General features: G+C 49.2%; 1 protein-coding gene across 1 annotated transcript; it reads left to right on the top strand.

Moving 5' to 3' along the window:
• Positions 1-41,692: 41,692 nt before the first annotated feature.
• On the top strand, positions 41,693-68,936 carry LOC137436278 (uncharacterized). The gene is made up of 4 exons (XM_078776087.1): positions 41,693-41,752; positions 42,134-42,233; positions 65,892-66,035; positions 68,069-68,936. The coding sequence occupies exons 1-4, from the start codon at positions 41,720-41,722 to the stop codon at positions 68,092-68,094; spliced, it is 303 nt and encodes a 100-aa protein (XP_078632213.1). The 5' UTR covers positions 41,693-41,719; the 3' UTR covers positions 68,095-68,936.
• The last annotated feature ends 2,894 nt before the right edge of the window (positions 68,937-71,830 follow it).

Below are 71,830 nucleotides of genomic sequence, written 5' to 3'. Positions count from 1 at the left end.
GCCTCACCCAATCACCATCAATCCTTTTGTCCGCCCCATCCTTCTCTTTCTCCGAGCTATTCTGAAATCTCTGACACACCTTCAACAGCTCTCCCTACCTCTTCCACCTCTTCCACATCTTACCTTGCCCCTCCTCCCCCCTTTTCTGTATCCGATGCTCCCCCTTCCTCTTCATTAACGGTATGGACCTCAAACATCCGGGGTCTTCGTTCAAACTTAACTGATCTCTCCATACAGGTTGCTTCTGTCAAACCAGACATGATCTGCTTAACAGAAACTTTCCTCCTTCATGATGTCTCTGATTCCTTAGTATCTCTCCCGGGTTACTCCCTCCTCCGGTATGATAGACCTGAGCCTCGTCCTGGAGGTGGGGTTGCTATCTTTATCAAAAACTCTCGTCCTCACTCGCCCTGCACTGTACTCTCTCCACCTCACCCCCAGGAATACCTCTGGCTACGGCTTCCCCTTTGCTCCCACCTCTTGTTCATATGTGTGTTGTACCGTCCACCAAACAGTGATGACTCCATCTACATCTCGCTGTCTGATAATATGGACCAACTTCTATCTACTCATCCCAACTCTCTCTTCCTCATATGTGGTGATTTCAACTGTCGTCATTCCAGTTGGCTGGGTGTGGGTACCTCCCTCACCAGCCATGGCTCCTCAGCAAAGGACGTCTGCGACTCACTGGGACTGACACAATCTGTCAATTTCCCGACCCGGATCTCAGTCAACGGAGCGTCTTCTCTTCTCGACTTGGTACTGACTAACTTCCCTGAAAATGTCTGCTGCTCCTCTTCTGCACCAATCGGATCATCTGATCATGTCCTTGTTAAAGTGGACATCTCTCTGACCATTCTCGGGGAGCCTGCTCAGCGTCGACGAGTCTGGCATTTCACTCAGGCCAACTGGCACGGTCTTCAAGCAGCCATCAATCATCTGGACTGGTCTCCCATCTCTACCACCTCTGACATCAACTCATCCTGGGAATTCTTCCAAAGTAAATTGCTCTCCCTCATGCACAGATTTATCCCATCTCGTCTTCAGTTGTCATACCCTTCCTCCCGTCCATGGTACACGGAATCTTGTGGTGAGGCTGTTGCCCAGAAACAACTTGCCTTCGTCTCCTGGAAAGCAAATCCAACGGAAGGAAATCTCATTTCCTTTCACAAAGCCCGAAACAAGTGTGTGTCCACCCTCATGAGAGCCAGGAAACAATATCTCTCCGTTCTCAAGACCGAACTCTCTTATCTGTCTCCCTCTTCCAAAACCTGGTGGTGTCTGGTCAAATCCGTTTCTGGTGTTTGTTCCTCCTCCATCCCCTCCCTTACCTCAAACGGCTACACAGCTGACTCCGCACGTGAAAAAGCTGAATGCCTCAACTCTGTGTTTGCCTCTAAATCTTGTGTCCCAAACCCATCCCTCTCTGTACCCACCATACCCAGTCGTACCCAGCTGCTCCTGGACTCCGTGTCCTTTCCTCCTGACAAGGTGGAAAAGTTTGTCAACCCTCGACTCTGATTCTGCAACTGGACCCGACGGCATCAGCCCACGGGTCCTAAAATCCTGCTCTGCCGCTCTATCTCACCCTCTCTCTGTTCTCTTCACCCTCTCTTTTGCTCAAGGTCAACTGCCATCTGCTTGGAAATCGGCCAACATCACCGCTTTGCACAAAAAAGGTGCAAAAACAGATCCTAGCAACGACAGACCAATCAGCCTTCTCCCAATTATCAGCAAAGTCATGGAATCCATCATTGCTTCGGATATGAAATCTTTCCTCTTCTCCAATGGCTTGATCTCTGAGCATCAATTTGGTTTCAGACCAGGTCACGCTACTCTGGACATGCTGCTTCTGCTGTCTCAACAATGGATGGAGGTCCTCAATGCCAAACAGGAAATTAGAGCTGTCTCCCTCGACATATCACGTGCCTTCGATACGGTCTGGCACCCCGCTCTGCTCACCAAACTCTCCTCCTTTGGTATCCATGGAAATCTCCATGTATGGCTGGCTGACTTCCTCTCTAGTCATCGTCAACGTGTGGCCCTGAATGGGGTTCTCTCATCTCCTCTTCCTGTTCAGGCTGGAGTGCCCCAAGGCAGTGTTCTGGGCCCTGTGCTTTTTCTGGTCTTCATCAATGATCTCTCTGACTCACTTGAAAATCCTCTCTATCTTTTTGCTGATGACTCCACTCTCTGCCGCTCCATTGCTCTTCCCTCAGATCGGCAGTCTGCAGCCTCCTCACTCTCTGAAGACTTGGACAAAATCACAGACTGGTCAAACAAGTGGAACATGTCTTTCAATCCTGACAAATCCCACACTCTTACTATGTCTCTCCGAAAAGATCGACTGGACAACCCTCCCATCTACTTTCTCAACAATCCTCTCCAAGAAGTTCTGTCGCTCAAGCTTTTGGGTCTCACTATCTGCCATGATCTTTCTTGGGAAAACCACATTTCCAAGCTGGCCTCCAAAGCCAGTCGCCGACTGGGCATCCTCCGTCGTGCGAAGTCCTTCCTCGGCACACCTGAGCTCCTCACCACATACAAGGCTTTCATCCGCAGCTCAATGGAATACTGTTCTCCCCTATGGGCCGGGCCGGTGCTCTTGCCTCACACCTAGCTCGGCTTCACGCTGTTGAAACCAAAGCTTTCAGAATTATTGGAATCTCCCGCGATGAAGCTATCTCTGAGGGCCTTTCACTCACTCACCGCAAGCAGGTAGGTGGTCTTTCTGTCTTCTACCGACTCCTCTCCGGCCTTGCACCCCCAGCTCTCTCTGTGCTCTGTCCTCCAAATATTCCTACAGGTCGCACAAGATCTGCCAGCAACCCTCTAATGGTTAAACTGCCGAAATCTCGGCTCTCTGCTCACCTTCACTCTTTCATTCCTCTTTTCTCCCGCCTCTGGAACAAACTCCCTCACTCCCTTCAATCCCACTCCTCCCTCCAGGTCTTTAAAACAGCTGTTCACCACCATCTCTTATCTTCCCCCATCCAAAACCTTGATCTTTTCTACCCCCGCTAATTCACCCCAGATCCACCTTGTTTGAAATTCCAACTTCTTTCCTGGAAGTCCTGGCCGTGTCCATATGTTTTATACCTCTCCCACCCTCCCCTCCCCCTTCCCATGCCCTCCCCCAAAGCCCTCGCCCTCTCTCAGATCTCTCGATGTCTCCATGTCTCTCGGTCCCTGCTCTCAAATGTTGTGATTGTGTCCTTCCCCCTCTCTCCCCATCTTGTCTACCGCTCCCGATGTTATATGTTTGTGTGTCGGTTTGTCTTTCTGTGTGATTAATGTTCGCTCTTTCACGAGCCTCGATCTTGCAAACAAACAAAAAAAAAAAAAAAAAAAAAAAATACAGACCTCCATCCACCTTCGATGGCAGAGGTAGAAAGTCCAAGCGAGGGTGTGCAACCATTAATTGCTCTTTCTCGTTCTGTATGTTTTTGAACGGATAGAAATGTGTTTATCCAAAATGGTTGATGAAAAGTATACGATGGACCACACGACCCTGGATCACAGCTCAACGTTGGTGGGCGGGCATCGCGAAAATGCACCCTTCCCTTAGCTGGCTCACCCGAGAAGGTTCAGTGAGGCTGCCTCTGCTCAACCCCTACCCCATCTCACAGGATGTAAGGAGGAGTATGACCCGGAGGGAACTCTGCAGATGTGTGAAGTCACATGAGATCACCAGCCAAGGGAAGGGAAGAGATGGCCCCCAGTGCCACGATCCACCACCATGAGAGCAATACCCCTTGCCCTCAACATATCCACTGACCTTGGTCGTTGTGCTCACCCCAACCACTGACGGGAACCTCAAGAACCCATAAAATTCATGCTGGACCAAAGAGTAAAACTTCAAGAAAGGAATCCAGCAATTTAGAGAACACGACCCTGCACGTGATCCACTCTCACCCTCATGGATCTTTCGGTCCTACAATCGCCGGTCGAGACCTACCAAATCGCCCAAACGTCCAAACTCTATTCAAACATGACGGTCGGATCCACTAAAGGAACCCGCTTCGCTTTCCGTCTTGTGCGCAAGTGGTCAGGAGTACGCTGGCCCATCAAATGCAGACTGAATTCACGAGAACGGCACTCAGTATAGAGCATACCTCTGCCAGGTGGATAGTTTACGTTTTGTATCCCAGAGTAGACCAGAAAATCACAATACAGAATCACATTTAATCAAAATCATCCGTCCACAACTTTTGGAGATTTCCTGCTGTATCGTTTTTCCCATTAATCGTTTTTGTCGTTTTTGGCAAATCGTTTGTGAAACAAAATCGTTTTTGGCCCAATCTCCCATTGGTGACGAATCACTTTAAAAAATGTGACTCGTCGGATCCGGATCTTCAACAAATTGAATCGATTCTTCCTTGTCACACACACAACCTGTGCAATCTGTTTCGTCAAAATCCGTCCATAACTTTTTGAGATATCCTGCTATGTACCGTTTCTGACCCTATCTCTCAATGATGAAGGATCACGTAAAACATTCTCGTAGCCGAATCCGGATCTTTACCAAAATCTAATCATTTCGTCTTTGTCACATACACTACCTCACTGCCAAATTTTGTCCGAATCCGTCCACAACTTTTTGAGATATCGTGTTCACAAACAAACAAACAGGGGTAAAAACATAACCCCCATCCACCTTTGGTGGCGGAGGTAACAAAGAAAGAAAATTCTTCACGATTTGACCGAATCATTTACAAGTGCAATCTTAGACGAAAGTACTTTCACCGAGGATGGAGCGGGTCAAGACCCAATGCATGTAAAATATTTCATTGATAAGTTACATTGATTTGTTTTGCAATATTTGTCAACACATGTATTTAACTTTCATTGAAATCAATGGGAAATTCCCATAACAGGTGTATAACCACAATTGACGTTATTTACTTAGTTATTGACAATAATTTGCACCCCATGTCCACTCTTGATCCAATATTCCCCAATAACATCTCACAAGAACTGAATTGATTATCTTCCTCGTACGTTCAATAACAAGCAGGGCTCCACAAGAATTAATTTGAGCGTCCTTAAATAGGACAAGTTGATCGATTTGTGGGATAAATGTTACAAACCTGTATTTGTTCAAAGAACAATAATCAAAATACATTTATCGGAGTAAAAATAGTTATTCTCTTACATCAACAGCAACTTGATCAGGATTCCTTTCTTTTCAATGTGGAATATTTTGGGGGTTTTCCCACATCTCAGAATGAGGCATTCCTGGAAATCTCCTCTGAGGTTTCTCAGAAAGGTGAGTGTCCAGGTGTACCATTTGGTAGATGGAGGGGTACGGGGTAATGTTATTGTCGTGTCTGCCCTGTCGTGAACACCGCAGGGCGACACAGATGACCAAACGAGCTTTAACTCCAAGGCGTTCAATCCTATGGCGCACCTTCATTATACGCACGGGGGAAGAGTGGGTGGTGGGGCTGGGGGGGAGGGGGGGGGGAAGTCGGGGTCCACCAGCAGTCTTTGAACCTGCAACAATTAACTCAAACCGACACACAATTAAAATGTTCAAAATATACAGGTTTATTGAAAATAAATGCCAGCAACAAAAAAATTCACGTTAAACTAATATCCTAAATGGGACGTCCCCAGACAGACTCAAATACACACATAGGGAAATATAAAAGAACGAAAGTAAAAAATGTGTGTTTGTTTAGTGGGCACATAGCTCCGATCTGCTCTTAAACCTCGTTAGGAATCGTCCAAACCCCCGCGTCCTTGGCGGGAACAGCACGCTTTGTCGTGCAGCACGCGAGCAGGAACCAGGCCTCCGTGCACAGTTCACCCCTCTAGCTGTCGAGTGCGCAGCGAGCAGGCCGCGCCCGTTCACTCGTCTCTGCTCCACACAGCACCGCCGCCTCTCCGGTTCACTCGGCATGGCCCTCAGCCATCACAAAGCCACGGCCAAGCGTGCCAGAGTCCACAAGCCACGACCGCCTTTCCTCACGATCGTCAAAACCCAAAGTTACGGATATGAAATGCTGACTGCACAGCACCAATGCCCAACGCAAGAGAGCAAAAATGCCACCGTTCGCTATGATCTCCCGGGTGTAAGGGGCAGAAAATGTCGGAACAACGTCTTTTGTCTTCTAGAGGGACAGCAAAGAGGAAAAAATGTCGGGGAGAGCGTTATTTTAAACTCAATGCTCTGACTTCATCCGTGCCTACTCCACCAATCACTAATCCCATCTTAGCAGTCCTTGCGCCAATCAATCCCGGACCAATCACTGCTCTTCAGGGCGTCGCCTCCCGGACCTCCTGTGCCTGTGTGCTCACCAGGTCGGTGGTATCAGTGGTAGTTTTCAATGTCCTGCTTCCAGTTGGTTTTTATTTAGTGTTATAAATGCGTGATTGCCTGGCTATCTGTGTGTGTTGCTGGTGTCATAAGAAACAGAGGAAAATAACAGAGGCCATTACATACAAGGGATTAATTACCCATAGTCCTTCACCAATTAACATAACCCCACCCCTCGTGATGGGAACGAAAATACGCTCTTGCACGACATACGGTCTACCGGATCCCTACTTATGATACATGGGGCTTCTTCTTCTTCATGACAATCAGAGCACACTATCTATGCAAATCTACCTGGGCTAAGGTATTGCCTACTGCCCACCCCCCCCCCCCCCCACAAACGTAACATTATTTTCAAAATAAACTTTTCAAGAATTTTACCAAAACAAAATTTTTTTAACACAATGTTGGGCTTCTGCCAATTTAGATGACCTTTTGACCTCTGTCGACAGAAATTAAATTTATTGCGAAGCTATTATTTTTCTACTTTGTGCTTATACAACTTATTTCGCATGAAGATTGTTAATAAAGGAGTATAAGTTGTGGGTGGAATGGTGCCAAACTTCATTTCCTCTACTCCTGAAAAAGGAGACGTCTTAAGACTCGATCCCGGTATTTTTAAAATATCTATATATATATATTGTTACGGGTCGCGGACAAGATGCTACTTTGGGCCGAGCGGATGGTCAACCGCGACCGTTACAGGATCCCCGATTGGCCCGACTTCCTGAACGTTGACCAGATCGCGCCACAGGTATTCAATCGGGAAACCTCTAAAGCGACCGAATGTAAAGAGGACGAGAGAAGAAAACAGAGTACGGAGGAATAACAGGATTTATTATACACACAAGCAAAAAGAAAGCAGTCACGTTTATTTACAACACATAAGACGCAGGTGACACAGTGCAAATACTAGCTTACCTACAGTCTTAATTAACCCAGGACAGAACAAACAAAAGACAGACTCACGCGGGGAATGACAGGAATGGCAGGGGATGGCTGGAGGTGAACGCTTGGTGGAGCCAATGCGGAGCTTGGTGGAGCCTTGGTGGAGGTGAACGCTTGGTGGAGCCAACGCGGAGCTTGGTGGAGCCTTGGTGGAGGTGAACGCTTGGTGGAGCCAACACGGAGCTTGGTGGAGCCTTGGTGGAGGTGAACGCTTGGTGGAGCCAACACCGAGCTTGGTGGAGGTGAACGCTTGGTGGAGCCAACGCGGAGCTTGGTGGAGGTGAACGCTTGGTGGAGCCAATGCGGAGCTTGGTGGAGCCTTGGTGGAGGTGAACGCTTGGTGGAGCCAACGCGGAGCTTGGTGGAAGGTTGGTGTGACGGGTTCTCTCTCCTTCCCTCACAAGCTTCACGACTCTTTCTCTCTCTTTCTTAGTCCCACCCAGTCCAACAACTTCCTCTCTTGCTTAGTCCAACTCAAGGCCTTCCTGTCTTCTGATCTCCTCCCTCCTCGACTCTACTCAAAGCGCATCTCTTTTCGGAAACGCCCCGCCGTGGGTTATATAGGCCCCGCCCCTCAACCTTTGCGAACCTCCCCCAAACGTTCTCTCTCCGCCCTCTCAAGCCAAACCCCTTGTTCATGGTTGGTCGAGTGGGGCTGGCTCACTCCTCCCCTCTATGACGAGGTGGAGGCACGCCTTTCTTCCCCAACCCTGCCTCGTGGTCAATGGCGGATGAAGGGAAAACCGCCCAAAATGCAGTTGGCAATTGGAAGGGAGGTAATTGGCAATGGGAATGGAAGTTTTGGGAGTGGGAATGAAGGGAATCTATCTCTTTCACTGGTGCAATGGAGTATTTCTATTAATGGGAGACACAGCCTTACCCTAAAACACAGAATTGAAGGAGCTGTGCTCCAACGCGAGTTGAAAGAATTGACGCGACCAAAGATGGAAATTCGTCCGAGTAGGTTTAATAAATGTATCACACTCGGGTACTCTCAAAAGCCCGTTTATCGGGCAGCAATATATTATATATACACATTTATGTCGGGAAGTTTGTTCCCAATCGTGAAGTTCCCAAAATCCGCTTCCGGTCCCTCGAGCGACGGGGCTTGCTTTGATCTCTCCACGGCATCAAAGTTTGAGTGTTTTCCCGTTCGTTTCTTTGTCAAATTTCCGCTGCGTATTTTGTTGTGTATGTGTTATTGTGTGTTTCTATTTGGTTTTGGTTTTGTAGTTGTTGCAAATTTGTGTGTAATTAGTCGTTTCTTTGTCCGCGCCTGGTGTCTCGTGCGGCCTCCTCGTCTCGACTTGTGCCCCGCCCCCTATATTCTCGTTTGTTCTTTCACCTCTGCTCCTGCTTTCTCAAATCTACGTTCTCACTTAGAGACTTTTCCCAGATTGTTTTCATGGTTTTGTTGAAATATTTCTTTAAATATGTTTAAACCGCAGCGGTGATCCCCCCCCCTCCCCCCCCCCCCCCAGGATTTCCATGTTTTAAACGTTTCCCAGTGTGTACCCTGGATAAGAATAGGTACGCCGTATCCCTGCGTGTCGTAAGAGGCGACTAAGTGGGTTGGCGTCAGGAAAGGCATCCGGCCATAAAAAAAAAAAAAACATTGCCTCAAAAAGAGAACCATGACGATTACAACTACATGTGGGCAGGGTACAGCCCGAAGTGGAGATCGGTTTCTGAGGTTTGGGACATGGAATGTAGGGACAATGACAGGGAGATCAGGAGAAGTGGTGGAAGTATTGGTCAGAAGAAGAGTGGACATATGTTGTGTGCAAGAGACGAGATGGAAGGGAAGTGGTGTGAGAATGGTGAAGGGTAGGCAGGGACAGAAATACAAGTTTGTGTGGCAAGGGTGCCTGGAGGGCGTGAATGGTGTTGGTGTCCTGTTTTCTGAGGAGTTTGTAGACAGTGTGGTGAGTGTGACTAGAGTGAGTGATAGGTTGATGATGGTGAAAATGATGATTGGAAAGCTCTTGGTGAACGTCATCTCGGGATATGCTCCGCAGGTTGGTCGGAGCGATGAAGAGAAGGACATGTTCTGGTGTGCGATAGAGAAGCTGATGGAAAACGTGAAAGATGAGGAAGTTGTTGTGGTAGGAGGAGACCTAAATGGACATGTGGGAAGGAGTATGGATGGTTTTGAAGGAGTTCATGGGGGTTACGGATATGGTGTGAGAAATGGAGAAGGTGAAAGGATTTTGGAGTTTGCTGATGGAGCTGATTTGTTGATTTGTAATACTCAGTTCCAGAAAGAGGATAATAAGCTTGTTACATACACGTCAGGTGGGTCGACGACAACCGTTGACTACCTGATGGTGCGTAGGCGAGATAGGGGGCACCTCCGAGACACAAAGGTGATCCCGGGGGAGGAGGCTGTTTCACAGCACCACTTGGTTGTCTGCGACGTAAGGGTGAAAGGTGGGAGGAGAGCTCGGCGGGTGAAGTACCAACCGAGAATGAAGGTGTGGAGGTTGAAAGAGGTGACAGTAAGGGAGGCATTAAAAGAGAGGCTGAGTAGGGTCGAGGATGATGTGGTTGAGCTTGAAAGTGGTTGGATGTCAATGAAAGCTAGTCTGTTGGGAGCCGTTGGTGAGGTATGTGGATGGACAAAAGGACCACCAAGGCACTCGGAAACATGGTGGTGGGATGATGAAGTTGGAAAGACGATTGACAAGAAGAGGAAGAAGTTCAAGGAGTGGCAGAAGGCGAAGGGTACGGGAGCAGAAACAGCAGAGCATGAAAGTTATAAGGCAGCCAGGAAGGCTGCAAAGAAAGAGGTAGCAAAGGCGCAGGAGGCATGTAGGAAAATGTTCGGAGAACGCTTGGATTCGGAAGAGGGTCAGAGAGCGGTATTCAGGATTGCAAAGCAGATAGCGAAAGAGAGGTGTGATGTGATGGGGGTGAGCTGCTTGAAGGATGAAGTGGGACAAATCGTTGTCGACCCAGATGGAATTAAAGGAAGATGGAAAAGATATATGGAAATGCTGTTGAATACAGAGAATGAATGGGATGGCAACATAGAGAGTAACCCAGTTTTAGGACCGGCAGAGAAGATAACTGAGAAGGAAGTTGAGGAAGCGATAAAAGCAATGAAGGGTAGAAAAGCGGGAGGGCCGACGGGAGTTATGGGAGATATGTTGAAGGCAGCAGGAAGTTGGGGTGTGAAGAGAATGACAGAGATCTGTAATCTGGTGGTGAAAGAAGGCCGCATTCCAGTGGATTGGGAACTGAGTACCCTCGTCCCTCTATACAAGGGGAAAGGTGACCCTCTGGAGTGTGGCTCGTACCGAGCGATAAAGTTATTGGAGCATGGAATGAAGGTATTGGAAAGGGTGTTGGAGAGGAGGATAAGGAAGAAAGTGAAGATCGACGAAATGCAGTTTGGATTTATGCCAGGAAGAGGAACGACAGACGCGCTTTTCATTGTGAGGCAGTTGCAGGAGAAGTACATGGAGAAGAGGAAGAAGTTGTTTCTTGGGTTTGTTGATCTGGAGAAAGCATTCGATCGGGTTCCACGCAAAGTATTGACATGGGCATTGAGGAAGTTAGGAGTGGAGGAATGGTTGATCAGAGTAGTGATGGCAATGTACAAAAGAGCACGCACAGCTGTAAGGACGAAGGACGGGAACAGTGGTGAGTTTGAGGTGAAGGTGGGAGTGCATCAGGGGTCGGTACTAAGTCCACTACTATTTGTAGCTGTGATGGAGGTGCTGGCTCAGAACGTAAAGGAGGGTTTACCGTGGGAGTTGTTGTATGCAGATGATCTGGTGTTGATTGCGGAAAGTATGGATGGACTGAAGGAAAAGATGAACACGTGGAAGGAATGTATGGAGACAAAAGGTCTGAAGGTGAATATCGGAAAGACGAAGGTGATGGCAAGTGGTAAAGCATGTGGTGAGGTGGAAAGAACTGGGAAGTGGCCCTGTGCTGTGTGTAGGAAGGGTGTCGGAGTGAACTCCATTCAGTGTACAATGTGCGCTGAGTGGGTTCATCAAAAATGTAGTGGTCTGAGAGGGTCATTAACCAGTGTGGCAGCTACATTCAAATGTAAGGTGTGCACAGAGGGAGCTGCAGATGGAGGAAATGTTGAGTTGGATCTTGGAGATGGCGTGAAGCTGGAAGGTGTGAAAACATTTTGCTACCTCGGAGACATGCTGAATGGAGAAGGTGGATCAGACTCGGCAACGGTTGCTCGAGTGAGATGTGCATGGAAGAAGTTTCGGGAATTGAGTGGCGTGCTGATGATGAGGGGAGTGTCGTTGAAGCTGAAGGGAAAGGTGTATGCTGCATGTGTGAGAAGTGTTATGATTTATGGGAGCGAGACATGGGTAATGAACGTAGAGCAGCAACGAAGGTTGGAAAGGGTGGAAATGCGAATGGTTCGACGGATGTGCGGAGTATCGTTGAGAGAGAGGAAGACAAATGATAAATTGCGAAAGATGATGGGAATAGAGCCTGTGATTGATGCTGTGAAGAGGAACAGGTTGAGATGGTTTGGTCATGTGTTGAGGAAGGATGAAAGTGACTGGTTGAGAAGAGTGATGGAAATGAATGTAGAAGGAAGTAGAAGACGGGGAAGACTGAGAAAGACTTGGCTAAAGATGGTGGAAGAAGAAATGCGGGCAAGGGGGTTAACAAGGAGAGATGCAGAAAATAGGGCAAAATGGAGAAGATTGTCATGGGGACCGCAAGGCTAACCCCCGCTCTAGCAGGGAAAATGGCCTTTAAAATGCATGTTGTGTTGTTGTTGTATGTCGGGAAGTTTGCCCGGCAAAAGCTATACCGGGCATGCCCGGGTATCAAGGGCGAGCCTTGGAAAGGCGAGTCTGGACCTGCCCGGGCGTGTTTGGCTGCGGCCTGGCAAGTCGAGGCTGGGCGTGCCCGGGCGCTCTGGACGAGCACTGGAAAGGCGATAGCGGGCATGCCCGGACGCTCTGGGCGAGCCCTGGAAAGGCGATAGCGGGCATGCCCGGACGCTCTGGGCGAGCCCTGGAAAGGCGATAGCGGGCATGCCCGGACGCTCTGGGCGAGCCCTGGAAAGGCGATAGCGGGCATGCCCGGACGCTCTGGGCGAGCCCTGGAAAGGCGAGAGCGGGCATGCCCGGGAAAGACGAGACCGGGCGTGCCCGGGAGGTTCGGGCGTGCCCGGGAACAGTGAGTCCGGGCATGCCCGGGAGAGGCGCGTCTGGCCGTGTTCTGGCCGGTGCAAGGCGAATGTGTGCATCCAGCGGTAACCGCTACAGAATAAGATATAACTATCGAACAGGGGTATTCTATTGTTGCGAATATGGAATTTGGCCTCCATATCCGCTTGTAAATATTCCCCTATTTTCTCCAATACTCCCCAACTTTCCCCAATCCCCCATTCCCTAGTCCCATTGCATGTAAATAACAATCAGTAGAGCCGACCTTCCCCTTATTCCCCCATTAAATGTCGTGCCCAGGTCCACCGCACCACACGTAGACAACTTTCGGACATCTTCCTAGTTATTCTTATTCTATGTCAGTTAAGGCCTCGTCTCCATTAATTATGACTCTTCGTTGCACCAGAATGTGATTATATGGCATCAGTAGTGAGTTTAGGACCTTTCCCATACCTCCTTCCATCTTCTTCCCCAACAATTACAACAACAACAGAGGAGATGGCGGCGGAGCGGGGGAGGATGCGTCCTCACACCGGCTCGATTAGCGCCATTGACCACGCGCTCCACGGGGTTACCACGAAGGGGCTCCTTGTCAGCTCCTCGTCAAGGGCGGAGCCTGGTAAACTCCCCGCACGCACCCAATGAGAAGCAACGTGCCGATTCCACGAGGCGGAGCTAACGAGCCGAGGGCGTGTCACTCCCCGCCGGATATACGCGGCCACGCGCCGGATGTGACGTCAGATGCGCCCCCAGCTTGAGACGACAAGACGCCACCTCGAGCGCTGAGAGACCTCCTGCATCTTTTGGGCCGCGCCATCCTGTCCCTGAGCACAAGGTGCACCTTGTGCTGGCCATCGAATACCCGCTTTCCTTGCCATCAATCCCCGTGTGAGTCAGTTTTTGTCCTGTTTCTCTGTGGTCTGTCGGGAATAATATAAGATTGTGTCTAAGTGCCTGTCTTCCTATGATGTACCTCTCGTCCTTGTAATCTAACCTTTCCGTACGAATATAATCTCCTCCGGAGGTCTTGAGAATTGAACCATTGGTGTCGTATTGTGTTATTGTAATCCAGCCGGGTGTCTTCTTTTTCTTATTGAGCCAGCATCGCGCGACTAGTCAACGTTCGGGTATAATATCGAGCATAATCTTGTGCAGACGTGGTCATCCCAAAACCGCTCGGTGAATAACATCTAAGCCACGTCTGTAACAATTGGTTGTCAGGAGTTGGATTCGAACCTGGGACTAAATTTATTTAGCCCAAATTTTGGAACACCAATTGTACTATTAGAGTAACAATTGGTGTCGAGGAGTGGAATTCGAACCCGGGACTAAATTAGTTAGGCCCAAATTTTGGGAGGGAAAATCGAGCCGGAGCGCGTACGGCGCTCGACGGAATCGATTCGGAGCGCGGACCCGCGGTTACTGCGCTCGACGAAATTATAACGAAAAAAAAAAAAAAAAATTTGGATTTGTTTTACGAAACTCGAATTTTGCAAGTCGCGCTATGGCGGATCAAGACGGCTGGGGTCCGGTAGGGGAGAGTGAAGCAGGGTCGGTCCAGGACCAAATTGAGGGACATGAGGAGAGCGAAACAGCAAAGGTAGCAGGTGCACAAAATGGCGCTCTCGCGCACGATGCTTCAGGCGCGCAAAAAGGCGCCTCGCACGAGCGCGCGGTAGCCGAGCCGGCTGTATCAGCGGGCTTTAACATGCAGCCGATTGACATACAGGCCCTCATTGCGCAGCTACAGGCAGCTGTACAGATGAGTATGGGGAGCCAAATTGAGCGATTGGGGAACCGGATGGATGCTCAGAGTGAGCAAATGAGGGTTAATAGTGAGCGATTAGAGGGCCAAATGGGGGTAATGGGAAACCAAATGGGGGTAATGAGGGACGAAGCGAGGGGTACCGGTGAGGGGTTAGACAACGGGATAAAAGAAGTAAAGAATGGGTTAACGGGGGTAGAAAACAGAATGGCCGCTCAAGAGAATCAGATAGAGGGGGTGAAACATGGGTTAACGGGGGTAGAAAACAGAATGGCCGCTCAAGAGAGTCAAATGGAAGGGATGCAAAAGGGGTTAGAGGGGGTAGAAAATAGAATGGCTGCCCAGGAGAATCAGATAGAGGGAGTGAAAACTGGGTTAGAGGGGTTAGAAAACAGTATGGAAGGCAAATTGAGGGACATGAGGGACCAAGCGGAAAGGGAAGTTAACCAAATGGGGCAGCAGATAGAGGGGGTCAGAATGGGGGTAGAAACCAAACTGGATGCTCACAGGGAGGAAATGGAGCAGATGAGGGTGGCATCTGGGCAGGAGATGCAAGTGATGGGAGAGGAGATCAGAAGAGGAGTGAGTGAGGAGGTCGGAGGAGTGCGCGAGGAGGTGAGGCACTGTAAGGAGCACATGGAGAAGGAGGTGAGAAAGGGGACTGTAAAGTTACAAGGGGGCATAGAGGTCCTGACGCAGGAGGTGGAACAGCTGACGGAGGGACAAAAAGGACTAACGGAGCAGGTTCAAAGGAACACTGCGGTATTAGGAGGGTTAAAAGTGACACAGAAAGAACTAAAAGACGACTTGATAGCGACGAAGAGGGAATGTCAGATGGTACGTGAGGGACTGACAACGAGGTTGGACGAGGTGGTAGAGGTAATGGAGACGAAGGACCGGCAGGTGAGGACGCACCTGGAAACGGTCAAGGTAGCCTTAGAGGATGAGCTTGAGGAGACGTACCGGGACATAAAAGAGGTGAAGCAGAAACTAGAAGAAGTGGAAGAAGGGATGAGCGAAATTAAGAAGCGACGGAGAGGGGATAAGAAAGAAATAAAAGAGGAGATAAAAGAATTGGTCCAAAGTCTGTGTTTGGATCGTGATGATGTGCTCATTAACCGGATGAGGGATTCGCAGGTGATGGAGGAGAAGCGAAGAGGAAGAGGACCCGGTGTAAGTGGTGACCAATATGGTCGTGCGTATGATGCGCCAGGGGATTTAAGAAGCTTGGGGATTGGTTTGGATCCGGGTGTTCGTGAGAGGCCGTTGGTGAAGTGTGCGACAGGTCTGGTGTGCGAAAGAGGAGGTGTGCGAGAAAGTCCGACTCTGGGGTGTGTGAGGAAAAAGTGCGTGCCAAGGAGTGAGGGTGCTGGCGAGAGTGAGTCGGTCGTAGCGCGTGTGCGAGGGGGCACATGGAAGCGCGGGGTGGTGAGTGTTACAGAGGGTGTAACGGGAGAGTGTGCGCGAGAAAGGTGTGTGACGGACAGGTGCATGAGGAAAGAGTGCGCTGTCAGAAGTAAGGAAGAGTGTCCACCTGTGGTGAGTGTTACAGAGGGTGTAATGGGAGAGTGTGCGCGAGAAAGGTGTGTGACGGACAGGTGCATGAGGAAAGAGTGCGCTGTCAGAAGTAAGGAAGAGTGTCCACCTGTGGTGAGTGTTACAGAGGGTGTAACGGGAGAGTGTGCGCGAGAAAGGTGTGTGACGGACAGGTGCATGGGGAAAGAGTGTGCTGTCAAGAGTAAGGGTGAGTGCGCTGTCAGGAATGGAGGTGAAAGTAGTGAGAGTGACATGGAGCGTGAGTTAGTTGTGACAGGTGAGCGAGGATGTACACCTGGGATGGAAGGATGCACACCTGGAATGGTAGAGCGTGAGTGGGAATGCACGCTGGAGTTGGTGGTGAGGCACGTGGTTGGGTGTGTGAATGAGGGCACACCTGTGATTGTCACAGAGGAGGTGACCGAGGAGGGGGCGCGAAGAGGTGTTTTGGTGAGGTGTGCTACGAACGAATGTGTGCCAAAATGTTCGGTGGTCAGGTGTGTGACCAAGGCTGTGAGTGGAATGGGTGTACCGAGGTGTGTAAGGAAAGGTACGAGGGGCATGGAAACGGCTGGATGTGTGAGCAAGGAACGGGCTGCGGGGTGTAAGCGTCCAGGTGAAGCATCGACGTTAGATGGGGTAGAGTTGAGAACGACTTTTAGCCGAAGCAGGCCCTCGGTGCGTGCCGGGCCTCGCTTTGAACGGCCGCGTCCGTGCTCCACTAGGCGGAGCTGGCAGCCCGATAGAAAGGGTCGTCATGGCGACCACTTTTTGGTGAGACGTGCCGGCAGGTCTAGATCGGGGCATTGGATGGCTCCACGCCGAGGTGGTGTGTGGGATCTCGGCACGGGTAAGCCCCCGTCCCTGCACCGAGTGCCGGACGCATCCAGCCGCTGGCACAAAACAACCAGCATCCATTGCTTGGCTTTACGAAGCCGGGCTTTGGACAGGGATTGGCGCACCGAGAGGTATTAGTGAGTCGACTGGGTGATGAGGTTAGTGTTTTGGACCCAAAATTAGAGAAAAACAAAATTTGATGATTGGCAAGGGATTGGCAGTAGTGATTGGCAGATGATGGGTAGTGATTGGCAAATTTTTGATTTGTTGAAATTTGATGTGCGAAATCGGTAGTGAGAGACCCCCGATGTGGTGGGATGGCAAATCCACCATCCTTCCCATGTGGGGCAAAGGAGCAATAGCTTATGGGGTGTATGGCAGTGAAAACTAGCCCGGGTGGGTTAGGATATTGTGTGTAGGGATCTAGAGAAGATGACATTAGGTAACGTTAAGTTTAGTTAGTGACTGATACCTGTAGTGGGGACGCAGGTAGATTAGTATGGATGATGATGACGTGGGAGCGCAATAGTTTAAAGGGACGACTGGGAAGCGCAAGTTTCAGAAGGGAGTAGTTAGCTGAGATGATGCTGTGTGTGTGAGGATGGAACAGGTGTGATTGCACAGGTGTGCAACTGGACAGGTGTGTGGAGCCGTGTATGAGTAATGAGTGTTGTGGATCAGCGCGAATGCGCTTGGGGAGAGAAGGGTGCAGGTGGCACCAGGTGTGAGAGCACAGGTGTGCAGGTACAGGTGTGTGGAGAGAGTTGGAGTAAGTGGTACGGAGTGGTGTGCATGGTGCGAAGGTGTGGATGGGGGAAGAGTGGACCCCTTTCACGAGTACCCGGGGCGGGTAGTGTAAGTGTTAGGTAGAGGGTCTAGGTAAATTGTGGTTGGATATTGGCATCTGTGGTGCGGTTGCAGAATGGTGTTGTGAATGGGTGCATTAGTGTTGTGGAAATGGCTGGGCGTGTAGCCTGTTAGTGTGTGGTTGAGCTATAGTTGGTTGGGCACTCCACCACTGTGAGGATGTCGGCCAGGTGAGGCCGCAGGTGGGCTCTGGGAGCCGGTAGAGTTGTGGATGGGGCCCGAGGATCCGGAGGACGGACCCGGGTAGCCCAGTGCCAGAGAGGGCACCGAGTGGGGAGAGCGCCAGAGGGCCTGCCCCAGTTAGTTAGGTTAGGGTAAGGAGCAGGTAAGCTCGGAGGCAACTGCAGTGGTGGAGGTGTGCAGGTGGGTAGACCCACTGGGAGAGGTACACGCCGCAGCCCAGAAATTGTGCGAGGGCACCGGGAGATGAATCGGGGGAGTGAGACCCCAAATTGAAGAGCACCACAGTTTGGCCAATGGGAATTGGTTTTTAGAACCCATAGTGTAAGAGGGCCAATGGTTTGGCCGGAGAAAGACCCCGGGTAGTGTAAAGTTGTTAAAGTCATTTAGGAGATAGTTAGGATTGAAGAACCTGTCGCACCATACGCAGCCACTTACCTGTGGTGATGATGATGACTCCACACCGGTGTTTTCTTTGTTTTGGCAGGAAATGAGAATTGCTGTGAGGATTTGTGAGACGCATCACGACGTGGATGAGACATTGGGGTGATTCCATCTCTCCCTCCCTAGGAGGGACTGATGATGAATTGGTAATGGCAAATTTTGATGTTGAGTTGAAAATGGCAAATTTTGAGGAGAGTTGAAAATGGCAAATTTGATTGGTTAGGAGGGAGAGAAGACGAATTTGGTTTATGGGAGGAACGGGGAAGACAGTAGGGATGTTTGTTGATTTGTAAAGTAGATGTTTATGGGTAGTGTTGTGTTTTGTGGATACAGTAAGGGGTAAGGGAGGGGCCATGTAGGTTACCTGGTGGGGGGGGGGGGGCGTACGATAGGAACGTACCTGTCTCACCTGGTTCCCATGTGCCCCCAGTGTGCATCATCTTGTATTGCGTGCACTTTTGCGCCCTTACCACCTTACTCACTTGTCTGCTTCTTTTGTCTCCCACCTCCGAGGATCTGGCTTTGGGGTAGAGAGAGAGGAGAGAGAGGTGCTGGCTGCGCAGTTGTGGGCCTGCACTTTCGCTGTTTGCTGCCGGGATCGATACACCATACGGACCGCAATGTTTGTGGCCACCCACAATGGACCGCAGTTCGTTTGCGGCCAAGCACCACCCGGGGATGGACCTATGGGTCAACGTGGCACCTATGCCATAAAGGTGAACCACTGTTAATTAACACCACTGAAGGCCACACGAAGAGCAAGAGACACCTGCAGGGTTAGGGGTTGTCGAATTTATTTTTATTCATTGAACAATGGTGACTGCACCGATTGGTGGTGGGGTGGTGCTTTTGATGCTGGGATGGGGTGCTCTGCACGTTATTAAAGGCCGTCGGCCACAGAGCACTCGTGGGTTGGTGTATCGATGCTGGCAAGCGCGCTCTCTCTATGCATAACATCTGCATGTGTTCCTCCAAAAACAGGTCCTGGATCGTAGTGTAAATAGCAGCGTAGTCTTGTAAATAATGCTCCCTACCGGCTGTATGTTTAGTTTGAGAATTCTTTCCGGATTCGGTTATCCTGTGGGTGTGTTTCTGTGAGGAGAAGGGTGCAACGTCGCAGGGGGACATATTTACTCATTTGTGAATATCTGTAAAACTGTCGCACTCAGGGTAGAGTTAATAGTAGAGGGAACTACATTGCGTGCCACACTAAAGTAGGTAAAAATTTATCGGGTCGGGACGCCCCGAGGGTAGAGAAGGGTGCAATGTTGCGAATATGGAATTTGGCCTCCATATCCGCTTGTAAATATTCCCCTATTTTCTCCAATACTCCCCAACTTTCCCCAATCCCCCATTCCCTAGTCCCATTGCATGTAAATAACAATCAGTAGAGCCGACCTTCCCCTTATTCCCCCATTAAATGTCGTGCCCAGGTCCACCGCACCACACGTAGACAACTTTCGGACATCTTCCTAGTTATTCTTATTCTATGTCAGTTAAGGCCTCGTCTCCATTAATTATGACTCTTCGTTGCACCAGAATGTGATTATATGGCATCAGTAGTGAGTTTAGGACCTTTCCCATACCTCCTTCCATCTTCTTCCCCAACAATTACAACAACAACAGAGGAGATGGCGGCGGAGCGGGGGAGGATGCGTCCTCACACCGGCTCGATTAGCGCCATTGACCACGCGCTCCACGGGGTTACCACGAAGGGGCTCCTTGTCAGCTCCTCGTCAAGGGCGGAGCCTGGTAAACCCCCCGCACGCACCCAATGAGAAGCAACGTGCCGATTCCACGAGGCGGAGCTAACGAGCCGAGGGCGTGTCACTCCCCGCCGGATATACGCGGCCACGCGCCGGATGTGACGTCAGATGCGCCCCCAGCTTGAGACGACAAGACGCCACCTCGAGCGCTGAGAGACCTCCTGCATCTTTTGGGCCGCGCCATCCTGTCCCTGAGCACAAGGTGCACCTTGTGCTGGCCATCGAATACCCGCTTTCCTTGCCATCAATCCCCGTGTGAGTCAGTTTTTGTCCTGTTTCTCTGTGGTCTGTCGGGAATAATATAAGATTGTGTCTAAGTGCCTGTCTTCCTATGATGTACCTCTCGTCCTTGTAATCTAACCTTTCCGTACGAATATAATCTCCTCCGGAGGTCTTGAGAATTGAACCATTGGTGTCGTATTGTGTTATTGTAATCCAGCCGGGTGTCTTCTTTTTCTTATTGAGCCAGCATCGCGCGACTAGTCAACGTTCGGGTATAATATCGAGCATAATCTTGTGCAGACGTGGTCATCCCAAAACCGCTCGGTGAATAACATCTAAGCCACGTCTGTAACACTATTATTGGCTGACGTGTATGCTTGTGGACTAGTTATGGGACGCCCTTTTGACCTTTACACAGCTCCGGCGGAGGCAGGAGGCGCAGAATAACAATAATAATAATAATGATAAAGCACACAATCAAAAAAAAATACAGTCCTCATATCCGCAACAATATATATAAAACATATTTCATGATGACAGAGTATTGTGATGCAGTTTCTGATTCAGGAGACCTTAAATCACCAGAAACCATTTAAAAACATTTTATGTGCACAACTTCATGTTGTTGGACTTAAATTATCTAACTTAAATTATATTATCTTAAATAACTTAAATTATCTAAAATATATGCATCTGGCAACTGGACTATGAAATGTTTTTCCCAGAATGCTTTGCCTCCATTCCCTTTGGATTTCCTCTCATCAAAACACAGTTAAATAGTTTATTCAGGACCTGAACCCCATGTTCACCGAGGCAGGTCCATACTTCACTCATATCTCCTCAGGTCCTCCTGATTTGCTAATTTTTATCACTCTTAAATCGGCTGTCTTGTCTTGCAGTACTTTTTTGTATAAATCAAAGATTCCAGGAGCAGCGTTTGAAAAGGAGTAGGTCAGTGAGTGTTGGTACACAGTTGAAATCCCACATCCAATCTTCCTTGTCTGACATTTAAATCGTTGCGATCCATCTTTGCCATGAGGATGTGATGAGGAATATAAAGAGATTTATGCTCAGTTGGAAACTTCAGGTTAACTTTCCCCACCAAGTGAAGTTAGAATTTGTCCTATCAAGGCAAAATCTTCTTCATGGTCGTGTCAACAACATGCATTTTAAAGGCCATTTTCCCTGCTAGAGCGGGGGTTAGCCTTGCAGTCCCCATGACGATCTTCTCCATTTTGCCCTATTTTCTGCATCTCTCCTTGTTAACCCCCTTGCCCGCATTTCTTCTTCCACCATCTTTAGCCAAGTCTTTCTCGGTCTTCCCCGTCCTCTGCTTCCTTCTACATTCATTTCCATCACTCTTCTCAACCAGTCACTTTCATCCTTCCTCAACACATGACCAAACCATCTCAACCTGTTCCTCTTCACAGCATCAATCACAGGCTCTATTCCCATCATCTTTCGCAATTCATCATTTGTCTTCCTCTCTCTCACCGATACTCCGCACATCCGTCGAACCATTCGCATTTCCACCCTTTCCAACCTTCGTTGCTGCTCGACGTTCATTACCCATGTCTCGCTCCCATAAATCACAACACTTCTCACACATGCAGCATACACCTTTCCCTTCAGCTTCAACGACACTCCCCTCATCATCAGCACGCCACTCAGTTCCCGAAACTTCTTCCATGCACATCTCACTCGAGCAACCGTTGCCGAGTCTGACCCACCTTCTCCATTCAGCATGTCTCCGAGGTAGCAAAATGTTTTCACACCTTCCAGCTTCACGCCGTCTCCAAGATCCAACTCAACATTTCCTCCATCTGCAGCTCCCTCTGTGCACACCTTACATTTGAATGTAGCTGCCACACTGGTTAATGACCCTCTCAGACCACTACATTTTTGATGAACCCACTCAGCGCACATTGTACATTGAATGGAGTTCACTCCGACACCCTTCCTACACACAGCACAGGGCCACTTCCCAGTTCTTTCCACCTCACCACATGCTTTACCACTTGCCATCACCTTCGTCTTTCCGATATTCACCTTCAGACCTTTTGTCTCCATACATTCCTTCCACGTGTTCATCTTTTCCTTCAGTCCATCCATACTTTCCGCAATCAACACCAGATCATCTGCATACAACAACTCCCATGGTAAACCCTCCTTTACGTTCTGAGCCAGCACCTCCATCACAGCTACAAATAGTAGTGGACTTAGTACCGACCCCTGATGCACTCCCACCTTCACCTCAAACTCACCACTGTTCCCGTCCTTCGTCCTTACAGCTGTGCGGCTCTTTTGTACATTGCCATCACTACTCTGATCAACCATTCCTCCACTCCTAACATCCTCAATGCCCATGTCAATACTTTGCGTGGAACCCGATCGAATGCTTTCTCCAGATCAACAAACCCAAGAAACAACTTCTTCCTCTTCTCCATGTACTTCTCCTGCAACTGCCTCACAATGAAAAGCGCGTCTGTCGTTCCTCTTCCTGGCATGAATCCAAACTGCATTTCGTCGATCTTCACTTTCTTCCTTATCCTCCTCTACAACACCCTTTCCAATACCTTCATTCCATGCTCCAATAACTTTTTCGCTCGGTACGAGCCACACTCCAGAGGGTCACCTTTCCCCTTGTATAGAGGGACGAAGGTACTCAGTTCCCAATCCACTGGAATGCAGCCTTCTTTCACCACCAGATTACAGATCTCTGTCATTCTCTTCACACCCCAACTTCCTGCTGCCTTCAACATATCTCCCACAACTCCCGTCGGCCCTCCGGCTTTTCTACCCTTCATTGCTTTTATCGCTTCCTCAACTTCCTTCTCAGTTATCTTCTCTGCCGGTCCTAAAACTGGGTTACTCTCTATGTTGCCATCCCATTCATTCTCTGTATTCAACAGCATTTCCATATATCTTTTCCATCTTCCTTTATTTCCATCTGGGTCGACAACGATTTGTCCCACTTCATCCTTCAAGCAACTCACCCCCATCACATCACACCTCTCTTTCGCCATCTGCTTTGCAATCCTGAATACTGCTTTCTGACCCTCTTCCGAATCCAAGCGTTCTCCGAACATTTTCCTCCATGCCTCCTGCGCCTTTGCTACCTCTTTCTTTGCAGCCTTCCTGGCTGCCTTATAACTTTCATGCTCTGCTGTTTCTGCTCCCGTACCCTTTGCCTTCTGCCACTCCTTGAACTTCTTCCTCTTCTCGTCAATCCTCTTTCCAACTTCATCATCCCACTTCCAAAATGTTACTTCCAAATGTGCCCTTGGTCCAAACAATCGGCCCTCCAACATGGCCGTCTCATTACTTCCGGCTGTTTCAAAAGAGAGGCTTCATCGGCTCTCCAGATTGTATTTTTCACTCCGTGGGCAGCTGCGACCGGGCATAAATTTGACGAACTGACTTGTTGCAAAGGTGGCATCCTTTGACGGTGCCACGTTGAAAGTCACCGGGGATGGGGGGTTCGGGTCCGGGTTCAGGCTGAAGGCTAGCCCAATAGGAGTGGTCGGCGTTTGCCCAATGATTATGGTTCAAAAATATCGTAAACGTATCGATTGCATACGTTTGATTTGACAATAATTGATTGTCCTTTCTACAGGGGAAGAAGAGGTGAACAATCCAACCCATCCCGACTTTGTCCCGTCACCGTTTCTGCAGCCAGCTGACACAAGTGGACGTGCCGACCAATCTGCCGAGAAGATGCAACGCTGCGGGGGAGCATCCAGGCGGTCAAGTGCTTGTGGTGAGTGTTCTTTGTCACAATTTTAAGGAATGCAGACACGGCACTATGGCTCAGATTAGGCAGTGGCTCAGATTAGCTACAATAATTATGGTAAATTAAAGTGACCTGAAAAAATAACTCTTAGATGCCATTTCCTGGCACTTCGAGGCACACTCTGCAATACAATATTATTATTGGGTTTGTTGGCATGTAGGTATATTAATAGTGCTTTGAATGTCACGAAACAAATGTCAGTGATTGTGACCTTGGCAATGTGGGTGTCGGTGGATTATAGTCAGATTATAATATTGCTTGGGTTTCAGGCCAATACGCAGCTACGTTGTCCCGAGGGCCGAACGGCCGAGGTCAATATTCCGCCCTCGGGACAGCATAACGCGCATTGGCCAAAAACTCGAACAATATTTCCATTCTTATTATGATGGATGAAGGCAATGGTAATGGCTCCAATAATCGCAGACAAGCCTAAACTGCGCCACTCCCTTGTGGGAGTAGGCCTACATGACATGTATATGTGGTCGTGCACAGGCCACGCCCACGCGTGGCCAATATTTAGGGTGAATGTTGTTCGTATGGCGGCCATAGGCCATATTTTAAAACTTCGTTGCACCCACCCCCACCTTGTGTAAACCGACATCCCCAAGAATTTCATTAAGTGCACCCATTTGGACCACATTAGGAGGGTTGTCAAGTTGTCGCGGTGTGCGGGGGTTTACGACAATGCGATTAATGTCTGCCGGTGTCAGGGTCCAAACGCGTTTTCTTGAATTCTTAAAATCACACATCACTCTGCCAATAATGGACATAGAGGGTCGTGTGAGGTGTCAAAATGATCAGAGTACTTCCATACAATATGGAAGCTGCAACCCAGCTGTCGGTGACATCTGCGGTTACCTCTGGGTCAAGAAATCTGTAAAAATGGTGAAATGTATATTTTGTCTTACATTTTGATACATCATAAATTGTCTTCATAACACAGAGAATAACGAAGGTATTGGTTTAATGTGTACTCTAAAAGTTTCCCAGTACACTGTGCAAAATAATGATACCACACAAATATATCTGATATTAATATTTCTGAGTTTAATACCGCAAAACCGAAGTGTACCCCCTTATTTTCTTCATGGTATATGCAATATGCATACAACATAAGTTTGGATACAGTCGATGTGATATTGGCAATTACTTCAGGTATAACATCGAGATAAATATCATGATTTTCGCGACTGCATTGCACATTATCAAGACTAAAGAGACCTGAATTAAAGATGCCTTAGATTATTTTGGCCACCTGTGGAATAATACACACAAACACAAAAATACACCATAAATGTTTCATTTGGAGATACAAATGTGTTTCATAATACTAAATGTTTGTCCAACAAAATCAGAATTCACTTGAATGTCCATCATATTTTCTATTCAGTTGAATGCCCATCATGTTCATGATTTAACTGAGATGTCGAGCAAAATAAAAGTTCACTTGAATGTCCATCTTGGTAACTATCCATTTTAATGTCTATCATGTTCACAATTCACTTAAATGTCCACCATACGGTAATTACAATGCATCTGAAAGTCCATCGGTTAGTCGAATCATCTGCTTCTGAATCAGATGTCTCATCACCAGCCAGAGAGTTTGCCGGCTTTGTGCATCTTGGTCCGCATTTACATGCACCAATGCATGGAGACGGACATGCTTTTACACGAGCATCTTGACGATGCACAACTTCTCTGGCATCCACAGCTTATTAACTCGCGGCAGGCATCTGGTACAGGTACGAGGCTCATTAGCTTTGGTACTAACTTCGCGCCATCGATGTGCTATCCACATTCCTCTGGTGGAGGAAGGTCAGGATATGCCTGTCCTGCATGTGTCCAGATCAGGGCTCGATAGGTAGCTCGCATGATGTCAAATGTCAGGGCATCTTTTGTTGGCGGTCGGTAGTCATTTTCTGAATGTTGCCAAATGATATTTCAGGATAAATGATGCAACATTCCCTGAAATATTGTTGTCGTCCTTGTCTTCCTTTCAGGTTGGGCAAGAACAGTGCTGTGGTGAAGTAGCTTGAATGGAGGCCTGATCTCGATTACCTTCGGGGTGATTGATTCGTTTTGGCAGTGCCAGGACCGGTGATGTCCTGGCACCACCTTGCCTGGTGTTCATGCTCATCCACCGATGGAAATGGAAAAATGAAATCCACCTCATTCAGCGGTTTTATACATCATGAATACGTCGAACGTCGATGTTATGATTGTTGCTTGACGTGTGATTCTTGAACAGCGGTTGTTCAAAACATTTTCGTCTTCAAGAAGAATCGAGGAAAAAAGGCATTAACCGAACTGTTACCTTTTCGCTCCGTTACCTTCAAAGTTATAAATGCTTGGGCAATGGGCATTCCGCCCGCCCGCCCGTGTCCATTTTTCTTGTGCTCCCCCCATAGTGTTCCGTCTTCCCCAATATGGTCGCTCCATTGACGAAGGGTCATTTGTTACAGCCTTGTGAAATAGTTTTAAAGCTGCAGTCATTGCAAACAAAATAATTGTACCTTTAACATTTCCTAATGAGAGAGAGCAAAGATTATTCATGAAAAAAGAAATCATTTGTGCAGAGAATGATCAGTTTTTGTTTTTACTCGTATAATAACGTTCTCAGTGACGCAATGAATGTGACATGTGACATGTGACATGGATATGGATATCACCCCAGGTATTTTCTATATGTGGTGTTTGCATTTTGTGAAGAGCTTTACATGAATGAACGAATGAATGATCGAATGATCAATAAATTAGAATTTATTCGAGAATGCCTCCACATATAAAATGGCAAAAGGAAAAGTAGTGTTTCAGGTTATTGGATGAATGTGCAATTGAACGTGAAATAAATCAAAAAATGTAAAAATACTTTAGAGTTTTTTTTAAATTTAATGTTGTACTCAAAAGTGTGGATATATTGGCGAAGGAAGGGTGCTTGATTTATTTATATATACTAGCGTCCAGCGTGCGTGACTCGGCGCGCCCCGCGCGCTTCACCGCACGTCGTATCGGAGGGGTCGGCATCTTTGACCATTTCGGGGTGCTTTGGGTCTTCGGGATGTTTTGGGCCTTCGGGGTCTTTTGGGGTATTGGTGGCCTGAAGGGTCTTGGCGGAATTAACGCAATTAAGAGGGTTAATGTAGAGTGTGGTCATTTTATTTGAAGAAGAAGAAGAAGACTTTTTTTTGTTTGTTTTGTTTTTTTATATACAGAATCGAGGCTCGTGAAAGAGCTAACATTTATCAAACAAAGTATATAAAAAGGGGACCGGTACACAAGATGGGGAGAGAAGGGGAGGAAGCACACAAACACAACATTTGAGAGCAGGGACATCGGGAGATGTGTGGGAGGGAGAGGGCTTGGGGGGAGGCAGGATCGGTATAAAATGCAAGGACACCAAGGACTTTCAGCAAAGAAGTTGGTATTTCAAAAAAGTGGATTTGGGGTGAAATTAGCGGGGGTAGAAAAGATCAAGGTTTTGGATTGGGGAAGATAAGAGATGGTGGCGAACAGCTGTTTTAAAGACCTGGAGGGAGGAGTGCGATTGAAGAGAGTGAGGGAGTTTGTTCCAGAGGCGGGACAAAAGAAGAATGAAGGAGTGAAGGTGAGCGGAGAGTCTTGATTTTGGCAGTTTAACCACAAGAGGGTTGCAGGCAGATCTTGTGCGACCTGTAGGAATATTTGGGGGACAGAGCACAGACAGGGCTGGGGGGTGAGGGGGCGGGCTACGCCGGAGATGAGTCGGTAGAAGACGGAAAGACCACCAACCTGCCTGCGGTGAGTAAGTGAAAGGCCCTCGGAGATGGCGTCATCGCGGGAGATTCCAATGATTCTGAACGCTTTGGTTTCAACAGCGTGAAGATGAGCTAGGTGTGAGGCAGGAGCACCGGCCCAGAGGGGAGAGCAATACTCCATTGAGCTGCGGACGAAAGCCTCGTATGTGGCGAGGAGCTCAGGTGTGCCAAGGAAGGACTTCGCACGACGGAGGATGCCCAGTCGGCGACTGGCTTTGGAGGCCGGCTTGGAAATGTGCTTTTTTTCCAGGAAAGATCATGGCACATAGTGAGACCCAACCCAAAAGCTTGAGTGACAGAACTTCTTGGAGAGGAATATTCAGAAAGTGGATGGGAGGGTTGTCCAGTCGGTCTTTTCGGAGAGACATCGTAAGAGTGTGAGATTTGTTTCGGATTGAAAGACACGTTCCACTTGTTTGCCCAGTCTGTGATTTTGTCCAGGTCTGCAGAGAGCGAGGAGGCTGCAGACTGCCGATCTGAGGGATGAGCAATGGAGCGGCACAACAGAGTGCAGTCGTCAGCAAAGAGTCAGAGAGATCATTGATGAAGACCAGAAAAAGCACAGGGCCCAGAACACTGCTTTGGGGAACTCCAGCCTGAACAGGAAGAGGAGGTGAGAGAAAGCCATTCAGGGCCACACGCTCACTACGACTAGAGAGGAAGTCCATGCGCCAGCCATGCGCGGATATTTCTATGGATACCAAAGGAGGAGAGTTTGGTGAGCGGAGCGGCGTGCCAGACCGTATCGAAGGCACGTCGTATGTCGAGGGAGACGCCTCTGATTTCCCGTTTGGCATTGAGGACCCCTCCCTCCCTCCATCCATTGTTGAGACAGCAGAAGCAGCATGTCCAGAGTGGAGTGACCTGGTCTGGAAGCAAATTGATGACCAGAGATCAAGCCATTGGAGAAGAGGAAACATTTCATATCCGAAGCAATGATGCATTCCAGGACTTTGCTGATAATAATTGGGAGAAGGCTGATTGGTCTGTAGTCGCTAGGATCTGTTTTTGTGCAAAGCGGTGATGTTGGCTGATTTCCAAGCAGATGGCAGTTGACCTTGAGCAAAAGAGAGGGTGAAGAGAACAGAGAGAGGGAGTGAAGGAGCGGAAGAACAGCATTTTCGGACCCGTGGGCTGATGCCGTCAGGTCCAGTTGCAGAATCGGAGTCGAGGGTTGACAGAAACTTTTCCACCTCGTCGGGCGGAAAGGACACGGAGCACCTGGGTACGACTGGGTACAGAGAGGGATGGGTGTGGCGCACAAGATTTAGAGGCAAACACAGAGTTGAGGCATTCAGCTTTTTCACGTGCGGAGGCAGCCGTGTAGCCGTTTGAGCTGAGGGGGGGGATGGAGGGGGAACAAACACCAGAAACAGATTTGACCAGACGCCACCAGGATTCGGAAGAGGGAGACAGACAAGACAGTTCGGTATTGAGAACGGAGAGATATTGTTTCCTGGCTCTCCTGAGGGTGGACACACACTTGTTTTGGGCTTTGTGAAAGGAAATGACATTTCCTTCCGTTGGATTTGCTTTCCAGGAGACGAAGGCAAGTTGTTTCTGGGCAACAGCCTCACCGCAACATTCCGTGCTGCACCATGGACGGGAGGAAGCGTACGACAACTGAAGACGACATGGCATAAATCTGTGCATGAGAGAGAGAGAGAGAGAGAGCAATTTACTTTGGAAGAATTCCCAGGATGATGTCAGTTGCTGTCAGAGGTGGTAGAGATGGGAGACCAGTCCAGATGATTGATGGCTGCTTGAAGACCGTGCCAGTTGGCCTGAGTGAAATGCCAGACTCGTCGACGCTGAGCAGAGCTCCCTGAGAATGGTCAGAGAGATGTCCACTTTAACAAGCACATGATCAGAAGAGCCGATTGGAGCAGAAGAAGAGCAGCAGACATTTTCAGGTAAGTTAGTCATAACCAAGTCCAGAAGAGAAGATGCTCCGTTGACTGAGATCCGGGTGGGGAAATTGACAGATTGTGTCAGTCCCAGTGAGTCGCAGAAGTCCTTTGCTGAGGAGCCATGGCTGGTGAGAGAGGTACCCACACCCAGCCAACTGGCATGGTGACAATTTAAATCACCACATATGAGGAAGAGAGACTTGGGATGAGTGCATAGAAGTGGGTCCATATTATCAGACAGCGACATGTAGATGGAGTCATCACCGTTTGGTGGACGGTACAACACACATATGAACAAGAGGTGGGAGCGAAGGGGAAGCCGTAGCCACAGGTATTCCAGGGGGTGAGGTGGAGAGAGTGCAGTGCAGTGCATTGCAGTGCAGGGCGACTGAGGAAGAGAGTTTTTGATAAAGACAGCAACCCCGCCTCCAGGACGAGGCTCAGGTCTATCATACCGGAGGAGGGAGTAACCTGGGAGAGATACCAAGGAATCAGAGACATCATGAAGGAGGAAAGTTTCTGTTAAGCAGATCACGTCTGCTTTGTCAGAAGCAACCTGTATGGAGAGATCGGTCAAGTTTGAACGAAGGCCTCAGATGTTTGAGGTCCATACCGTTCGTTAATGAAGAGGAAGGGGGACCATCGGATACAGAACAGGGGGGACGAGGGGTCGGGTAAGATGTGCAAGAGGTAGGGAGAGCCGTTGAAGGTGTGTCAGAGATTTCAGAATAGCTTGGAGAAAGGGAAGGATGGGGCGGACAGTCTAACTCTAACGACTGACTCTTTCTAGTGGTGGACTCGTGCACTTTGACATCGACGGTGACGAGAGCTACCTGTAGGTCCCGTGATGACATTCTGGGGTGCTCGGAAGCTTATTTCAGCATCTTGCGGTCTGCTCTCGGGCTGAACTTGCCGGGGCGGCATGGCCCGAACAAGTTGGCAGTTGTTTGGAATCTTCTCCACCTGTAGATGATCTTCCGGACAGTCGAATGATTCGTTTCAAATTGTTTGGAGATCTTTTTAAATCCCTTCCCAGACTCGTAGGCATCTATAACCTTCTTTCTGAAGGCCGCAGACAGCTCTTTTGATCTTGGCATGGTGACGCCGCACACTTCAACAACAAAGAGCAAACCAAACGAAATGTCAGATTTAAATAAGACAGGTTCCTCCAAGATCCTCTCCAACGATGTTCTAATCATTTGCACCTCAGCTGGTGCACCTGATTCTAATTTTAGGTATTTGAAGTAGTAATAAATGTAGGGGTGTACTTACTTTTTCCACATGCGAAATTTGCATTTATGTTTATTTAAAATATACAATGGACTACAAAATGTAAATATTTCATGATATTTGTTTTATTATATCATCTTTAAATATCAATATTGTTGAAATGAAGATCAAATAGCTGTATCTAAACTCTCTGGTCACGCACAGTCAGTCATGGCTGTTGTCTACCGCCCTCCCAAACCACACCCATCATTCCTGTCTGACTTCTCCTACTTTCTGACCCAGCTATGTTCCCTCTCCCCCTCAATCGTCGTCGTCCTTGGTGATTTCAATATCCACATGGACTCCACTGACTTCACTGATTTACTCACCTGCTTTAACCTCACTCAACATGTCAACTTTCCTACCCATAACCGTGGTCACATTTCGGACCTTGTCTGCTCTACTGGATTGATTTTGCACCATCTCTCTGGCTCCGACCTCACCCTCTCTGACCACTTAGCCATCACTATGACCGTCAACGTTCCCACCCCAGCACCAAGGCATTATCGCACGATCAACTTCCGTAAGCTAAACGCTCTTTCACCTACCTCATTGTCATCCACCCTCTCTGAAAAAATGTCCACTTCTCCCTTCGTTGACCTCCACACCCCTTCTGACCTCACTGACTACTACAACCGCACTCTCTCCTGCCTTGACCAACTTGCGCCTATAAAAACCAAAACCGTTTATTTCACCCATTCTGTTCCCTGGTTTACCCCTGAACTCCGCCTGATGAAAACTCGTGCTCGCCAACTTGAAAGACTCAGCAATAAAACAGGTCTCACAGTTCACTCCCAAGCCTACAAGGACCACCTACAACACTATAAAGATGCCCTCTCCCGCGCCCGCTCCGCCTACTACTCTCAACTTATCCACTCTGGCTCCGGAAAGCCAAAAGCACTCTTCTCTACAATAAATAAACTCCTCAGCCCCCTGAACACCGCCACCCAGTCATTCACAGTAGACAACTGCATCTCCTTCCTTTCATTCTTCCAACGCAAAATTGAAAACATCTACAACAGCTTGACCACCGCCGCACCTGCCCCCCCTTATCCTGCCATCCCCTGTCTCAATTCTCCCCAGTCTCCCCTACTGACCTCTCTGAACTCCTCATAGGAATGAAAACTGCCACCTGCACTCTTGACCCCATCCCCTCCAGCTTTGTCAAGGCCTCCCTTTGTGCTCTCTCTCTCTCCACTTATCATTGCAACAATAAACTCCTCCCTGTCTACAGGCATCGTCCCACCATCCCTCAAAATTGCTGCTGTTACCCCCATTCTGAAAAAACCTGGACTAAACCCTGACACCCTAAACAACTTCAGACCCATCTCCAACCTACCCTTTGTGTCGAAAGTTTTGGAACACGCTGTAGCCACTCAACTCAAACATCACCTCTCTGCCAATGACCTGTATGAAACATTCCAATCCGGATTCCGCTCCAACCACAGTACTGGAAACTGCTCTCCTCAAAATCACCAACGACCTTCTCCTCTCCTCTGACGCTGGCAACCTCAACATTCTCATCCTCCTCGACCTGAGCGCCGCGCCGCCTTTGACACTATCGATCACACCATCCTCCTCACCCGACTTGAAACCACCTTTAACGTTACCGGCACTGCCCTCTCTTGGATTAAATCATACCTCTCTGACAGACGCCAGTTCATCTCCATCAATAACTGCAAATCCCCCACTGCTCCCCTCCCCCAAGGTGTCCCCCAAGGTTCAGTCCTTGGCCCCCTCCTCTTCATCCTTTACCTGTCCCCCCTCGGTCACTTAATCCGCCGTCATGGTCTCCAATTCCACTGCTACGCCGATGACATCCAGCTTTTCATCTCCACCAAGTCCATCTGCACCGCCACCCACTCTATCCTGACAAATTGCATCACTGAAATAAAATCCTGGCTTCAAATCAACTTCCTCAAACTTAACTATGATAAATCTGAAATAATCATCATTGGCCCAAAAACGCTCATAAAATCCACCCATAACTTTGCCCTCAACATCGACGGTATCCCAGTATCCACGTCCCCTCACATCCGGAATCTTGGCATAATCTTTGACCAATCCCTCTCCTTCGACAAATACACTAAACAGATCACAAAGACAGCCTTCTTTCACCTGAAAAACATCGCCCGTCTCCGTCCATCCCTCTCCTCCACGGCTGCAGAAACCCTCATCCACGCCTTCATCACCTCCCGTCTGGACTACTGCAATAGCCTCCTCTATGGTTCACCCTCAACAATCACCAATAAACTCCAATACATTCAGAACTCCGCTGCCCGTCTACTCACCCATTCCCGGACCCGTGACCACATCACCCCCCCGATGGCTCCCCATCTCCCAGAGAATCCAGTACAAAATCCTCCTCTTGACCTACAAAGCCCTCCATGACCTGGCCCCATCCCCATCCTACCTGGCTGACCTCCTCTCCAGACACACTCCCACCCCCATCCGGACCAAATTCAGATCCTGGGGGGACAGGGCCTTCTCCATCGCTGCTCCCACCCTCTGGAACTCACTACCTCACACCATCAGAGACTCGTCCTCCTCCTCCTCACTCACCACATTCAAAACATCACTCAAGACCCACCTGTTCAACACTGCATTCAACATTTAACCCACAGCATTTAACCCCTGACTATCTGTTGTCCTTCTCCCTCCTTTTTGCTTTGAATATTTCCCTGTTGATTCTTGTCTTTTTTGCAATTGTTTTTATGTTTTACACTCTGTCAAAGCGTCTTTGGGCTTCCTGAAAAGCGCTATATAAAATAAATGCATTATTATTATTATTATTATTATTATTATTATTATTATCTATATAATAATACCGTAAGGACTCGACTTTGTTATCCCTTTTACGCCGCACCCAGTGACCCAATGCCCCGGCACTAATGGATTTACGATCTACGAACCGCGCTCTTTGTTTATCACCTACAGCCATACTCGAAAAATCTGAATTAGCCGACGTTGGGGCCCAAAAGCATCCGATTAACGGCCGATACGACGCCATCTTACGACTCCATCGTATTGGCGTCTGCTGGGTGAAGGCGCAACAAGCCGTCCGCTGATTGGACAATCCTGATCATGCATTCCGCCATTTGTGCCGGTGTCGTCGATCGCGCTGTACGCTAACCTCATCAGGTGGGTTTACCATAATGTCTTCCATATACTGTGATTACAACGAAGTGAAACTGATCAGCAGCCCATCAGTATTGAAGGAGCTGTGGCTCCCACGTCGATCGAAAGAATGGACGCGACAAAAAGCTTGAATTCATCTGAGCTGCTTTATTCGAATCAAACACTCAGGCACTCTGGGAAAAACGTTTTACGGTCGGCAATATATATCTATTCCGCCAGGGGGTTTGCCCAGGCCTGGCGCCAGGGGGCGTGGCCCCGCGGGCCGGCTGCGGCCTGGCAAGCCGAGGGCGAGCCTGCCCGGGCGTCCCGACCGAGGCCTGGCAAGTCGAGCGCGGGCCTGCCCGGGCGTCCTGGACGAGCCCGGCCTGGTGATCGCTCCGCGTCCTTGATAGGTGCAAGGCGATTGTGTAACCCCAGCGGCAGCCGCTACACACGTCCCCCCAGAATCGACTTGCACCGGCAGGGTCAACTTGAGGGGGGTCCTGATGACCCGGCCGAAGCGACCCCTGGTGGGTCGTGGGAGGGGGTCCGGTGAGGTGGTGGGCGGTCGAGTGGGGGGCACCGTGGACGGGGGGCGGCCTCGCCGCGGCGGGAGGGCCACCCGTGGTGGGTGGTCGACGTCCACGTGCGCCGGCTTGAGGCGGTCCACTGCAATCCGGTCCGACCTGCCGCCGATGTCGATGACGAACGACTTGTCGTCCCGTCGCAGCACCCGGAAGGGCCCGTCGTACGGCGGCTGGAGTGGCCGCCGATGTGCGTCGTGACGCACAAAAACATACTCCGCGGTGCGGAGTGCTGGGGGGACGTAGGACTGGGGGTCACCGTGGTGGGATGTCGGCACGGGGGCAAACCGTCGGGCGGCCTCCTGGAGGTCTGAGCGCTGGCGAGCTGCGGACCAGGGGCTGGTAGCGTCGGGCACGAATTCGCCCGGGACGCGTAGCACCTGGCCATAGACCAGCTCGGCGGTGGATGCCTGGAGGTCCTCCTTGGGGGCCGTGCGAAGGCCCAAAAGGACCCACGGCAGCCGGTCGGCCCAACCGCCGTCTTGAAGGCCGGCCATGAGCGCGGCCTTCATGGAGCGGTGGAATCGCTCGCACAACCCGTTTGCTTGGGGGTGGTAGGCCGTAGTACGGTGGAGCTTGACCCCCAGGTTGCGGGCGACCGCGCCCCACAGCTCGGAGGTGAACTGTGGTCCGCGGTCTGACGAGATGTCCGCCGGTGCGCCGAAGCGGGCGACCCAGGTGGCGATGAAGGCCTGCGCCACGTCGGCGGTGGTGGTGGAGACGAGGGGAACGGCCTCCGGCCACCTGGTGGTCCTGTCCACCATGGTGAGCAGGTGTGTGAACCCTCGTGATGGGGGAAGGGGGCCCACCAGATCCACGTTGACGTGGTCGAAACGTCGTTCGGGCACGGTGAAAGGTGCCAGCGGGGCCTGGGTGTGTCGGTGGACCTTGGCCCGTTGGCAGGCGGTGCAGGCGCTGGTCCAATCGCGGACGTCCCGACGAAGGCCGTGCCAGACGAAACGCGCCGACACCAGCTTCTGGGAAGCTTTCCGGCCCGGGTGGGAAAGGCCGTGGAGGGAGGCGAAGATGCGGCGTTAAATCCACGCCCAGGTGGACCGCGTTCGCGCTGGCCCGGGAAAGACAGTCGGCCACGGCGTTGTTTTTGCCGGCGACGTGCCGGATGTCCGTGGTAAACTCCGACACGGTGGAGAGGTGGCGCTGTTGGCGGGCCGACCATGGCTCCGTGACCTTGGCCATGGCGTAAACCAACGGCTTGTGGTCGACGAACGCCGTGAAAGGTCGGCCCTCCAGGAGGTGGCGGAAATGGCGGACGGCCAGGTGTAGACCGAGGAGCTCCCGGTCAAACGTGCTGTATTTGAGCTCGTTCGGCCGGAGCTGCCGGCTGAAAAAAGCGAGTGGCTGCCAAACCCCGTTCACCCATTGCTCATGTACGGCGCCCACCGCGTAGTCGGAGGCATCCGTGGTGAGGGCGATGGGAGCGTTGAGCACCGGGTGAGCGAGCAGTGTTGCGTCGGCGAGGGCCCGCTTTGAGCTTTGGAAGGCCGCATCCATTGCTGCGGACCAGGCGATGTCGTGCTTGGCCGGCTTGCCCCGGAGGGCTTCGTAGAGGGGCCGCATGAGTTGAGCAGCGCGGGGCACGAAGCGGTGATAAAAATTCACCATTCCCAGGAATTCCTGCAGGGCCTTTATGGTGCGGGGACGCGGGAAAGTGGTGATGGCCTCGACCTTGGTTGGCAGCGGCACAGCCCCGTTCTTGGTGATGTGGTGGCCCAAAAAATCAACGGCCGTCGTGCCGAAGTGGCATTTGGCCGGGTTGACGATGAGGCCGTGCTCGCTGAGGCGCCCGAACAGTGTTCGGAGGTGGAGGAGGTGCTCGGCCCGGGACGTGCTGGCGACGAGGATGTCGTCCAGGTAAACGAAAAGGAACGGCAGGTCACGCAGCACGCCGTCCATCAAGCGCTGGAACGCCTGAGCCGCGTTCTTGAGACCAAACGGCATCCGCAAGAACTCGAATAAGCCGAACGGCGTGATGACTGCCGTTTTAGGGACGTCGGCCGCCCTGACAGGTACCTGGTGATATCCCCGTATGAGATCAATTTTCGAAAAAATGACCCGTCCCGCCAGACGGGCGGAGAAGTCTTGGATATGCGGGATCGGGTACCTGTCGGGTGTTGTAGCGTCATTAAGACGGCGGTAGTCGCCACACGGGCGCCATCCACCCCCCGGCTTTGGCACGATGTGCAGTGGCGAGGCCCACGCGCTATCGGAGCGCCGCACGATGCCGAGGTGCTCCAACGCGTCGAATTCGGCCTTCGCAACGGCAAGCTTGGCTGGGTCGAGGCGGCGGGCCCTGGCGTAGACCGGCGGGCCCGTGGTTGGTATGTGGTGCTCGATCCCATGCCGTACTGCGACGGCCGAAAACGTCGGCCGCGTGAGGGCCGGGAACTCCGCGAGCAGGCGAGCAAACTCGTTCGCCGCCGGGACGGTGCAAGCCAGCTCGGTCGGCGCGGAGCTGCTCAATGTGCATACCAGGGAGCTGAAGGTTTCAGCGTTGATTAAACGACGCCGTTGGACGTCCACCAGCAGTCCGTGTGCGCAGAGGAAGTCGGCACCTAGCAGAGCCATGGGCACGTTGGCGGTTACAAACGTCCAAGCGAAGCGTTGGCCGCCGAAGCAGAGGGTGACGTTGCGCGGGCCGAAGGTGCGGATAGTCGATCCGTTGGCCGCAACCAAGGAGGGGCCGCAAACCGCGGATTGCCTGTCCTGGTCAGAGGCGGGCATGACGCTCACTTGGGCGCCGGTGTCGCACAGGAAGCGCCGTCCGGACGCTTTATCCGTGATGAACAGTAAGTTGCCCGTGTGACTGTGGCCGGCGCTCATGGCAGGTAATGAACGCCGGCCTGGCCGTTTCCCGACCCGCCGAAGGTGCACGGGGGTCGGCATGTCCGGGCCTTCTGTCCGAACCTGGCATGATAGGAACACCACGCTTGGTCGGGTGGAGGCTTCGGACGTCGTGCTGAACGTGGTCGGCTCGGTATAGCGGCCGCCAATTGCGTCGGCAGTTCGGCCGTCGAACGCGCCGGGTGCTCGGGCGCCATGGATGGTGCATCAGGCGGCGGCGGGTCCCATGTCGCCGCTGCGATGCGCTGTCCCGCGGCGGAGATTTTGTCGGCTTCTCTGGCAAGGGCCCGGGGATCTGTGATCGTCGTGCTTGCCAGGGCGAGGCGTACCGGGTTAGGCAGCTGACGGAGGAACAGCTCCCGGAACAGGAATGCCGGAGAGTGCTCGCCGAGCAGCGAAAGCATGTAGTCCATTCGCTCGGAAGGGCGCGTGTCGCCGAGCTCCGGCAAATCGAGCAGGCGCCGTGCGCGTTCCGCCGCTGGGAGGGCGAAAGCATCGAGGAGAAGCTTCTTAATCGCGCCGTATTTGTCCGCGGCTGGCGGGCTCTCGAGGAGGCTCAGGGCGCGGGCTGCGGTGGCTGAACCGAGCGCAGCGACCACGTGGTGGAAGCGGGTGTCGTCCGCCGTGATGCCCCGCAGGGCGAACAGGGACTCCGCTTGTGCGAACCAAACCGCCGCGTGAGCCTCCCAGAAGGTAGGCAGTTTAAGGGCGACTGCCGTGTCCATGTCGGTAGGTCACCAATGAAGGAGCTGTGGCTCCCACGTCGATCGAAAGAATGGACGCGACAAAAAGCTTGAATTCATCTGAGCTGCTTTATTCGAATCAAACACTCAGGCACTCTGGGAAAAACGTTTTACGGTCGGCAATATATATCTATTCCGCCAGGGGGTTTGCCCAGGCCTGGCGCCAGGGGGCGTGGCCCCGCGGGCCGGCTGCGGCCTGGCAAGCCGAGGGCGAGCCTGCCCGGGCGTCCCGACCGAGGCCTGGCAAGTCGAGCGCGGGCCTGCCCGGGCGTCCTGGACGAGCCCGGCCTGGTGATCGCTCCGCGTCCTTGATAGGTGCAAGGCGATTGTGTAACCCCAGCGGCAGCCGCTACAGTATCATATAAAGCAATAAATACCAAGGCTTCAGCTTCTGAAAGCTTAAAACAAAGTGTACTTCGCCGAGTGACGAAACGTAGGCGTAGGCCTCGGCCCTACCTATCCAGTTGTTGTTTCCGTTGTGTAAGGGGGGGAAAAAACAAACATTTTGGCCTCAGACCTTTGAGAGTACGTCGTTCCGTGAACTTTTTGAACGGGCCTCGTATGCCATGCTTCGTCAACGTTGGGTTGTTTTTAAATGATTTGAAGGATTAACTTAAGCACCTTGAATAGAGCAGTTTATTGTTCCTCAAAGACCAGTGTGTAAGTTGACTCAATATGATGGTAACTTTGCAATTCCTGCGTTGTCTCTGAATCAGCTGGCTGAGTCATATTGGCGTAGGGTAGGTCATGATCAGCCCCCCCCCCTCCCCCTCCCTTTCGTTTCACCAACTCCTGCATCTGCCACCGTTCATGATTATCAAAGTAGGCTTTACCCTGTTCACGATAAGGTAGAAATCAGAGTTGTATACGAAGAGATAAAAGGATGCCATTGACTTCGAGACGGTACGTGATATTTTCAAAAGTATATCGTAGCGTTGTCATTTAATTAGCTTGCAATAAATACGTTGTTCATATACGCACTCTTCATTCTCATCTTTCTTCCTAACTCTTACTCGGACAAGCAAATCCCCTATGCCATCCATAATGGTACACTCTATCCATACACCACATCCTCCCTTCCGTGGATGTTCCACGGGTTTCGGCTAGTTATTATTATTATTATTATTATTACGTTGAAATACGTTGAAAAAGTCAAAACTTCACATGGGGTGTAGGGGAAGGCGGGGCAAGTTGAGCCAGTTTTTGTTCTTGGAATGTTAGGACTGAACTTACTGATGATCTTGCACAAATGAGTATCTTGCCTTCTAATTTAATCCTTGGGAAACATTTTGTAGCTGGTTCTTACTTTCTATCCCCACACTGAAAGTCACTGTGACATTTTGAAAAAACGGAGGCAAAATGGCTCAACTTACCCGCCTGAGGGGTAAGTTGATCCAACCTCTGGGGTAAGTTGTACCACATAGGGGTAAGTTGATCATTGCCCCAAATAAAGATAACTAAAGTAGAAAAGCATTGTTTTGCCAGAAAAAAATATTTAATGTTGTAAAATTCTACAACACTGAACGAAATGATTACCTTGTGTTCATGGTTATAGTAATCAGTTACGAACAAATTGAGTCACTCTCATAGAAAAACAAGATTGTCAACTGTGGTAAGAAAAGTCAACTCGATCCACCTGTCACAGTTTCAAGTCACAATAAAAGAAAAGTGTCCCAAATACACCCAGAAAGGCCAACAGTCAGACTGTGGCAATTAAGGCACAATATCTTGCTCATCAATGCCAGCTTCATCATTTGGATCTGCAACTAAAAGTAAAACATGTCAGAAATCAAGTCAATTAAGCTGCCAAACTGACAAGTCACAATAATTGAACACAAGCTGTCCAGAACAACGGGCAGAACTGCCAACGCACTTAGGCTGTGGCAGCTTACGCACGATGTCTTGCAGTTCAAATCCTGCTTCATCCTTTGGGTTTGGAACAAACACTGGGTTGTCAGATCCAACTTTTCCAGCAACTTTCTGCAGGAAGACACCTTCAAACTGAAATTCCTCTCCATTCAGTACATCAACCCGAGCAATGTAATGCACAAATCTTGATTTGCCAGCACATTTGACAACTACAAAGTCACCTTCAATGATATCCTATTCACTGTCCACATCTGATTCGTCATCATACTCAACTTCTGAATCACCATCTGTCTCACTGGAACTAGGGGTGTTTGATCTTGGGGGACATGTCTTTTTCCCATTAGCTTTGAACAAGCATCTCTTTGATTTCTTGGCTGATGGCTTCCGTTTGCGATTTTCAGATAGGGCTGCAAGCTCCTGGCATACTGGGGTGTGGAGATGGTACACCCAGTGTGGTGCAGGCTCGCAATGTATCCAATGACCGGGGTACGGTAATAATATGGTATTCTGTAAGCGCTTTGAGCCTTTGGGGAAAAGCGCATTATAAATGCTAATTATTATTATCTCCACCAACATGAGTTGGCAAGTTGAGCCATGGCTCGATTTGCCCCGTAGGGTCTGGCTCAACTTACCCCAGTCTGAACTTTCTGAGATGTCTCCACATACACACATCTTCTATGCATCCATCGTATTAAAGTCTACGACAAGAATGGAGACACATACCTGGACTAACAATAATTGTCATCTGATATCCATATTATCTCCATGCTGCATATGGAAGAAACGTGAACTTACCTGTTTTACACCTTTTTACTTTTATGGCTGAAAATTGGATTTTTCCCTCTGCAACACTGGTTTCCGTTTCAATTTCAATTTAGAAAACAATATGGCACAACGTGGACTTATGCAATGGGGCATCTATACTATAGATGGCGCCACCACAAAGTCTGACTCATTCATAAATGGCTGGGAGGTGGTGCCTCACTTCAACTTACCCCGATGCTCAACTTGCCCCGCCTTCCCCTACTTACTCTTTCACGTGACTGTACAATGCATTTAGGATCGGAGGCAAGAAATAAATATACCGTACAGTGTTTTTCACCTTTTTATTGGACAAAAACCAATTATGTATATATTTTCAACAAGGAGGCTCACTTTCATTTCATCACATGCAGTGTTATTTGTAAAAGTTTATGCATGCCTGCCTGCATAATAAATCTTACGCTTCCATGTAATAAGAATAATAATAATTAGTAATATAATACCGAGTGTTTAGACAATACTCAATAGTCAATACAAATGTGTTCTACTTGTGACTCGGCGCACCTCTCATATATCTAACAGTAACATGTACGCAACTACAAGGATGTAATATTGTAATGACAATATATATACCATCAGAATAGACAACATGTTGTTGTTGTTCAAGGAATATTATTAATATTATTGTCCAGCAATTTATGTATTTACGATTTTAGTCCAACTCCAATAGCTGATGATTTATTGGCATAAATGTGTTGCTCGATATTAATATTAATATTGTAGCGACCCATTGGTCCCCCAAGCGAGACCAGCAGCAGAATCGCCTTGCTCCAGCCGGTGACGTAACCTTGCTCCAGCCGGTGACGTAACTAGATCAATCACATGGGGGTTAAATGCATGTTCCAAGTGAGCTCCAATCGGTGGAGGCGTCGTGGTGCACCGGGCTAAGGCGGGCCACGATGACGTATCAACGATGAGATCGAGAGCTGCAAGCAAACTGCTAAAGGTTCGAACCCTCGATCCTGGGCCCCCGCAGGTGTTGCGCCGCGGAAAATGAGCCTTCAAGCCAAAGACGTCCGGACGGACGCCCCGGGCACCCGGGCCTCCACCCTTTTGAATCTAAACCAATTAATCAATAATTAATCACTGAAAAGCTAATTAATGCATTTGAAATCGTCCACCGTTCCTTGTCGTGACGTCACATTCAACCGACCGTAAAATGAAATGTTGTTGTTTTTTTGAAAGATATTTAAATAATCTCGTTGACCCTTAAGGACTTATATATATATATATAAAACCCTTCGGTTTATAATTATATATAAAATCGATGGACCATCCACAGGGTAAAGGAAAGAATAAAAGAAAAAAATATCACTTCCCGTTCCAGATCCAGGAAGTTGACCCCCAGAGGAAGAAGAAGAAGAACAACCGCCCTCCGGCTCGTCACTCGTCACTCGTCACTCGTCGTCCTCGGGCACACTGCAACTGTAAGTTGTAGGTGCAGGTAGTTGCACAGTCTCTGTGGTACGCTGCTTGTAGGTGCAGGTAGTTGGACAGTCTCTGTGGTACGCTGCTTGTTGGTTTCGGCAGTTGCACAGTCGCTGTGGTATGCTGCTTGTATGTGTAGGTAGTTGCACAGTCTCTGTGGTATGCTGCTTGTCGGTGAACATAGTTGCACAGTCGCTGTGGTGTGCTGCTTGTAGGTGGAGGTAGTGGGACAGTCTTTGTCGTATGCTGCTTGTAGGTGTACATAGTTGCACAGTCGCTGTGGAATACTGCTTGTAGGTGAAGGTAGTTGCACAGTCCTGTGGTATGCTGCTTGTAGGTGTACATAGTTGCACAGTCGCTGTGGTATGCTGCTTGTAGGTGTAGGTAGTTGCACAGTCTGTGTGGTATGCTGCTTGTAGGTGGAGGTAGTTGCACAGTCTCTGTGGTATACTGCTTGTAGGTGTAGGTAGTTGCATAGTCTCTGTGGGATGCTGCTTGTAGGTGCAGGTAGTTGCACAGTCTCTGTGGTACGCTGCTTGTAGGTGTAGGTAGTTGCACAGTCTCTGTGGTGCGCTGCTTGTTGGTTTCGGCAGTTGCACAGTCTCTGTGGTATGCTGCTTGTAGGTGAAGGTAGTTGCACAGTCTCTGTGGTACGCTGCTTGTAGGTGCAGGTAGTTGGACAGTCTCTGTGGTGCGCTGCTTGTAGGTGCAGGTAGTTGCACAGTCTCTGTGGTACGCTGCTTGTAGGTGCAGGTAGTTGCACAGTCTCTGTGGTGCGCTGCTTGTTGGTTTCGGCAGTTGCACAGTCTCTGTGGTACGCTGCTTGTAGGTGCAGGTAGTTGGACAGTCTCTGTGGTACGCTGCTTGTTGGTTTCGGCAGTTGCACAGTCTCTGTGGTACGTTGCTTGTTGGTGTAGGTAGTTGCACAGTCTCTGTGGTGCGCTGCTTGTTGGTTTCGGCAGTTGCACAGTCTCTGTCGTACGCTGCTTGTTGTTGTATCTAGTTGGACAGTCTCTGTGGTATGCTGCTTGAAGGTGGAGGTAGTTGGACAGTGTCTGTGGTATGCTGCTTGTCGGTGTACATAGCTGCACAGTCGCTGTGGTATGCTGGTTGTAGGTGTAGGTAGTTGCACAGTCGCTGTGGTATGCTGCTTGTAGGTGCAGGTAGTTGCACAGTCTCTGTGGTGCGCTGCTTGTAGGTGCAGGTAGTTGCACAGTCTCTGTGGTACGCTGCTTGTAGGTGCAGGTAGTTGCACAGTCTCTGTGGTGCGCTGCTTGTTGGTTTCGGCAGTTGCACAGTCTCTGTGGTACGCTGCTTGTAGGTGCAGGTAGTTGGACAGTCTCTGTGGTACGCTGCTTGTTGGTGTCGGCAGTTGCACAGTCTCTGTGGTACGTTGCTTGTTGGTGTAGGTAGTTGCACAGTCTCTGTGGTGCGCTGCTTGTTGGTTTCGGCAGTTGCACAGTCTCTGTCGTACGCTGCTTGTTGTTGTATCTAGTTGGACAGTCTCTGTGGTATGCTGCTTGGAGGTGGAGGTAGTTGGACAGTCTCTGTGGTATGCTGCTTGTCGGTGTACATAGTTGCACAGTCGCTGTGGTATGCTGCTTGTAGGTGCAGGTAGTTGCACAGTCTCTGTGGTACGCTGCTTGTAGGTGCAGGTAGTTGCACAGTCTCTGTGGTGCGCTGCTTGTTGGTTTCGGCAGTTGCACAGTCTCTGTGGTACACTGCTTGTAGGTGCAGGTAGTTGCACAGTCTCTGTGGTGCGCTGCTTGTTGGTTTCGGCAGTTGCACAGTCTCTGTGGTACGCTGCTTGTTGTTGTATCTAGTTGGACAGTCTCTGTGGTATGCTGCTTGGAGGTGGAGGTAGTTGGACAGTCACTGTGGTATGCTGCTTGTCAGTGTACATAGTTGCACAGTCGCTGTGGTATGCTGCTTGTAGGTGTAGGTAGTTGCACAGTCGCTGTGGTATGCTGCTTGTAGGTGTAGGTAGTTGCACAGTCTCTGTGGTATGCTGCTTGTAGGTGTAGGTAGTTGCACAGTCTGTGGGATGCTGCTTGTAGGTGTCGGTAGTTGCACAGTCGCTGTGGTATGCTGCTTGTTGGTGTACGTAGTTGCACAGTCGCTGTGGTATGCTGCTTGTATGTGTATGTAGTTGGACAGTCGCTGTGGCATGCTGCTTGTTGGTGTAGGTAGTTGCACATTCGCTGTGGTATTCTGCTTGTATGTGTAGGTAGTTGCACAGTCGCTGTGGTATGCTGCTTGTATGTGTAGGTAGTTGCACATTCGCTGTGGTATGCTGCTTGTATGTGTAGGTAGTTGTAGTGTCGCTGTGGTATGCTGCTTGTTGGTGTAGGTAGTTGCACAGTCGCTGTGGTATGCTCCTTGTATGTGTAGGTTGTTGCACAGTCGCTGTGGTATGCTGCTTGTAGGTGTACGTAGTTGCACAGTCTCTGTGGTATGCTGCTGGAAGGTGTAGGTAGTTGCACACTGCACAGTCTCTGTGGTATGCTGCTTGTAGGTGTACATAGTTGCACAGTCGCTGTGGTATACTGCTTGTAGGTGTAGGTAGTTGCACAGTCTCTGTGGTACGCTGCTTGTTGGTGAACATAGTTGCACAGTCGCAGTGGTGTGCTGCTTGTCGGTGTAGGTCGTTGCACAGTCTCTGTGGTATGCTGCTTGAAGGTGAAGGTAGTTGCACAGTCCTGTGGTATGCTGCTTGTAGGTGTACATAGTTGCACAGTCGCTGTGGTATGCTGCTTGTAGGTGTAGGTAGTTGCACAGTCTGTGTGGTATGCTGCTTGTAGGTGGAGGTAGTTGCACAGTCTCTGTGGTATACTGCTTGTAGGTGTAGGTAGTTGCATAGTCTCTGTGGGATGCTGCTTGTAGGTGCAGGTAGTTGCACAGTCTCTGTGATACGCTGCTTGTAGGTGCAGGTAGTTGCACAGTCTCTGTGGTGCGCTGCTTGTAGGTGAAGGTAGTTGCACAGTCTCTGTGGTGCGCTGCTTGTTGGTTTCGGCAGTTGCACAGTCTCTGTGGTATGCTGCTTGTAGGTGAAGGTAGTTGCACAGTCTCTGTGGTTCGCTGCTTGTAGGTGCAGGTAGTTGGACAGTCTCTGTGGTGCGCTGCTTGTAGGTGCAGGTAGTTGCACAGTCTCTGTGGTACGCTGCTTGTAGGTGCAGGTAGTTGCACAGTCTCTGTGGTGCGCTGCTTGTTGGTTTCGGCAGTTGCACAGTCTCTGTGGTACGCTGCTTGTAGGTGCAGGTAGTTGGACAGTCTCTGTGGTACGCTGCTTGTTGGTTTCGGCAGTTGCACAGTCTCTGTGGTACGTTGCTTGTTGGTGTAGGTAGTTGCACAGTCTCTGTGGTGCGCTGCTTGTTGGTTTCGGCAGTTGCACAGTCTCTGTCGTACGCTGCTTGTTGTTGTATCTAGTTGGACAGTCTCTGTAGTATGCTGCTTGAAGGTGGAGGTAGTTGGACAGTGTCTGTGGTATGCTGCTTGTCGGTGTACATAGCTGCACAGTCGCTGTGGTATGCTGGTTGTAGGTGTAGGTAGTTGCACAGTCGCTGTGGTATTCTGCTTGTAGGTGCAGGTAGTTGCACAGTCTCTGTGGTGCGCTGCTTGTAGGTGCAGGTAGTTGCACAGTCTCTGTGGTACGCTGCTTGTAGGTGCATGTAGTTGCACAGTCTCTGTGGTGCGCTGCTTGTTGGTTTCGGCAGTTGCACATTCTCTGTGGTACGCTGCTTGTAGGTGCAGGTAGTTGGACAGTCTCTGTGGTACGCTGCTTGTTGGTTTCGGCAGTTGCACAGTCTCTGTGGTACGTTGCTTGTTGGTGTAGGTAGTTGCACAGTCTCTGTGGTGCGCTGCTTGTTGGTTTCGGCAGTTGCACAGTCTCTGTCGTACGCTGCTTGTTGTTGTATCTAGTTGGACAGTCTCTGTGGTATGCTGCTTGGAGGTGGAGGTAGTTGGACAGTCTCTGTGGTATGCTGCTTGTCGGTGTACATAGTTGCACAGTCGCTGTGGTATGCTGCTTGTAGGTGTAGGTAGTTGCACAGTCGCTGTGGTATGCTGCTTGTAGGTGCAGGTAGTTGCACAGTCTCTGTGGTGCGCTGCTTGTTGGTTTCGGCAGTTGCACAGTCTCTGTGGTACACTGCTTGTAGGTGCAGGTAGTTGCACAGTCTCTGTGGTACGCTGCTTGTAGGTGCAGGTAGTTGCACAGTCTCTGTGGTGCGCTGCTTGTTGGTTTCGGCAGTTGCACAGTCTCTGTGGTATGCTGCTTGTAGGTGCAGGTAGTTGGACAGTCTCTGTGGTACGCTGCTTGTTGGTTTCGGCAGTTGCACAGTCTCTGTCGTACGCTGCTTGTTGTTGTATCTAGTTGGACAGTCTCTGTGGTATGCTGCTTGGAGGTGGAGGTAGTTGGACAGTCTCTGTGGTATGCTGCTTGTCGGTGTACATAGTTGCACAGTCGCTGTGGTATGCTGCTTGTAGGTGTAGGTAGCTGCACAGTCGCTGTGGTATGCTGCTTGTAGGTGCAGGTAGTTGCACAGTCTCTGTGGTATGCTGCTTGTAGGTGCAGGTAGTTGCACAGTCTCTGTGGTGCGCTGCTTGTTGGTTTCGGCAGTTGCACAGTCTCTGTGGTACACTGCTTGTAGGTGCAGGTAGTTGCACAGTCTCTGTGGTACGCTGCTTGTAGGTGCAGGTAGTTGCACAGTCTCTGTGGTGCGCTGCTTGTTGGTTTCGGCAGTTGCACAGTCTCTGTGGTACGCTGCTTGTTCTTGTATCTAGTTGGACAGTCTCTGTGGTATGCTGCTTGGAGGTGGAGGTAGTTGGACAGTCTCTGTGGTATGCTGCTTGTCAGTGTACATAGTTGCACAGTCGCTGTGGTATGCTGCTTGTAGGTGTAGGTAGTTGCACAGTCGCTGTGGTATGCTGCTTGTAGGTGTAGGTAGTTGCACAGTCTGTGGGATGCTGCTTGTAGGTGTAGGTAGTTGCACAGTCGCTGTGGTATGCTGCTTGTTGGTGTACGTAGTTGCACAGTCGCTGTGGTATGCTGCTTGTATGTGTATGTAGTTGGACAGTCGCTGTGGCATGCTGCTTGTTGGTGTAGGTAGTTGCACATTCGCTGTGGTATTCTGCTTGTATGTGTAGGTAGTTGCACAGTCGCTGTGGTATGCTGCTTGTATGTGTAGGTAGTTGCACATTCGCTGTGGTATGCTGCTTGTATGTGTAGGTAGTTGTAGTGTCGCTGTGGTATGCTGCTTGTTGGTGTAGGTAGTTGCACAGTCGCTGTGGTATGCTCCTTGTATGTGTAGGTTGTTGCACAGTCGCTGTGGTATGCTGCTTGTAGGTGTACGTAGTTGCACAGTCTCTGTGGGATGCTGCTTGTAGGTGTAGGTAGTTGCACAGTCTCTGTGGTATGCTGCTGGAAGGTGTAGGTAGTTGCACACTGCACAGTCTCTGTGGTATGCTGCTTGTAGGTGTACATAGTTGCACAGTCGCTGTGGTATACTGCTTGTAGGTGTACGTAGTTGCACAGTCTCTGTGGGATGCTGCTTGTATGTGTATGTAGTTGGACAGTCGCTGTGGGTTGCTGCTTGTTGGTGTAGGTAGTTGCACATTCGCTGTGGTATGCTGCTTGTATGTGTAGGTAGTTGCACAGTCGCTGTGGTATGCTGCTTGTATGTGTAGGTAGTTGCACATTCGCTGTGGTATGCTGCTTGTATGTGTAGGTAGTTGCAGTGTCGCTGTGGTATGCTGCTTGTTGGTGTAGGTAGTTGCACAGTCTCTGTGGTATTCTGCTTGGAGGTGTACATAGTTGCACAGTCGCTGTGGTATGCTGCTTGTAGGTGTAGGTAGTTGCACAGTCGCTGTGGTATGCTGCTTGTAGGTGTACATAGTTGCACAGTCCCTGTGGTATGCTGCTTGTAGGTGTAGGTAGTTGCACAGTGTCTGTGGTATACTGCTTGTAGGTGTAGGTAGTTGCACAGTCTCTGGTATGCTGCTTGTAGGTGTAGGTAGTTGCAGTCCCTGTGGGATGCTGCTTGTAGGTGTATGTAGTTGGACAGTCGCTGTGATATGCTGCTTGTTGGTGTAGGTAGTTGCACATTCGCTTTGGTATGCTGCTTGTATGTGTAGGTAGTTGCTCAGTCGCTGTGGTATGCTGCTTGTATGTGTAGGTAGTTTCACAGTGTCTGTGGGATGCTGCTTGGAGGTGTGTGTAGTTGTACAGTCTCTGTGTTATGCTGCTTGTATGTGTAGGTAGTTGTACAGTCGCTGTGGTATGCTGCTTGTATGTGTAGGTAGTTTCACAGTGTCTGTGGTACGCTGCTTGGAGGTGTGTGTAGTTGCACAGTCTCTGTGGGATGCTGCTTGGAGGTGTAGGTAGTTGCACAGTCTCTGTGGGATGCTGCTTGGAGGTGTAGGTAGTTGCAGTCTCTGTGGGATGCTGCTTGGAGTGCAGGTAGTTGGACAGTTTTTGTGATTTGGTGTTTGGAGATGTAGGTAGTTGGACAGTTTTTGTGGGATGCTGCTTGGAGGTGTGTGTAGTTGCACAGTCCCTGTGGGATGCTGCTTGGAGTGCAGGTAGTTGGACAGTTTTTGTGATTTGGTGTTTGGAGATGTAGGTAGTTGGACAGTTTTTGGTGTTTGGAGATGTAGGTAGTTGGACTGTCGCTGGTATTGTAAAGTCATATCTGGATTTTGATCAAGTTTTATTTCTCAGGTGATATGATTGTTGCCTGCCCTTGCCTTCTCTCAGCTACAACACCTTTTATTATCTCTGGGCATGCATGGTGAGGGCTTTGGTCAGTTTGCTGTTTGGAAATGTTCACCCAGATTCGAACATGGCAGCAGGTCGCATGTAAAACTAGACCGGCACTCGGTAGAGCGCATACCCCTGCCAGGCTGAACAGTTTACGTTTTGTATCCACTGACAGGTCGGATCTAGACCTGGACCTGAACTCAAAGCTAATCGGCTTGTTCTTGTCACTTACCAAACTCATCCACCAAGTTTTGTCATAAATCATCCACACCTTTTTGAAATATGATGCTGCATATCTTTTGGTCCAATCACTCAATGGTGAAGAATCACTTAAAATTTTCAAAAATTCTCGTATCCGGATTCGTATCTTCACCAAAATCGAATCGATTCGACTTCATCACACACTCAACCTGTCCACAATTTTTTGTCCGAATCTGGCCACAAACTTTTGAGATATCCTGTTCACAAACAGATACAGACCTCCATCCACCTTCGATGGCAGAGGTAGAAAGTCCAAGCGAGGGTGTGCAACCAAGAAACTCATTTTGCAATAAATGTTCGTTTCCCATTAATCGTACACTTTCTAAAATCAAATCTCACCCCTCTCCTCCAAATCTTCCCCATAACCCCTCCCCTCCAAATCTTCCCCATCACCCATCCCTTTCAAATCTCCCCCCTTGCCCCTCCCTCCTAAACTACCCCCTCACCCCTCCCCTCCTAGACTCCTCCCTCACCCCTCCCCTCCAAATCTTCCCCATAACCCCTCCCCTCCAAATCTTCCCCATCACCCATCCCTTTCAAATCTCCCCCCTTGCCCCCTCCCTCCTAAACTACCCCCTCACCCCTCCCCTCCAAGACTCCCCCTCACCCCTCCCCTCCTAGACTCCTCCCTCACCCCTCCCCTCCAAATCTCCCCCATATCCCATCCCTTTCAAATCCCTCCCCTTGTCCCTTCCCTCCCAAACTCCCCCCTCGCCCCTCCCCTTCAAATCTCCCCACCCTCATTTCTTCTCAATTTCCGCCCTCTCACTCCCCCTCCTCAAAGCGTCCTCCCCGATTCTTCCCCCTTCCAACTCTCACCTCCATCTCCCCCAACCTTCTGCCTCGCTCTTCCCCCGCCTCAAATAACACCTCATTGTGCCTCACCCAATCACCATCAAACCTTTTGTCCGCCCCATCCTTCTCTTTCTCCGAGCTATTCTGAAATCTCTGACACACCTTCAACAGCTCTCCCTACCTCTTCCACCTCTTCCACATCTTACCCTGCCCCTCCTCCCCCCTGTTCTGTATCCGATGCTCCCCCTTCCTCTTCATTAACGGTATGGACCTCAAACATCCGGGGTCTTCGTTCAAACTTAACTGATCTCTCCATACAGGTTGCTTCTGTCAAACCAGACATGATCTGCTTAACAGAAACTTTCCTCCTTCATGATGTCTCTGATTCCTTAGTATCTCTCCCGGGTTACTCCCTCCTCCGGTATGATAGACCTGAGCCTCGTCCTGGAGGTGGGGTTGCTATCTTTATCAAAAACTCTCGTCCTCACTCGCCCTGCACTGTACTCTCTCCACCTCACCCCCAGGAATACCTCTGGCTACGGCTTCCCCTTTGCTCCCACCTCTTGTTCATATGTGTGTTGTACCGTCCACCAAACAGTGATGACTCCATCTACATCTCGCTGTCTGATAATATGGACCAACTTCTATCTACTCATCCCAACTCTCTCTTCCTCATATGTGGTGATTTCAACTGTCGTCATTCCAGTTGGCTGGGTGTGGGTACCTCCCTCACCAGCCATGGCTCCTCAGCAAAGGACGTCTGCGACTCACTGGGACTGACACAATCTGTCAATTTCCCGACCCGGATCTCAGTCAACGGAGCGTCTTCTCTTCTCGACTTGGTACTGACTAACTTCCCTGAAAATGTCTGCTGCTCCTCTTCTGCACCAATCGGATCATCTGATCATGTCCTTGTTAAAGTGGACATCTCTCTGACCATTCTCGGGGAGCCTGCTCAGCGTCGACGAGTCTGGCATTTCACTCAGGCCAACTGGCACGGTCTTCAAGCAGCCATCAATCATCTGGACTGGTCTCCCATCTCTACCACCTCTGACATCAACTCATCCTGGGAATTCTTCCAAAGTAAATTGCTCTCCCTCATGCACAGATTTATCCCATCTCGTCTTCAGTTGTCATACCCTTCCTCCCGTCCATGGTACACGGAATCTTGTGGTGAGGCTGTTGCCCAGAAACAACTTGCCTTCGTCTCCTGGAAAGCAAATCCAACGGAAGGAAATCTCATTTCCTTTCACAAAGCCCGAAACAAGTGTGTGTCCACCCTCATGAGAGCCAGGAAACAATATCTCTCCGTTCTCAAGACCGAACTCTCTTATCTGTCTCCCTCTTCCAAAACCTGGTGGTGTCTGGTCAAATCCGTTTCTGGTGTTTGTTCCTCCTCCATCCCCTCCCTTACCTCAAACGGCTACACAGCTGACTCCGCACGTGAAAAAGCTGAATGCCTCAACTCTGTGTTTGCCTCTAAATCTTGTGTCCCAAACCCATCCCTCTCTGTACCCACCATACCCAGTCGTACCCAGCTGCTCCTGGACTCCGTGTCCTTTCCTCCTGACAAGGTGGAAAAGTTTGTCAACCCTCGACTCTGATTCTGCAACTGGACCCGACGGCATCAGCCCACGGGTCCTAAAATCCTGCTCTGCCGCTCTATCTCACCCTCTCTCTGTTCTCTTCACCCTCTCTTTTGCTCAAGGTCAACTGCCATCTGCTTGGAAATCGGCCAACATCACCGCTTTGCACAAAAAAGGTGCAAAAACAGATCCTAGCAACGACAGACCAATCAGCCTTCTCCCAATTATCAGCAAAGTCATGGAATCCATCATTGCTTCGGATATGAAATCTTTCCTCTTCTCCAATGGCTTGATCTCTGAGCATCAATTTGGTTTCAGACCAGGTCACGCTACTCTGGACATGCTGCTTCTGCTGTCTCAACAATGGATGGAGGTCCTCAATGCCAAACAGGAAATTAGAGCTGTCTCCCTCGACATATCACGTGCCTTCGATACGGTCTGGCACCCCGCTCTGCTCACCAAACTCTCCTCCTTTGGTATCCATGGAAATCTCCACGTATGGCTGGCTGACTTCCTCTCTAGTCATCGTCAACGTGTGGCCCTGAATGGGGTTCTCTCATCTCCTCTTCCTGTTCAGGCTGGAGTGCCCCAAGGCAGTGTTCTGGGCCCTGTGCTTTTTCTGGTCTTCATCAATGATCTCTCTGACTCACTTGAAAATCCTCTCTATCTTTTTGCTGATGACTCCACTCTCTGCCGCTCCATTCCTCTTCCCTCAGATCGGCAGTCTGCAGCCTCCTCACTCTCTGAAGACTTGGACAAAATCACAGACTGGTCAAACAAGTGGAACATGTCTTTCAATCCTGACAAATCCCACACTCTTACTATGTCTCTCCGAAAAGATCGACTGGACAACCCTCCCATCTACTTTCTCAACAATCCTCTCCAAGAAGTTCTGTCGCTCAAGCTTTTGGGTCTCACTATCTGCCATGATCTTTCTTGGGAAAACCACATTTCCAAGCTGGCCTCCAAAGCCAGTCGCCGACTGGGCATCCTCCGTCGTGCGAAGTCCTTCCTCGGCACACCTGAGCTCCTCACCACATACAAGGCTTTCATCCGCAGCTCAATGGAATACTGTTCTCCCCTATGGGCCGGTGCTCTTGCCTCACACCTAGCTCGGCTTCACGCTGTTGAAACCAAAGCTTTCAGAATTATTGGAATCTCCCGCGATGAAGCTATCTCTGAGGGCCTTTCACTCACTCACCGCAAGCAGGTAGGTGGTCTTTCTGTCTTCTACCGACTCCTCTCCGGCCTTGCACCCCCAGCTCTCTCTGTGCTCTGTCCTCCAAATATTCCTACAGGTCGCACAAGATCTGCCAGCAACCCTCTGATGGTTAAACTGCCGAAATCTCGGCTCTCTGCTCACCTTCACTCTTTCATTCCTCTTTTCTCCCGCCTCTGGAACAAACTCCCTCACTCCCTTCAATCCCACTCCTCCCTCCAGGTCTTTAAAACAGCTGTTCACCACCATCTCTTATCTTCCCCCATCCAAAACCTTGATCTTTTCTACCCCTGCTAATTCACCCCAGATCCACCTTGTTTGAAATTCCAACTTCTTTCCTGGAAGTCCTGGCCGTGTCCATATGTTTTATACCTCTCCCACCCCCCCTCCCCCTTCCCATGCCCTCCCCCAAAGCCCTCGCCCTCCCTCAGATCTCTCGATGTCTCCATGTCTCTCGGTCCCTGCTCTCAAATGTTGTGATTGTGTCCTTCCCCCTCTCTCCCCATCTTGTCTACCGCTCCCGATGTTATATGTTTGTGTGTCGGTTTGTCTTTCTGTGTGATTAATGTTCGCTCTTTCACGAGCCTCGATCTTGCAAACAAACAAACAAACAAAAAAAAAAAAATACAGACCTCCATCCACCTTCGATGGCAGAGGTAGAAAGTCCAAGCGAGGGTGTGCAACCATTAATTGCTCTTTCTCGTTCTGTATGTTTTTGAACGGATAGAAATGTGTTTATCCAAAATGGTTGATGAAAAGTATACGATGGACCACACGACCCTGGATCACAGCTCAACGTTGGTGGGTGGGCATCGCGAAAATGCACCCTTCCCTTAGCTGGCTCACCCGAGAAGGTTCAGTGAGGCTGCCTCTGCTCAACCCCTACCCCATCTCACAGGATGTAAGGAGGAGTATGACCCGGAGGGAACTCTGCAGATGTGTGAAGTCACATGAGATCACCAGCCAAGGGAAGGGAAGAGATGGCCCCCAGTGCCACGATCCACCACCATGAGAGCAATACCCCTTGCCCTCAACATATCCACTGACCTTGGTCGTTGTGCTCACCCCAACCACTGACGGGAACCTCAAGAACCCATAAAATTCATGCTGGACCAAAGAGTAAAACTTCAAGAAAGGAATCCAGCAATTTAGAGAACACGACCCTGCACGTGATCCACTCTCACCCTCATGGATCTTTCGGTCCTACAATCGCCGGTCGAGACCTACCAAATCGCCCAAACGTCCAAACTCTATTCAAACATGACGGTCGGATCCACTAAAGGAACCCGCTTCGCTTTCCGTCTTGTGCGCAAGTGGTCAGGAGTACGCTGGCCCATCAAATTCAGACTGAATTCACGAGAACGGCACTCAGTATAGAGCATACCTCTGCCAGGTGGATAGTTTACGTTTTGTATCCCAGAGTAGACCAGAAAATCACAATACAGAATCACATTTAATCAAAATCATCCGTCCACAACTTTTGGAGATTTCCTGCTGTATCGTTTTTCCCATTAATCGTTTTTGTCGTTTTTGGCAAATCGTTTGTGAAACAAAATCGTTTTTGGCCCAATCTCCCATTGGTGACGAATCACTTTAAAAAATGTGACTCGTCGGATCCGGATCTTCAGCAAAATTGAATCGATTCTTCCTTGTCACACACACAACCTGTGCAATCTGTTTCGTCAAAATCCGTCCATAACTTTTTGAGATATCCTGCTATGTACCGTTTCTGACCCCATCTCTCAATGGTGAAGGATCACGTAAAACATTCTCGTAGCCGAATCCGGATCTTTACCAAAATCTAATCATTTCGTCTTTGTCACATACACTACCTCACTGCCAAATTTTGTCCGAATCCGTCCACAACTTTTTGAGATATCGTGTTCACAAACAAACAAACAGGGGTAAAAACATAACCCCCATCCACCTTTGGTGGCGGAGGTAACAAAGAAAGAAAATTCTTCACGATTTGACCGAATCATTTACAAGTGCAATCTTAGACGAAAGTACTTTCACCGAGGATGGAGCGGGTCAAGACCCAATGCATGTAAAATATTTCATTGATAAGTTACATTGATTTGTTTTGCAATATTTGTCAACACATGTATTTAACTTTCATTGAAATCAATGGGAAATTCCCATAACAGGTGTATAACCACAATTGACGTTATTTACTTAGTTATTGACAATAATTTGCACCCCATGTCCACTCTTGATCCAATATTCCCCAATAACATCTCACAAGAACTGAATTGATTATCTTCCTCGTACGTTCAATAACAAGCAGGGCTCCACAAGAATTAATTTGAGCGTCCTTAAATAGGACAAGTTGATCGATTTGTGGGATAAATGTTACAAACCTGTATTTGTTCAAAGAACAATAATCAAAATACATTTATCGGAGTAAAAATAGTTATTCTCTTGCATCAACAGCAACTTGATCAGGATTCCTTTCTTTTCAATGTGGAATATTTTGGGGGTTTTCCCACATCTCAGAATGAGGCATTCCTGGAAATCTCCTCTGAGGTTTCTCAGAAAGGTGAGTGTCCAGGTGTACCATTTGGTAGATGGAGGGGTACGGGGTAATGTTATTGTCGTGTCTGCCCTGTCGTGAACACCGCAGGGCGACACAGATGACCAAACGAGCTTTAACTCCAAGGCGTTCAATCCTATGGCGCACCTTCATTATACGCACGGGGGAAGAGTGGGTGGTGGGGCTGGGGGGGAGGGGGGGGGGAAGTCGGGGTCCACCAGCAGTCTTTGAACCTGCAACAATTAACTCAAACCGACACACAATTAAAATGTTCAAAATATACAGGTTTATTGAAAATAAATGCCAGCAACAAAAAAATTCACGTTAAACTAATATCCTAAATGGGACGTCCCCAGACAGACTCAAATACACACATAGGGAAATATAAAAGAACGAAAGTAAAAAATGTGTGTTTGTTTAGTGGGCACATAGCTCCGATCTGCTCTTAAACCTCGTTAGGAATCGTCCAAACCCCCGCGTCCTTGGCGGGAACAGCACGCTTTGTCGTGCAGCACGCGAGCAGGAACCAGGCCTCCGTGCACAGTTCACCCCTCTAGCTGTCGAGTGCGCAGCGAGCAGGCCGCGCCCGTTCACTCGTCTCTGCTCCACACAGCACCGCCGCCTCTCCGGTTCACTCGGCATGGCCCTCAGCCATCACAAAGCCACGGCCAAGCGTGCCAGAGTCCACAAGCCACGACCGCCTTTCCTCACGATCGTCAAAACCCAAAGTTACGGATATGAAATGCTGACTGCACAGCACCAATGCCCAACGCAAGAGAGCAAAAATGCCACCGTTCGCTATGATCTCCCGGGTGTAAGGGGCAGAAAATGTCGGAACAACGTCTTTTGTCTTCTAGAGGGACAGCAAAGAGGAAAAAATGTCGGGGAGAGCGTTATTTTAAACTCAATGCTCTGACTTCATCCGTGCCTACTCCACCAATCACTAATCCCATCTTAGCAGTCCTTGCGCCAATCAATCCCGGACCAATCACTGCTCTTCAGGGCGTCGCCTCCCGGACCTCCTGTGCCTGTGTGCTCACCAGGTCGGTGGTATCAGTGGTAGTTTTCAATGTCCTGCTTCCAGTTGGTTTTTATTTAGTGTTATAAATGCGTGATTGCCTGGCTATCTGTGTGTGTTGCTGGTGTCATAAGAAACAGAGGAAAATAACAGAGGCCATTACATACAAGGGATTAATTACCCATAGTCCTTCACCAATTAACATAACCCCACCCCTCGTGATGGGAACGAAAATACGCTCTTGCACGACATACGGTCTACCGGATCCCTACTTATGATACATGGGGCTTCTTCTTCTTCATGACAATCAGAGCACACTATCTATGCAAATCTACCTGGGCTAAGGTATTGCCTACTGCCCACCCTCCCCCCACAAACGTAACATTATTTTCAAAATAAACTTTTCAAGAATTTTACCAAAACAAAATTTTTTTAACACAATGTTGGGCTTCTGCCAATTTAGATGACCTTTTGACCTCTGTCGACAGAAATTAAATTTATTGCGAAGCTATTATTTTTCTACTTTGTGCTTATACAACTTATTTCGCACGAAGATTGTTAATAAAGGAGTATAAGTTGTGGGTGGAATGGTGCCAAACTTCATTTCCTCTACTCCTGAAAAAGGAGACGTCTTAAGACTCGATCCCGGTATTTTTAAAATATCTATATATATATATTGTTACGGGTCGCGGACAAGATGTTACTTTGGGCCGAGCGGATGGTCAACCGCGACCGTTACAGGATCCCCGATTGGCCCGACTTCCTGAACGTTGACCAGATCGCGCCACAGGTATTCAATCGGGAAACCTCTAAAGCGACCGAATGTAAAGAGGAAGAGAGAAGAAAACAGAGTACGGAGGAATAACAGGATTTATTATACACACAAGCAAAAAGAAAGCAGTCACGTTTATTTACAACACATAAGACGCAGGTGACACAGTGCAAATACTAGCTTACCTACAGCCTTAATTAACCCAGGACAGAACAAACAAAAGACAGACTCACGCGGGGAATGACAGGAATGGCAGGAGGTGGATGGCTGGAGGTGAACGCTTGGTGGAGCCAACGCGGAGCTTGGTGGAGCCTTGGTGGAGGTGAACGCTTGGTGGAGCCAACGCGGAGCTTGGTGGAGCCTTGGTGGAGGTGAACGCTTGGTGGAGCCAACACAGAGCTTGGTGGAGCCTTGGTGGAGGTGAACGCTTGGTGGAGCCAACACGGAACTTGGTGGAGCCTTGGTGGAGGTGAACGCTTGGTGGAGCCAACGCGGAGCTTGGTGGAGCCTTGGTGGAGGTGAACGCTTGGTGGAGCCAACGCGGAGCTTGGTGGAGGGTTGGTGTGACGGGTTCTCTCTCCTTCCCTCACAAGCTTCAGGACTCTTTCTCTCTCTTTCTTAGTCCCACCCAGTCCAACAACTTCCTCTCTTGCTTAGTCCAACTCAAGGCCTTCCTGTCTTCTGATCTCCTCCCTCCTCGACTCTACTCAAAGCGCATCTCTTTTCGGAAACGCCTCGCCGTGGGTTATATAGGCCCCGCCCCTCAACCTTTGCGAACCTCCCCCAAACGTTCTCTCTCCGCCCTCTCAAGCCAAACCCCTTGTTCATGGTTGGTCGAGTGGGGCTGGCTCACTCCTCCCCTCTATGACGAGGTGGAGGCACGCCTTTCTTCCCCAACCCTGCCTCGTGGTCAATGGCGGATGAAGGGAAAACCGCCCAAAATGCAGTTGGCAATTGGAAGGGAGGTAATTGGCAATGGGAATGGAAGTTTTGGGAGTGGGAATGAAGGGAATCTATCTCTTTCACTGGTGCAATGGAGTATTTCTATTAATGGGAGACACAGCCTTACCCTAAAACACAGAATTGAAGGAGCTGTGCTCCAACGCGAGTTGAAAGAATTGACGCGACCAAAGATGGAAATTCGTCCGAGTAGGTTTAATAAATGTATCACACTCGGGTACTCTCAAAAGCCCGTTTATCGGGCAGCAATATATATACACATTTATGTCGGGAAGTTTGTTCCCAATCGTGAAGTTCCCAAATCCGCTTCCGGTCCCTCGAGCGACGGGGCTTGCTTTGATCTCTCCACGGCATCAAAGTTTGAGTGTTTTCCCGTTCGTTTCTTTGTCAAATTTCCGCTGCGTATTTTGTTGTGTATGTGTTATTGTGTGTTTCTATCTGGTTTTGGTTTTGTAGTTGTTGAAAATTTGTGTGTAATTAGTCGTTTCTTTGTCCGCGCCTCGTGCGGCCTGGTGTCTCGTGCGGCCTCCTCGTCTCGACTTGTGCCCCGCCCCCTATATTCTCGTTTGTTCTTTCACCTCTGCTCCTGCTTTCTCAAATCCACGTTCTCACTTCGAGACTTTTCCCAGATTGTTTTCATGGTTTTGTTGAAATATTTCTTTAAATATGTTTAAACCGCAGCGGTGATCCCCCCCCCCCCCCCCCCCCCCCAGGATTTCCATGTTTTAAACGTTTCCCAGTGTGTACCCTGGATAAGAATAGGTACGCCGTATCCCTGCGTGTCGTAGGAGGCGACTAAGTGGGTTGGCGTCGGGAAAGGCATCCGGCCATAAAAAAAAACAAACATTGCCTCAAAAAGAGAACCATGACAATTACAACTACATGTGGGCAGGGTACAGCCCGAAGTGGAGATCGGTTTCTGAGGTTTGGGACATGGAATGTAGGGACAATGACAGGGAGATCAGGAGAAGTGGTGGAAGTATTGGTCAGAAGAAGAGTGGACATATGTTGTGTGCAAGAGACGAGATGGAAGGGAAGTGGTGTGAGAATGGTGAAGGGTAGGCAGGGACAGAAATACAAGTTTGTGTGGCAAGGGTGCCTGGAGGGCGTGAATGGTGTTGGTGTCCTGTTTTCTGAGGAGTTTGTAGACAGTGTGGTGAGTGTGACTAGAGTGAGTGATAGGTTGATGATGGTGAAAATGATGATTGGAAAGCTCTTGGTGAACGTCATCTCGGGATATGCTCCGCAGGTTGGTCGGAGCGATGAAGAGAAGGACATGTTCTGGTGTGCGATAGAGAAGCTGATGGAAAACGTGAAAGATGAGGAAGTTGTTGTGGTAGGAGGAGACCTAAATGGACATGTGGGAAGGAGTATGGATGGTTTTGAAGGAGTTCATGGGGGTTACGGATATGGTGTGAGAAATGGAGAAGGTGAAAGGATTTTGGAGTTTGCTGATGGAGCTGATTTGTTGATTTGTAATACTCAGTTCCAGAAAGAGGATAATAAGCTTGTTACATACACGTCAGGTGGGTCGACGACAACCGTTGACTACCTGATGGTGCGTAGGCGAGATAGGGGGCACCTCCGAGACACAAAGGTGATCCCGGGGGAGGAGGCTGTTTCACAGCACCACTTGGTTGTCTGCGACGTAAGGGTGAAAGGTGCGAGGAGAGCTCGGCGGGTGAAGTACCAACCGAGAATGAAGGTGTGGAGGTTGAAAGAGGTGACAGTAAGGGAGGCATTAAAAGAGAGGCTGAGTAGGGTCGAGGATGATGTGGTTGAGCTTGAAAGTGGTTGGATGTCAATGAAAGCTAGTCTGTTGGGAGCCGTTGGTGAGGTATGTGGATGGACAAAAGGACCACCAAGGCACTCGGAAACATGGTGGTGGGATGATGAAGTTGGAAAGACGATTGACAAGAAGAGGAAGAAGTTCAAGGAGTGGCAGAAGGCGAAGGGTACGGGAGCAGAAACAGCTGAGCATGAAAGTTATAAGGCAGCCAGGAAGGCTGCAAAGAAAGAGGTAGCAAAGGCGCAGGAGGCATGTAGGAAAATGTTCGGAGAACGCTTGGATTCGGAAGAGGGTCAGAGAGCGGTATTCAGGATTGCAAAGCAGATGGCGAAAGAGAGGTGTGATGTGATGGGGGTGAGCTGCTTGAAGGATGAAGTGGGACAAATCGTTGTCGACCCAGATGGAATTAAAGGAAGATGGAAAAGATATATGGAAATGCTGTTGAATACAGAGAATGAATGGGATGGCAACATAGAGAGTAACCCAGTTTTAGGACCGGCAGAGAAGATAACTGAGAAGGAAGTTGAGGAAGCGATAAAAGCAATGAAGGGTAGAAAAGCGGGAGGGCCGACGGGAGTTGTGGGAGATATGTTGAAGGCAGCAGGAAGTTGGGGTGTGAAGAGAATGACAGAGATCTGTAATCTGGTGGTGAAAGAAGGCCGCATTCCAGTGGATTGGGAACTGAGTACCCTCGTCCCTCTATACAAGGGGAATTGTGACCCTCTGGAGTGTGGCTCGTACCGAGCGATAAAGTTATTGGAGCATGGAATGAAGGTATTGGAAAGGGTGTTGGAGAGGAGGATAAGGAAGAAAGTGAAGATCGACGAAATGCAGTTTGGATTTATGCCAGGAAGAGGAACGACAGACGCGCTTTTCATTGAGAGGCAGTTGCAGGAGAAGTACATGGAGAAGAGGAAGAAGTTGTTTCTTGGGTTTGTTGATCTGGAGAAAGCATTCGATCGGGTTCCACGCAAAGTATTGACATGGGCATTGAGGAAGTTAGGAGTGGAGGAATGGTTGATCAGAGTAGTGATGGCAATGTACAAAAGAGCACGCACAGCTGTAAGGACGAAGGACGGGAACAGTGGTGAGTTTGAGGTGAAGGTGGGAGTGCATCAGGGGTCGGTACTAAGTCCACTACTATTTGTAGCTGTGATGGAGGTGCTGGCTCAGAACGTAAAGGAGGGTTTATCGTGGGAGTTGTTGTATGCAGATGATCTGGTGTTGATTGCGGAAAGTATGGATGGACTGAAGGAAAAGATGAACACGTGGAAGGAATGTATGGAGACAAAAGGTCTGAAGGTGAATATCGGAAAGACGAAGGTGATGGCAAGTGGTAAAGCATGTGGTGAGGTGGAAAGAACTGGGAAGTGGCCCTGTGCTGTGTGTAGGAAGGGTGTCGGAGTGAACTCCATTCAGTGTACAATGTGCGCTGAGTGGGTTCATCAAAAATGTAGTGGTCTGAGAGGGTCATTAACCAGTGTGGCAGCGACATTCAAATGTAAGGTGTGCACAGAGGGAGCTGCAGATGGAGGAAATGTTGAGTTGGATCTTGGAGATGGCATGAAGCTGGAAGGTGTGAAAACATTTTGCTACCTCGGAGACATGCTGAATGGAGAAGGTGGATCAGACTCGGCAACGGTTGCTCGAGTGAGATGTGCATGGAAGAAGTTTCGGGAATTGAGTGGCGTGCTGATGATGAGGGGAGTGTCGTTGAAGCTGAAGGGAAAGGTGTATGCTGCATGTGTGAGAAGTGTTATGATTTATGGGAGCGAGACATGGGTAATGAACGTAGAGCAGCAACGAAGGTTGGAAAGGGTGGAAATGCGAATGGTTCGACGGATGTGCGGAGTATCGTTGAGAGAGAGGAAGACAAATGATAAATTGCGAAAGATGATGGGAATAGAGCCTGTGATTGATGCTGTGAAGAGGAACAGGTTGAGATGGTTTGGTCATGTGTTGAGGAAGGATGAAAGTGACTGGTTGAGAAGAGTGATGGAAATGAATGTAGAAGGAAGTAGAAGACGGGGAAGACTGAGAAAGACTTGGCTAAAGATGGTGGAAGAAGAAATGCGGGCAAGGGGGTTAACAAGGAGAGATGCAGAAAATAGGGCAAAATGGAGAAGATTGTCATGGGGACCGCAAGGCTAACCCCCGCTCTAGCAGGGAAAATGGCCTTTAAAATGCATGTTGTGTTGTTGTTGTATGTCGGGAAGTTTGCCCGGCAAAAGCTATACCGGGCATGCCCGGGTATCAAGGGCGAGCCTTGGAAAGGCGAGTCTGGACCTGCCCGGGCGTGTTTGGCTGCGGCCTGGTAAGTCGAGGCTGGGCGTGCCCGGGCGCTCTGGACGAGCACTGGAAAGGCGATAGCGGGCATGCCCGGACGCTCTGGGCGAGCCCTGGAAAGGCGATAGCGGGCATGCCCGGACGCTCTGGGCGAGCCCTGGAAAGGCGATAGCGGGCATGCCCGGACGCTCTGGGCGAGCCCTGGAAAGGCGATAGCGGGCATGCCCGGACGCTCTGGGCGAGCCCTGGAAAGGCGAGAGCGGGCATGCCCCGGAAAGACGAGACCGGGCGTGCCCGGGAACAGTGAGTCCGGGCATGCCCGGGAGAGGCGCGTCTGGCCGTGTTCTGGCCGGTGCAAGGCGAATGTGTGCATCCAGCGGTAACCGCTACAGAATAAGATATAACTATCGAACAGGGGTATTCTATTATTGGCTGACGTGTATGCTTGTGGACTAGTTATGGGACGCCCTTTTGACCTTTACACAGCTCCGGCGGAGGCAGGAGGCGCAGAATAACAATAATAATAATAATGATAAAGCACACAATCAAAAAAAAATACAGTCCTCATATCCGCAACAATATATATAAAACATCTTTCATGATGACAGAGTATTGTGATGCAGTTTCTGATTCAGGAGACCTTAAATCACCAGAAACCATTTAAAAACATTTTATGTGCACAACTTCATGTTGTTGGACTTAAATTATCTAACTTAAATTATATTATCTTAAATAACTTAAATTATCTAAAATATATGCATCTGGCAACTGGACTATGAAATGTTTTTCCCAGAATGCTTTGCCTCCATTCCCTTTGGATTTCCTCTCATCAAAACACAGTTAAATAGTTTATTCAGGACCTGAACCCCATGTTCACCGAGGCAGGTCCATACTTCACTCATATCTCCTCAGGTCCTCCTGATTTGCTAATTTTTATCACTCTTAAATCGGCTGTCTTGTCTTGCAGTACTTTTTTGTATAAATCAAAGATTCCAGGAGCAGCGTTTGAAAAGGAGTAGGTCAGTGAGTGTTGGTACACAGTTGAAATCCCACATCCAATCTTCCTTGTCTGACATTTAAATCGTTGCGATCCATCTTTGCCATGAGGATGTGATGAGGAATATAAAGAGATTTATGCTCAGTTGGAAACTTCAGGTTAACTTTCCCCACCAAGTGAAGTTAGAATTTGTCCTATCAAGGCAAAATCTTCTTCATGGTCGTGTCAACAACATGCATTTTAAAGGCCATTTTCCCTGCTAGAGCGGGGGTTAGCCTTGCAGTCCCCATGACAATCTTCTCCATTTTGCCCTATTTTCTGCATCTCTCCTTGTTAACCCCCTTGCCCGCATTTCTTCTTCCACCATCTTTAGCCAAGTCTTTCTCGGTCTTCCCCGTCCTCTGCTTCCTTCTACATTCATTTCCATCACTCTTCTCAACCAGTCACTTTCATCCTTCCTCAACACATGACCAAACCATCTCAACCTGTTCCTCTTCACAGCATCAATCACAGGCTCTATTCCCATCATCTTTCGCAATTCATCATTTGTCTTCCTCTCTCTCACCGATACTCCGCACATCCGTCGAACCATTCGCATTTCCACCCTTTCCAACCTTCGTTGCTGCTCGACGTTCATTACCCATGTCTCGCTCCCATAAATCACAACACTTCTCACACATGCAGCATACACCTTTCCCTTCAGCTTCAACGACACTCCCCTCATCATCAGCACGCCACTCAGTTCCCGAAACTTCTTCCATGCACATCTCACTCGAGCAACCGTTGCCGAGTCTGACCCACCTTCTCCATTCAGCATGTCTCCGAGGTAGCAAAATGTTTTCACACCTTCCAGCTTCACGCCGTCTCCAAGATCCAACTCAACATTTCCTCCATCTGCAGCTCCCTCTGTGCACACCTTACATTTGAATGTAGCTGCCACACTGGTTAATGACCCTCTCAGACCACTACATTTTTGATGAACCCACTCAGCGCACATTGTACATTGAATGGAGTTCACTCCGACACCCTTCCTACACACAGCACAGGGCCACTTCCCAGTTCTTTCCACCTCACCACATGCTTTACCACTTGCCATCACCTTCGTCTTTCCGATATTCACCTTCAGACCTTTTGTCTCCATACATTCCTTCCACGTGTTCATCTTTTCCTTCAGTCCATCCATACTTTCCGCAATCAACACCAGATCATCTGCATACAACAACTCCCATGGTAAACCCTCCTTTACGTTCTGAGCCAGCACCTCCATCACAGCTACAAATAGTAGTGGACTTAGTACCGACCCCTGATGCACTCCCACCTTCACCTCAAACTCACCACTGTTCCCGTCCTTCGTCCTTACAGCTGTGCGGCTCTTTTGTACATTGCCATCACTACTCTGATCAACCATTTCTCCACTCCTAACATCCTCAATGCCCATGTCAATACTTTGCGTGGAACCCGATCGAATGCTTTCTCCAGATCAACAAACCCAAGAAACAACTTCTTCCTCTTCTCCATGTACTTCTCCTGCAACTGCCTCACAATGAAAAGCGCGTCTGTCGTTCCTCTTCCTGGCATGAATCCAAACTGCATTTCGTCGATCTTCACTTTCTTCCTTATCCTCCTCTACAACACCCTTTCCAATACCTTCATTCCATGCTCCAATAACTTTTTCGCTCGGTACGAGCCACACTCCAGAGGGTCACCTTTCCCCTTGTATAGAGGGACGAAGGTACTCAGTTCCCAATCCACTGGAATGCAGCCTTCTTTCACCACCAGATTACAGATCTCTGTCATTCTCTTCACACCCCAACTTCCTGCTGCCTTCAACATATCTCCCACAACTCCCGTCGGCCCTCCGGCTTTTCTACCCTTCATTGCTTTTATCGCTTCCTCAACTTCCTTCTCAGTTATCTTCTCTGCCGGTCCTAAAACTGGGTTACTCTCTATGTTGCCATCCCATTCATTCTCTGTATTCAACAGCATTTCCATATATCTTTTCCATCTTCCTTTATTTCCATCTGGGTCGACAACGATTTGTCCCACTTCATCCTTCAAGCAACTCACCCCCATCACATCACACCTCTCTTTCGCCATCTGCTTTGCAATCCTGAATACTGCTTTCTGACCCTCTTCCGAATCCAAGCGTTCTCCGAGCATTTTCCTACATGCCTCCTGCGCCTTTGCTACCTCTTTCTTTGCAGCCTTCCTGGCTGCCTTATAACTTTCATGCTCTGCTGTTTCTGCTCCCGTACCCTTTGCCTTCTGCCACTCCTTGAACTTCTTCCTCTTCTCGTCAATCCTCTTTCCAACTTCATCATCCCACTTCCAAAATGTTACTTCCAAATGTGCCCTTGGTCCAAACAATCGGCCCTCCAACATGGCCGTCTCATTACTTCCGGCTGTTTCAAAAGAGAGGCTTCATCGGCTCTCCAGATTGTATTTTTCACTCCGTGGGCAGCTGCGACCGGGCATAAATTTGACGAACTGACTTGTTGCAAAGGTGGCATCCTTTGACGGTGCCACGTTGAAAGTCACCGGGGATGGGGGGTTCGGGTCCGGGTTCAGGCTGAAGGCTAGCCCAATAGGAGTGGTCGGCGTTTGCCCAATGATTATGGTTCAAAAATATCGTAAACGTATCGATTGCATACGTTTGATTTGACAATAATTGATTGTCCTTTCTACAGGGGAAGAAGAGGTGAACAATCCAACCCATCCCGACTTTGTCCCGTCACCGTTTCTGCAGCCAGCTGACACAAGTGGACGTGCCGACCAATCTGCCGAGAAGATGCAACGCTGCGGGGGAGCATCCAGGCGGTCAAGTGCTTGTGGTGAGTGTTCTTTGTCACAATTTTAAGGAATGCAGACACGGCACTATGGCTCAGATTAGGCAGTGGCTCAGATTAGCTACAATAATTATGGTAAATTAAAGTGACCTGAAAAAATAACTCTTAGATGCCATTTCCTGGCACTTCGAGGCACACTCTGCAATACAATATTATTATTGGGTTTGTTGGCATGTAGGTATATTAATAGTGCTTTGAATGTCACGAAACAAATGTCAGTGATTGTGACCTTGGCAATGTGGGTGTCGGTGGATTATAGTCAGATTATAATATTGCTTGGGTTTCAGGCCAATACGCAGCTACGTTGTCCCGAGGGCCGAACGGCCGAGGTCAATATTCCGCCCTCGGGACAGCATAACGCGCATTGGCCAAAAACTCGAACAATATTTCCATTCTTATTATGATGGATGAAGGCAATGATAATGGCTCCAATAATCGCAGACAAGCCTAAACTGCGCCACTCCCTTGTGGGAGTAGGCCTACATGACATGTATATGTGGTCGTGCACAGGCCACGCCCACGCGTGGCCAATATTTAGGGTGAATGTTGTTCGTATGGCGGCCATAGGCCATATTTTAAAACTTCGTTGCACCCACCCCCACCTTGTGTAAACCGACATCCCCAAGAATTTCATTAAGTGCACCCATTTGGACCACATTAGGAGGGTTGTCAAGTTGTCGCGGTGTGCGGGGGTTTACGACAATGCGATTAATGTCTGCCGGTGTCAGGGTCCAAACGCGTTTTCTTGAATTCTTAAAATCACACATCACTCTGCCAATAATGGACATAGAGGGTCGTGTGAGGTGTCAAAATGATCAGAGTACTTCCATACAATATGGAAGCTGCAACCCAGCTGTCGGTGACATCTGCGGTTACCTCTGGGTCAAGAAATCTGTAAAAATGGTGAAATGTATATTTTGTCTTACATTTTGATACATCATAAATTGTCTTCATAACACAGAGAATAACGAAGGTATTGGTTTAATGTGTACTCTAAAAGTTTCCCAGTACACTGTGCAAAATAATGATACCACACAAATATATCTGATATTAATATTTCTGAGTTTAATACCGCAAAACCGAAGTGTACCCCCTTATTTTCTTCATGGTATATGCAATATGCATACAACATAAGTTTGGATACAGTCGATGTGATATTGGCAATTACTTCAGGTATAACATCGAGATAAATATCATGATTTTCGCGACTGCATTGCACATTATCAAGACTAAAGAGACCTGAATTAAAGATGCCTTAGATTATTTTGGCCACCTGTGGAATAATACACACAAACACAAAAATACACCATAAATGTTTCATTTGGAGATACAAATGTGTTTCATAATACTAAATGTTTGTCCAACAAAATCAGAATTCACTTGAATGTCCATCATATTTTCTATTCAGTTGAATGCCCATCATGTTCATGATTTAACTGAGATGTCGAGCAAAATAAAAGTTCACTTGAATGTCCATCTTGGTAACTATCCATTTTAATGTCTATCATGTTCACAATTCACTTAAATGTCCACCATACGGTAATTACAATGCATCTGAAAGTCCATCGGTTAGTCGAATCATCTGCTTCTGAATCAGATGTCTCATCACCAGCCAGAGAGTTTGCCGGCTTTGTGCATCTTGGTCCGCATTTACATGCACCAATGCATGGAGACGGACATGCTTTTACACGAGCATCTTGACGATGCACAACTTCTCTGGCATCCACAGCTTATTAACTCGCGGCAGGCATCTGGTACAGGTACGAGGCTCATTAGCTTTGGTACTAACTTCGCGCCATCGATGTGCTATCCACATTCCTCTGGTGGAGGAAGGTCAGGATATGCCTGTCCTGCATGTGTCCAGATCAGGGCTCGATAGGTAGCTCGCATGATGTCAAATGTCAGGGCATCTTTTGTTGGCGGTCGGTAGTCATTTTCTGAATGTTGCCAAATGATATTTCAGGATAAATGATGCAACATTCCCTGAAATATTGTTGTCGTCCTTGTCTTCCTTTCAGGTTGGGCAAGAACAGTGCTGTGGTGAAGTAGCTTGAATGGAGGCCTGATCTCGATTACCTTCGGGGTGATTGATTCGTTTTGGCAGTGCCAGGACCGGTGATGTCCTGGCACCACCTTGCCTGGTGTTCATGCTCATCCACCGATGGAAATGGAAAAATGAAATCCACCTCATTCAGCGGTTTTATACATCATGAATACGTCGAACGTCGATGTTATGATTGTTGCTTGACGTGTGATTCTTGAACAGCGGTTGTTCAAAACATTTTCGTCTTCAAGAAGAATCGAGGAAAAAAGGCATTAACCGAACTGTTACCTTTTCGCTCCGTTACCTTCAAAGTTATAAATGCTTGGGCAATGGGCATTCCGCCCGCCCGCCCGTGTCCATTTTTCTTGTGCTCCCCCCATAGTGTTCCGTCTTCCCCAATATGGTCGCTCCATTGACGAAGGGTCATTTGTTACAGCCTTGTGAAATAGTTTTAAAGCTGCAGTCATTGCAAACAAAATAATTGTACCTTTAACATTTCCCAATGAGAGAGAGCAAAGATTATTCATGAAAAAAGAAATCATTTGTGCAGAGAATGATCAGTTTTTGTTTTTACTCGTATAATAACGTTCTCAGTGACGCAATGAATGTGACATGTGACATGTGACATGGATATGGATATCACCCCAGGTATTTTCTATATGTGGTGTTTGCATTTTGTGAAGAGCTTTACATGAATGAACGAATGAATGATCGAATGATCAATAAATTAGAATTTATTCGAGAATGCCTCCACATATAAAATGGCAAAAGGAAAAGTAGTGTTTCAGGTTATTGGATGAATGTGCAATTGAACGTGAAATAAATCAAAAAATGTAAAAATACTTTAGAGTTTTTTTTAAATTTAATGTTGTACTCAAAAGTGTGGATATATTGGCGAAGGAAGGGTGCTTGATTTATTTATATATACTAGCGTCCAGCGTGCGTGACTCGGCGCGCCCCGCGCGCTTCACCGCACGTCGTATCGGAGGGGTCGGCATCTTTGACCATTTCGGGGTGCTTTGGGTCTTCGGGATGTTTTGGGCCTTCGGGGTCTTTTGGGGTATTGGTGGCCTGAAGGGTCTTGGCGGAATTAACGCAATTAAGAGGGTTAATGTAGAGTGTGGTCATTTTATTTGAAGAAGAAGAAGAAGACTTTTTTTTGTTTGTTTTGTTTTTTTATATACAGAATCGAGGCTCGTGAAAGAGCTAACATTTATCAAACAAAGTATATAAAAAGGGGACCGGTACACAAGATGGGGAGAGAAGGGGAGGAAGCACACAAACACAACATTTGAGAGCAGGGACATCGGGAGATGTGTGGGAGGGAGAGGGCTTGGGGGGAGGCAGGATCGGTATAAAATGCAAGGACACCAAGGACTTTCAGCAAAGAAGTTGGTATTTCAAAAAAGTGGATTTGGGGTGAAATTAGCGGGGGTAGAAAAGATCAAGGTTTTGGATTGGGGAAGATAAGAGATGGTGGCGAACAGCTGTTTTAAAGACCTGGAGGGAGGAGTGCGATTGAAGAGAGTGAGGGAGTTTGTTCCAGAGGTGGGACAAAAGAAGAATGAAGGAGTGAAGGTGAGCGGAGAGTCTTGATTTTGGCAGTTTAACCACAAGAGGGTTGCAGGCAGATCTTGTGCGACCTGTAGGAATATTTGGGGGACAGAGCACAGACAGGGCTGGGGGGTGAGGGGGCGGGCTACGCCGGAGATGAGTCGGTAGAAGACGGAAAGACCACCAACCTGCCTGCGGTGAGTAAGTGAAAGGCCCTCGGAGATGGCGTCATCGCGGGAGATTCCAATGATTCTGAACGCTTTGGTTTCAACAGCGTGAAGATGAGCTAGGTGTGAGGCAGGAGCACCGGCCCAGAGGGGAGAGCAATACTCCATTGAGCTGCGGACGAAAGCCTCGTATGTGGCGAGGAGCTCAGGTGTGCCAAGGAAGGACTTCGCACGACGGAGGATGCCCAGTCGGCGACTGGCTTTGGAGGCCGGCTTGGAAATGTGCTTTTTTTTCCAGGAAAGATCATGGCACATAGTGAGACCCAACCCAAAAGCTTGAGTGACAGAACTTCTTGGAGAGGAATATTCAGAAAGTGGATGGGAGGGTTGTCCAGTCGGTCTTTTCGGAGAGACATCGTAAGAGTGTGAGATTTGTTTCGGATTGAAAGACACGTTCCACTTGTTTGCCCAGTCTGTGATTTTGTCCAGGTCTGCAGAGAGCGAGGAGGCTGCAGACTGCCGATCTGAGGGATGAGCAATGGAGCGGCACAACAGAGTGCAGTCGTCAGCAAAGAGTCAGAGAGATCATTGATGAAGACCAGAAAAAGCACAGGGCCCAGAACACTGCCTTGGGGAACTCCAGCCTGAACAGGAAGAGGAGGTGAGAGAAAGCCATTCAGGGCCACACGCTCACTACGACTAGAGAGGAAGTCCATGCGCCAGCCATGCGCGGATATTTCTATGGATACCAAAGGAGGAGAGTTTGGTGAGCGGAGCGGCGTGCCAGACCGTATCGAAGGCACGTCGTATGTCGAGGGAGACGCCTCTGATTTCCCGTTTGGCATTGAGGACCCCTCCCTCCCTCCATCCATTGTTGAGACAGCAGAAGCAGCATGTCCAGAGTGGAGTGACCTGGTCTGGAAGCAAATTGATGACCAGAGATCAAGCCATTGGAGAAGAGGAAACATTTCATATCCGAAGCAATGATGCATTCCAGGACATTGCTGATAATAATTGGGAGAAGGCTGATTGGTCTGTAGTCGCTAGGATCTGTTTTTGTGCAAAGCGGTGATGTTGGCTGATTTCCAAGCAGATGGCAGTTGACCTTGAGCAAAAGAGAGGGTGAAGAGAACAGAGAGAGGGAGTGAAGGAGCGGAAGAACAGCATTTTCGGACCCGTGGGCTGATGCCGTCAGGTCCAGTTGCAGAATCGGAGTCGAGGGTTGACAGAAACTTTTCCACCTCGTCGGGCGGAAAGGACACGGAGCACCTGGGTACGACTGGGTACAGAGAGGGATGGGTGTGGCGCACAAGATTTAGAGGCAAACACAGAGTTGAGGCATTCAGCTTTTTCACGTGCGGAGGCAGCCGTGTAGCCGTTTGAGCTGAGGGGGGGGGATGGAGGGGGAACAAACACCAGAAACAGATTTGACCAGACGCCACCAGGATTCGGAAGAGGGAGACAGACAAGACAGTTCGGTATTGAGAACGGAGAGATATTGTTTCCTGGCTCTCCTGAGGGTGGACACACACTTGTTTCGGGCTTTGTGAAAGGAAATGACATTTCCTTCCGTTGGATTTGCTTTCCAGGAGACGAAGGCAAGTTGTTTCTGGGCAACAGCCTCACCGCAACATTCCGTGCTGCACCATGGACGGGAGGAAGCGTACGACAACTGAAGACGACATGGCATAAATCTGTGCATGAGAGAGAGAGAGAGAGAGAGAGCAATTTACTTTGGAAGAATTCCCAGGATGATGTCAGTTGCTGTCAGAGGTGGTAGAGATGGGAGACCAGTCCAGATGATTGATGGCTGCTTGAAGACCGTGCCAGTTGGCCTGAGTGAAATGCCAGACTCGTCGACGCTGAGCAGAGCTCCCTGAGAATGGTCAGAGAGATGTCCACTTTAACAAGCACATGATCAGAAGAGCCGATTGGAGCAGAAGAAGAGCAGCAGACATTTTCAGGTAAGTTAGTCATAACCAAGTCCAGAAGAGAAGATGCTCCGTTGACTGAGA

This window comes from Myxine glutinosa, chromosome 1, assembly GCF_964187855.1.
Source record: "Myxine glutinosa chromosome 1, kmMyxGlut1.1, whole genome shotgun sequence".
Taxonomy (NCBI): domain Eukaryota; kingdom Metazoa; phylum Chordata; class Myxini; order Myxiniformes; family Myxinidae; genus Myxine; species Myxine glutinosa.
This window is presented reverse-complemented; position numbering and strand designations above follow the sequence as displayed.

Bases quoted from the DNA above. Each gene is read 5' to 3' on its own strand.
- LOC137436278 (XM_078776087.1), top strand. From the start codon at position 41,720: ATGAGATCGAGAGCTGCAAGCAAACTGCTAAAG. The intron at 42,234-65,891 runs GTAAGTTGTAGG...TCCTTTCTACAG, and splicing joins TCCTCGGGCACACTGCAACT to GGGAAGAAGAGGTGAACAAT. The intron at 66,036-68,068 runs GTGAGTGTTCTT...TCTTCCTTTCAG, and splicing joins CAGGCGGTCAAGTGCTTGTG to GTTGGGCAAGAACAGTGCTG.